Source organism: Amblyomma mixtum, chromosome 1, assembly GCF_055824585.1.
Source record: "Amblyomma mixtum isolate Tamu chromosome 1, ASM5582458v1, whole genome shotgun sequence".
NCBI classification, from domain to species: domain Eukaryota; kingdom Metazoa; phylum Arthropoda; class Arachnida; order Ixodida; family Ixodidae; genus Amblyomma; species Amblyomma mixtum.
This window is the reverse complement of record NC_143012.1, coordinates 93,035,536-93,107,624: the sequence shown is the minus strand read 5'-3', so window position 1 is coordinate 93,107,624 and position 72,089 is coordinate 93,035,536. Positions and strand designations below refer to the sequence as shown.

General features: G+C 46.9%; 1 protein-coding gene across 1 annotated transcript; it reads left to right on the top strand.

The window, feature by feature from the left end:
- The first annotated feature begins 23,064 nt into the window (after positions 1-23,064).
- GlcT (ceramide glucosyltransferase) lies at positions 23,065-68,862 on the top strand. Its single transcript, XM_089554619.1, has 9 exons — positions 23,065-23,570; positions 37,389-37,530; positions 48,275-48,377; positions 50,774-50,875; positions 53,660-53,772; positions 58,979-59,157; positions 61,418-61,504; positions 66,101-66,290; positions 68,065-68,862. Exons 1-9 carry the CDS (start codon positions 23,182-23,184, stop codon positions 68,236-68,238), a joined length of 1,479 nt encoding a protein of 492 aa, XP_089410745.1. The 5' UTR covers positions 23,065-23,181; the 3' UTR covers positions 68,239-68,862.
- Positions 68,863-72,089: the final 3,227 nt, after the last annotated feature.

Below are 72,089 nucleotides of genomic sequence, written 5' to 3'. Positions count from 1 at the left end.
ATTTGATTCATTTTTTTTTCCTTTCTGATACAGAAAGAAGGAGCAACAGCAAAAGGCGAAACGCCTGACGATGGCTCTTGCCCCGCATGCAGTTTGGCGCAAACAGTCATTTAACATAGATTTATGCGAAAAGTTTCACACCAAAATCTTTGGAGTGAAATAAGAAAATGTCACAGCACCGAGGAAAAAAAAGGTAAATAAATTATGTAATTGAAAAAAACGCGTATGTAGCAAACAATACACCGTACATGACAACACAGAATACTTAGTACAAAGAAGCAAATGTACACAATTCTGAACATGGTTGTTGCAAGTTTAGCAACATAATAGCAACAAACAACAGCAAGATTCAAAACAATAAGGCACCGCCAGGAAATACAAACTATGAACAAAAACATGGCAGATTAATTGAATTCCGAGTTATTTTCCAGCAGCGGAGCTCTAAGCGTGTTCTTAGTGACATTAGCACTCACATGTGTTAATTCTTGTATTTTGTTCAGAAGGTTAGCTGTTTGATATTCAATTAATTGTCGTCCATAATTCGTACTTGTTTTGGGTGGCCGTAAAGTTTCCCTACGGAGTATATATGCAGGAGCAGCATTAGAGTTTTGTACACTGTGGAGCTTCGCTTTCTTTGTGTACTGAAGTAATTTCAAATAATAAACTTGATTCGCCTTTAACATTTTATATTTCAGGAAAAGCGGTCTTGTACGCAGTAATTCCGGTGGACCGTGATATTGCTCAAATATTCTTAACACTTTTTTTTTGCGGGGTAATTAATATTGTGTAGTTGTGACTTGTAGTGGTTCCCCAGACTAAAGCACAGTAGGAAAGCTTGGAATAAAAGAGTGAGTAACAAAGAACAGTCCGTAACCATTGAGGGATGAGTGGACAAATCTTAAAGAGGCAACCAGCTGTTTTACTAAGGTCAGCTATGAGGCTGTTGACATGAGAATTCCATGATAAGCTTTCCTCAAGCCACACACCTAAAAATTTTTGGGATTTGACTTGAGCTAATCCTTTGCCTGGATCTGGAGTTGTTCAAATTCACTAAACATAAATATAAAAAGCTAAAGCTGTTTACTTCACATCAAAAAACCGTATATTGGGCAAGTTACCTGCTTTAAACCTGAATGATTCAGTGAATGACATCGTGCCTGCAGTCAAGTGTCTCGGAGTATTATTCGATGAACACATGTCATGGAACTTGCAAGTGGAATCAGTTGCTACAAAGGTCTCTCGCGTGTCTGATATTCTTTCCAAATTACGATCATATTTACCAAAATGCATTAAACTTCTAATATATCATTCATTATTTCTATCAGGTCTAAACTACTCTAACATGGTATGGGGCACTACTACTGTTTCAAATAAAAATAAACCCTACATTCCTCAAAAGAAAGCAATTCGCGCCATCATGAACACTCCATTTGACAGTCACACACATCCACTTTTTGCTGAATTAAACTTACTTCCTATCGCGGACATACGATGCTAACTTGTTCAGGCGCTATGAAGCTGGCATAAAAAAGAATAATACCGCATTAGTTAAGATTGCAAACAATGCTAAAAACTAGTATTCGTACTACACGACAAGCTGAAACCTGGGAAATTCCACACTCACGAACAAATTATGGACTTCAAATGTTGCGTCATCTCCTTCCCTCATACTTAAACAAATGTAGGTAGAAGTTTCTTTTTTTTTTAGTTTTCTTTTTGTTACGAATTTTCTATTTCTTTAGTCATTGTTTAGTTTTTATTGTAGTCATTCTCTTGTTGACATTTCATGCAATATTCTATGCTATTCAGAACTGCCTTCATAGTAGATTTGTTTCATACATGCCTGTATTTATATTCCTAAGAACTGTACCAAGTCGCTTACATTCTGTGAACTTTCATTTGTCTTCCTTTTTCTTTTTTTTCTAAGAGCTGTGTACAATTAACTTGGAACAATTTTCTCTTGCTGTATGCCATGCTGCCATGTAGAAAAGGGCCGTGGGCCTAGTCAAGCCCATAACGAGGCTTTTTGGCCGCGACCGTCAGCATTTTTGCGATGCTGAATTAAAGATTTGATTTGATTTGATAATCCTTTGCCATCAAACAAAATTTCTATGGCACAATTCCTAGGCTTGTTTAGTGGTGCAAACAATATGCATTTGGTTTTCTCAATGTTCAAGCATAATTTATTTGTGTTAACCAAGTAGACAGGTGGAACAAATAGTTATTGCCAGTATGTTCCATTTCCGGGAGTGAATGGCTAGAGAAAAAGACGTTGGTGTCATGTGCATACAAGATTAGTTTCCGGGTGTTAGGAATAGAGTGTAAATCATTTATGTATGTTATGAACAGCAAGGGCTCGAGAATAGAGCCCTGTGGAACGCTTCTTTTAACTGGCAGAACTGGAGATGTATATGTAGCAAAACTAACATATTGATAACGGTTTGACAAATAGCTTTTTATTAATTCTAGTGGAATTGTAGGGGATAGATGATGAACCTGAATAGTAATAAGAGCAACTATGTCAACCACTTAGCGAAGTGCTCTGCCTCTCGAGAAACACAATATGCTTCAAAGAAGGAAATGGCGTGAAAGGCATGGCGGTGTCATACATGCGTGTTGCTGTTCACATTCGAATCCCTGTTAGTGTTACCTTCCGGGTTTTGTGCTTTTGTATTTGCAATCAAGTTGCAAGGAGCGCGGCTAGCATGCAGTTCCGCATAGTAGGAGCAATTTCCGATGGTTTTGCTCGACGGCTCTTCATTGGTGAAATCTTGTCACTGGTGGCCAGTATAGCTTTCACATGATCGCTCTTTGAGAGCGCCGAGATACACTTTCCACGATCACACACTGCTTGTATACGTAATTGGATTCCGCTGTACTGACCCTTGAGCTTGAACATTTCAGTTTTGTTGCGAAAGCAACACTACGCGATTCGCCGAGCCATTTCGCGGAGCTGACGAAAGGTCATTACGCGCATGCGCGAGGAGCAGTGACGTCACACGGCGCACAGCTGGCGCGCCGCCGCCGTCGCTGCGCGGGTGTGTGCCGCTGCCGCGCTCGGCAGTTGCGCATGCGCAGTAGCGGCGCATAGCTAGCGTGCCGGGGCCGCCGCCGCTGCCCCGCGCTCTCCGTCGCCTCTCTCTCTCTCTCCTCGTTGCATTCGCAATCCTCCAGGTTTAACCAGAGCTAAACCACAGCCAATTTGTATTTCTAGCTTGTGGTAACGAAGCGTCGTTTGCGAAACCAAACAAGGCTGACCGGATTCCAAATAGCGCTTACGTTTTTTTTTTTTTTTGCAAGGGGATTCCTCAACGCTTCGTCAAGCTTCATCATCCGTCGTGGTAGAACTTTCCATCGCTAGGAAACATTCATTTTCCTCAGCACTACACGAGGCAGTGTGATGTTGTCACGTAGTGGTGACTGCAGTCCGGAGAGCAGGAAGGCAGCGATGATCGCCATTAAATAAAACTCTTTATTTGAGCTGACTTCAGCCCACAATGGACTGAATCACTCGGCGGCGGAGTAGCAACAAGCGTGCTCGACGGTCGTTGAACAGGCTGCGCTCGATTTAAAGCTGATAACGAACTTTCGAGATACGGCGCGCAAGGTTACTGGAACAGTCCGGAACCGCTTAGAATCGGCTCCGCCTGTATGCAACCAATGGAGATAAGTTTGATCGCGTGTTGCATCGCAAACAAAGCGATAAAGCCGCGTGCCGGCATGTTTGACGAATGAACAAAGAAACAGTGACAAAGATTCCCAGCAATATTGCTAACACGCGTTTACAACATGGACGACAATACCAACTACGCCACGACGACAAATCGCGATCACTATGAATCCGGGATAGCCGAGGCGCCGAGGCGCCGAAGGCCCTAAGCTGGATTAGCAGCACGGCTTGTGGTTCTCCAAAGGAGCGTTGTGGGCGGGACTATAATTAGTTGTATAATCCCGAAAGCCTTTAATGACTCATCGATGTCGACAGAAAGTTGTCAGCAGAGGTGTCGCGCTTTTTCTAGTCAGAGCAGATAAAAAATGTTTGTGCACGTTGGGTTTCGGACCACCATCCTTCATTTCCGCAGCCGAGCGTGCTAATGGCTACGCCACTTCCTGCCAACGTATATACAGTTCTCCTTGTCTAGGACGCTGGAGAGTGTTTGCAGAAAGGCGTCGAATCAGACCTCCCAAACGCCCTCCAGTGTCCCCAGCATTTAAGATTCACAAATGCACTTAATTATCATCTCAACCACACATCAGTGACACAGGCAGCGACGCCGCGCTAGAGGCTTTCGCCTCACCGCACTTTAGGTCAAAAGAGTGCCCCCCCCCCCCCCCTGAATTTTTTAGCCTGTCTTATAATTAATACCAATTTAGCTGGAGTTTCCTATAATTAATGTACTTTGATTTATTAATACCAATTGCTTAAGAATGCAATTGTTTTCATTAATGCCATCCAGCTGCCCAAGGCCTCACAAGCCAAAGCTAGCAGCTCCGGCGGAATCGTTCGCCATCGCATTGTATTGCTGTAAAGGAATGTATTGTTGGGGACATATAGAGAAGTAATAACCCTGTCACAGGCAGCCCTGAAGGGCCTTAACAGCGAAGGAGAGTCGTTTTACCTGTAAAAAGCAGCGACGCTGCTACGCGGGGCCGCTCGAGAAATTTATTGCATTATACTGAAAAAAAGAACAGATTGCTTCTCTCGTCAGCAGTAGTAAGTTTTTTTTTCACCGTCGCGGCCACATCACGGGGACTCGTGGTCGCTGCTACATTTTCACTGTCTTGAGATCGTAATACAACATAAAGACATCTCCTAAAACTGGACTGAGACAGTTTTATTTTTTATGCGCAAGATTTTTAGAAATATTTAACTGCTTGGATTTTGTACGCTGAATGGCGCTGCTATCGAAGCTTCTCGAAGGCCGCCCTTTTAGGGCTTCAAAGGTTTCGGACGGCCGCCTTCGCCTCCAAGGCCTTTGCAGCAAAGGCACTTGCGCTGCGCAGATGCGCACCGCGCTCCTTTGAACAGAAGGACTTGATTCTCGAAGGCGTTTGCGGGGCATTGAACCGGGGCATTGTGACCGAGGCATTGAACATTTTTCGAAATATACCTCTTTGGAGAAGTTAATGGCGCCCTAAAGAGGATTCCGAGTTCGTCTTCTTATCGCCGGAACTCGGTCTACACGCTGCAAGCATTCTTAGGAACTTCAAATTATTTTATTGCGTGGCCGATTTCCCTTTTTAAATCGAATTAAGTGTTCCGGCTCTCGTTTTTTTTTTTAACTCATCGTGGTGAGTAGGAGTCAACAAATATGGTTGCCATGGCGAAAACCACGCGCGGAGTGCTTTCCAGCGAATCGCGTGGCGGCTTTCCGCTCTGCAGTTGGCGGAGTGATACACGAAGTGATCTGCCAAAACGTGCGGATGCTTGTCGGTCTATGTGAAGCTGGAGCAGACGGTCGGGCGCATCACCCCTGCGGCAGCAGAAGAAGAGAAAACATAGTCCACTTATTCAGGAAAACTTTGAGTAGATTAACATAGGACGGGAAGGAGAAATACGCAGCACACACACACACGAGCGAGCGCAAACTTGCAACTGCATTCCCAGAAACGATACACCGCCTCAAGGAGCAGAATGGGCGCAAGCGTACAATATCCAGAGCAACACGTGTGGGAAAAAAACACTGAGCACATGGGTACAGCAAATATTGCATCAGTGATAGGCACAAGCAAAGTGATACCGGAACTCAGCGGAAATTCACAGAAACCAAAAACAACAAAAGTGGGTTATCTATCGCGAAGAAAGTCAAGTTCTTTTTTGAGAAGGACTACCGATGCCTTACTCACGCAGCCTCCCGTTGTAGATATCTCGAGGGCCGCCACAATTTCCCGGACCACACTATCGGAAGCTCTCCCGATAACAACCGTAGAACGGAGTGGAGGACGGCACTGCTGTTTCTTCTTATTATTCCTATCAATGTTGTGTTTGCATTTAAGGCAATGCAATTATAGGTTCGAGCAGCCATTTGAGCCCGGGGAATTGGCATGCTCTCTGAGCCTATCTTATCTCAGAATACAGTTGCAAGTTTGCGTTCGTGTGTGTGCGCGCGTGTTTCTCCCTCCGTCTTGTGTTAATCTGCGCAAAGTTTTCCTGAATATGTTGCTACACCAACTGGCCCAACGTTCTGCACTACTAAAAGTCCACTTGTTTCAAGCTTGTTATTTGGGTTATATATATAGCCTGAACCACAAATTTGTAGCGGTTTTATGAAACTATTACTGGGGTCATGCTGAAAAAGAGCAATAAAAATTACTTTGGGTGTCTTCAAGAAGTATAGTACCTTCATTGGCAAGCGTAGAGTGACGAGGCTCAATTTCCCGAAAGCAAATAGTCATCTCGTACTTTTATATCTGTGAAATTAACTTGCGGCTTTGCTGTCCGCAACTGAAACTATTTACTCGCGGAAACCCAAGAAAAAAAAAATGAAAGCAGGACGAAGTTCTCCGTAACGCTCTTTAGAGCACCTTGAAAGGGTCCGTGAAAAGTGTGCTTGAGGTTAGCTACAAAATGCTTGCATTACATAGAGTACAGCACACCGAGCGTTTAAGCCGTGTACAAAGCCTCAAAAAGACAATCAATAATTTACAACCCATTTTTTTTTTAATTTCAGCGAGCACTTGGCAACTTTGGCTGCACGGCCGTTGGCACACACGAGGCGGCTATGGGGCGACTTGGATTGACTAGCCATGACTAATTAGTCATGACCACGACTAACTAGTCATGACTGGTTAATGACTAACTTGTCATGACTAATTCGTTGATGACTGCTTAATGAATAGGTAGTCATGACTTGTGACCTGAAATGACTAGATGTGACTTTCACTTCAGATGTGACGGACGTACGGACGGAGTCATGGCCGCGAGTATGAGCCATTAAAGGCTTTCGCCTTAAAATTCCTCGTTTTGTGCCTCGCGGCATCCAGTGGTGCCGGGCTTTCGCCTGAATCCAAGTAGCGCTGGTTATGTCAGCACCGCGCCAACTCTTTCAGACGTCGCGCAGCTACCATGGTCACTGCTATCATCATGATCGCGGGACCGCGGCCAGTCAGCTGCGTCGGTCAGGAAGCTTCGCTCCCCGGGGAATTCCCGCAGCCGGCGGTGGTTTCGACTGGATGCAAAAAGTGACACGAGGATAGAGAAAGGTGCGAAGGCGCGGAAATTCATATTTTAACTATAGATAACTCAACTTTTACAAAATGCATTTTAAAAATCCTTGCTGGAGGATATTTTATCATCCCAGGCTTGCCGCAACTTTATTGAGAGCCCCTTTTCAGAGCCCCTTAAATAGAATAAAAATAAATGATAGGAGGTAATGGAGAACGTACAAGCACATTAAACCAAATTGTGGCCACAAAGGAGGTTTACTAAGACACTGCGTCACAATCACACTGCTCGGAAAACAAACGCTTTGATTTTTATTTCTACCATGGTACACAAAAAACAAAACGCGGCAAACGCAGGGCTTTGCTGTTATGTTTTAACACGAATGATTTAGAATGCAAGTTTCGGGGCTGCCTTTAAAAGATTCTTATAGCGAAAGCTCGCACTGCTTGGTTTGTAGAGATTTCTCATCAGAGATTTTTCACTTTATTCTGCTTCATCCCAGAACCACATTTCATTGTCAGCAATGTCCTTAGACTTAGTATGTCCACAGCAGGACAAAGTCCTCTCCCTTATCTCTCCTATCATCCCGGTCCGGCTTCATCTACGGCCACCTTATCAGCGCAAACTTTCTAATCTCATCCGCCCACCAAATTTTCTGCTGCCCACTACTAGGCTTGCCTTCCCTTGAAACTCAGTCCGTTACCGTGAGTTACGAGTTAGCTTTACTTCGCATTACATGTCCTGCTTATTCCACAAAATCACATTTACTTGATTGCAAAATCACACATCCTTACAGACATTTTCAGAACGCATAATAGGTACAAATGCGACAAGCATCGGAAAATGGTTCAGTTTATCTGGGTAAGTTAAAGTATCCAAAGAGTTCTACACAAATCTCTACAGTGGCAAAGGAAATCAGTACGTTAATGAATGAGGCACTAGCGCACAGCACTGGGAGATCCCGCCAGTAACGAATGAGGAAGTAAAGAAAGCTTTAGGAGCAATGCAAAGGCGGGAAGCAGCTGGTGAGGACCAGATGACAGCAGATCTCTTGAAGGACGGAGGGGAGATTGTGCTAGAAAAGCCAGCCACCCTGTATGCGCAGTGCCTTATGACCTCGAGCATACCAGAAACTCGAAAAAACGCTAACATTATCTCAATTCATAAGAAAGCAGACGTCAAGGACTTGAAGAATTACAGACCGATCAGCTCACTAACCGCTGCCTACAAGGTATTTACTGAGGTAATCGCTAATAAGATCAGGACAACTTTGGACTTCAATCAGCCAAATAATCAGGCAGGCTTTCGTAAAGGATACCTGATAATGGACCATATTCACACTGTCAATCAGTTGATGGAGAAATGCGCAGAATATAACCAACCCCCTATACATAGCCGCCATTTATCGCGAGAAAGGTTTTGACTCAGTCGAAACGTCAGCAGTCATGCAAACACTGTGTAACCAGAGAGTAGAAGAGTCTTATCTGAAAATCTTGGAAGATGTCTATGCCGGCTGCACCACCACTGTTGTCCTCCGTTAAGACAGCAATAAAATTCCGATAACGAAGGGTCTCAGGCAGTAAGGCACGATATCACAAATGCTATTCGCCGCCTGTTTAGGGAGGCATTCAGAGACCTAGATCAGGAGCAGCTGGGGATAACAGTTAATGAAGAATACCTTAGTAATCTGCAATTCGCTGAATATGTTTTCTTGCTTAGTCACTCAGTAGATGGATTCCAAAACATGATCAATCACTTTGGAAAAGCGGAACTGTGGGTCTAAAAGTTAATAGGCAGAAAGGGAACTTAACTTTACGATTGGTAGCGAGGCGCTGGAAGCTGTAAGGGATTGCATCTACTTAAGGCAGGTAGTGACCGCAGATCCGGACCATGAGAGTGAAATGACTAGCAGAGTAATAATGGAGCGGAGCGCATTTGGTGTGTGCTCTCGGGTCATGAGTTTACCAATATCTCTCGCGAGAAAAGTAAATAACAGCTGATATCTTACCAGTGTAAAGCTGCGTTGAACCGGCAAGACTACAATACGACAGCATCACAGATCCCTCCCGCGCCAGTACTCCTTCTCCGTCGCCTAGGTTACTGCCTTTGTGCCTACATATGCGAATTGGTCATTCTTTACACTTATTAATCGCGCGGAGTCCTCGTACCACTCCTGGCTCAGTGGTGCCGCGGTTAAGCGATGCGTCACTTCCTCGGCCAGTACTCCTTCTCCGTCGCCTAGGTTACTGCCTTCGTGCCTACATATGCGAATTGGTCATTCTTTACACTTATTAATCGCGCGGAGTCCTCGTACCACTCCTGGCTCAGTGGTGCCGCGGTTAAGCGATGCGTCACTTCCTCGGCAGGTGGCCTTTTCCAACACAGCCATCTGGTGTAGCTTGTGAGACCCATTTTGCCCTTCCCGACGCGGCCAGTCATTAATTTAAGTAGAAACTTGCACGGTGAGTAGTTTGCGCAAAATCCGGTGGGCAAGTTTGGACTACTTCACGAGGTCACGTGACCGAATTGGTCCCACCTGCCGCTTAGTTTACATCTCTGTGGATATCTCGCTCACGCCGTCCCCGATGACGACGACGCCGTTTTCCGCTGAACAGGAACGCTTAGCGCTATCGCATCAGAACTAGTGGACAACCTAAAACAAAAATCAAAGTAGGCATAGCCAATCAGAGACGCCATAGCCACGGGTTCGGTTTCGTCCCCCCCCCCCCCCCCCCGAAATTTGCAATTATTTAACTCCCGGAAACTTTCGAACATACAAAATGACAGTGAAGGCGGTGGACTGCGGTGGGCCGCCGCCCGAACCGTTGAACGGCAGACTTGCCCGAATCGAGGCGCTCGTGACGCACGTGGCGTTGCGAGCGCCAAATTCGCACGACGGCGACAGGCTGTCGCAGCCACCAGCCAGCCAGTCCGTCGCCGATATCACTGGCGGCATGGATGACTCACACGTCTGAGACATCAAGCGCACCCTTGCCGCCATTTCTCAACACTCCTGCCGTCCTGTTAAACATCACTGCCCACTGTGGTGCAACCAGCTAGCAGACAGGGCCACCTTTCTGGCGTCGACGGGTGGCCTCCTGCGGCCGTCGTGGCTGTCGCCCTTGTTTGTGCGCACCCGAAGGCACGCTACTGTCCTCAGGCTATGATCGTCCACCTGGACCACGGCACATTCTGGCACCCTCTTGGCTGTTTCGTCCCCTCCATTCTCCGTCTCCCTCTCTGTTTCCTTCCACCCCGATTTTTTGACCTAACTGGCCACGGGCCGCTTTCCCTCGTACTTCCATCGCTTTCCACTCATTCCTTCGCCTTCCTGTCCATGCGGTGCAGCTGTGGGAGACGTTACCTTTAGCTAGGCGCCCGTCCTCTCAACGCGGACATAGCAGCGCGGCTCCCCGGCGACCCGCACTTTCCCCTCACGACTTCCCGTCTTTGTTATCCTCGCCTGGATCTCGTGCATTGCTTTGCTGGCCCTGTGTGCACTCGCATTTTTTTGTTCCGTTTTTCTTGCCTCATTTTTGTTTGTTTGTTTTCATGTGTATTGTTTTTGTTTTTAACTGTTTTATTTGCTATTTTCTTCTATTTCTTTTTTTTGTTCGTGTCATGGTTTCTTTCCGCTCGTTGCCTTATTTAGTTTCTTTCAATTTCACTCGTTCTTTATCTTTTCTTCTGTCCCTATTTTTCTCTCATTCATCTAGGCTCACTTTCCTCTTTCCCTATTTTTGTTATATACCACCTATGCTTTCTGATGCCCATTCATCTCCTGTTTTTTCCTATCTCGTTTTCTTCTCTCGTCTTTTCTTCCTTCCTGTAGATCCCCGCACCTTCCCTCCTCCTGGCCCCCTGCAAGCATGTCTGGAGCTCTTGGGCACGCTGGACCCAACCATGTTTCTTTTCCTCCTTAATCCTTAATCCTTTTGGGGCCGCTCTGCCCTGAGAAGCAGCTTTGCCCGGCCATGATTTGTCCTTTTTTTTCTAATTGGTTTTTCTTAAACTTTCCCTTCGGCGTTGACCCCTTTTATTTTCAATTGGTTTTGCCTGCGATAACCTCTCGTTCCGTGCGGCCTTCCTCGCTTTTTTTTGTTGCTTTTTTATGCATTTCTCGATGCGTTTACAATACAGGGGAACGCATAGACAGACAACAGCGACGAAGGTTGTTGTTGTTGCTGCCTCAAAAAAAATGGCACATATCCACGGTGGGGGATCGGCACTGTCGACAGAGCTGGAGGCTTGCCTTCATGCTGCAGAAGTCGAGCGCATTTAGACGCGCGACCGAAGAATGAAAATGACTGACGACGAATGCGCGCTTGGGAGAGAACAATATGTCTACGAACGGCATAAACTCAGTACACTGCACAAGATTAAAGTGCGTGTTTTGAAGGATAAGGGGAGCTATGTTTTTCGGCTTATGTTCTCAAACTACATCCGCTTTGCTGTAATCGCATGCAACTCAAGAAAAAACAACATATGATGACGATATAGCGCCGCGATGAGCAGCGCTAACTTTGGGTTCGCCCTTTGAAGCTGCGCCATATCGCTTGCATTAGCAGCACCAAGGAAAGGGAAGTCTTAATGATTTCCGGAGAAGCCAGGTTCACTGACGCGCGTGATAAACAATCCGCAGCTTGGTACTTACGCCCCAATTTGTACGTGACCGTTACGTCGTACTCCTGTAAACGGAGGCTCCAGCTCGCCAACCGCCCAGATGGGTCTTTTAGGCGGCCAGCCAGCATAACCAGTGGTGATCACTGACAACGCGAAAGGGACTTCCGTAGAGGTATGGGCGGAACTTAGTGATGGCCCAGAGTACCGCAAGACATTCTTTCTTAGTCGTTTAATACTTGCATACCGAGCGCGAAAGTGTACGGCTTGCGTAAGCGATGACTCGTTCAGCGCTATCTTGTCACTGTACCAGGACCGTCCCAAGGCCTACGTTGCTGGCATCGCTGTGTGTGTCGGTTGCTGCGGCGTCATCGAAATGGGCGAGTATCGGGGGACGCTGCAAGAGGCGGCGGAGCTCAACGAAAGCATCCTCTTGGTCGCTTCCCCACAAGTAGGATGTGTCGTCTCTGGTTATTTCTGCTAAGGGTTCAGTTATTCTCGAGAAATCTTGCACAAATCGTTGATAGTAAGAGCACAGCACTAAAAGCGGTCGAAGAGTATTTTTGTCAGTGGGGCGTGGGAAACTCAAGACAGCAGCGATCTTGTCGGGATATGGGAGAATATCGTGCGCGCTGACAACTTACACACTTTCTTTCAGTCCTTATGTCAGCGTTCCCCGATGTGATCATCCTATCAAAGTTAAACGCGTAAGCTGCCATTGATCTGTTTACGCCAACTCATATATTCCCCGCAATATTATTTATTGGAACAGTTCGCGGCCAGGCATTCCCACCGAAATGGGAACCCAAAAATTTCTAAAGCTGGTTTGCTGCGACAGGAAACTCTAATAACGTCGTTTCGAGCTCTTGCTCATTTTTTGTGCGTCTAGTCTTGCTTGTTTTGTTGGCATTTAAGTGCTTTTCTTTTATTTTCTGGATTGAAAGGAATGGTGTCTAGAATCGGCTGGATTTCACTCTTTTTCAGTAAGTGGCGCTTAGGCCCGGAGAAAAAAAAACACAATAATGAGTAAAGTGGCAGCACAGGCCAGCATTTTATGTCTAAAGGTTTTAAAAAGACCAATAATATGCTTACTCAAGAGATGATCGTACTGCACAGCTGTTGCGTTAACCGTAAGCAAGTGAGTGGGAGGCACACATGGAAACGCCAGTTTCCGTTCGTTTTTGGGCGGCGAAGAGAAAATTACACGAACTGCATTCCACCTCAGCTTATTTTCCTGCCAGCGCGAACTTTTACGGATTGGTCGCGAGCAAAGTGATCCTGCCAGTAAGGAAGACGGCCAGCGACCGGAGCACGTGCACCAGCCCCAAAATATGCAAATGTGCAGTTCGCTTGCATATCTCGAAAAAAGAAAAAATTCAGGGTGCACTTGGACCATCTAAAGTGCTCGAGGCGAAAGCCTTGCCTCCAACGAGACGACGGCCGTAGGGCCCACACGAGGCGGCTATGGGGCGACTTGGATTGGTTAGTCATGGCTAATTAGTCATGACCCATGACTAACTTGTCATACCTAATTAGTTAATGACTAATTAGTTAGTGACTAACTAGTCATGCTTGGTTAATGACTAACTATTCATGACTTGTTAATGAGTAATTTGTCATAGATAATGAGTTCATGACTAGTTAATGACTAACTGGTCATGCCTAATTAGTTCATGACTAAATGACTAGTTAGTAATGACTAATTAGTTGATGACTGACTAGTCATGATTGGTTAATGACTAACTAGTCATGACTGGTTAATGAATAGTTAGTCCTGACTAATTAGTTGATGACTGACTAGTCATGATTGGTTAATGACTACCTATAGGCATGACTGGTTAATGACTAACTAGTTATGACGGGTTAATGACTAGTTAGTCATGACTTGTGACTAGTAATACGACTTTCACTACCGATGTAACAGACGGACGGACAGTCATAGCCGCGAGTATGAGCGCTTAAAGGCTTCCGCCTTAATAGCTTGGCGTATAGACCAACACCGATATGTGACGTAAGCCAGCTGGCGGGGCACAACTGTCGCCGACTGAGACGGCTGGAGTAAAACTTTGGGATGAAAAGTAGGCTTAACGCCCATAGTAATACATGTAGGCAAAAGTTTTCAAATCAGTTTTTTTTTTATTTAACAGCGCAAGTACGATCTCACCTTTCGTGTAGAACAACCAAGTTCATCCTTGAACGGATACTGAAGACTGGTGGCTCGAAAGCAGCAATTTGACATAAATGGTAGAAGTGTAGGATTAAAAATTTATTCAAAGAAAATGGCGAATATACAGGGTGTTTTTTTAACCAATTTACAGATTTTTAAAAAGAAGGCGCTCATAGTATCGTGAATGCCGCCTTCATGGGATGTATATTCGGCTCGGCGGACTCACGATAAGGAAATAGCGGTCAAAGTTAATTAATGAATCAGTCAAATTTATTTACTTATTTTTTAACTCTTCACTTTAAGCAGCATATTGCAATCGAAGTTTTGGAGACTGTAATGATTCAAAGCAAATACAGTTTGCAGCATGTCCCTAACTGCAACAGGTATCGAGATATTCGCGATTGAATTTTCAGCCTTTTCGGATCCGATTCGGGAAGTGAACGCTCAGAGTGCGCCGGAAATCCCGCCCACGATACTGCGTAAGAGATAGACGAAATGATGATGACAACCGACGGCACCAAGGCTAAAGCTGCGACTGCGGCAGGCAGGCGCTCGAGAAGAGCGCATATAGTCACTGCTTCCGTGAGCAGCGCGCCCTCTTTTTGCGTTATTGGCATTGAACTTGGAGGCACGTTTCCTGCCGTTTCCTGAGGAGGGGCTGCCCTGCCCTTGCTGCTCCCCCGGGATCCCTGGATAACGGCTTGCGCCCACGTCCGCGAAGAACCATTCTATATTTCTTCTACATTCTGCATTCTATATTTTCAGACTACTCACCCTTCGCAAGCATTTCAGCATTAAAAAAACGTGCCCAACTGGAAGATTCGTCATATAGCCGTAAACTTGCTCGCTTAACCCTTTTACATAAGCTTTATCACCACCCATCCCTTCGCAGTGATTTGTTTCGGCCCCCTGATGCCATCTTTCCACGCCGTGATCATTCTTTCAAAGTTAAACGCGTAAACTGTCATTCATCGTCTTAATGCCAATTCATTCATTCCCCATACTATTACTGAATGGAATAGTTTGCCATCAGTCATCGCCGCAGAAACTGACAATAAAAAATTCCAAGAGCTTCTTCGCTGTGTCGGAAATGTGTAAAAGTTTGGTGTTTTTGTAAATGTTCATTTTTCCTTTGTGTTATGCCTTATGTTTTAATTAACGCTTTTTGCTACACTTTATTGTTTAAATGTATCGCGATTACTAATATGATTGTACCCCCCTTATGTAACACCCTCTTCTGGAGGGCCTTTAGGGTTAACATGAATAAATAAAATAAATAAAAGTGGGGGAGCACCCGTTCGTTTCTCCACGTCGGCTTGGGGTGGCGGTGGTAATAGACACCTTTAGCATACCGTGTACCGTGTTACCGTTACCGGAGTACCGGGAGCCTGCGCGCAGCCAATGCGCATGCGCAGATCGCCTTGACGGCGCCAGATGGCGCCACATACCCGGCCGCTGTGCTCGCGCCCGCAGCGTCGGAACCAATCAGCGCGTGCTCAGCGGCGGTGGGCGGGCTCCCGGTACACCGGTAACGGTAGCGGTAACACGGTACACGGTATGCTAAAGATGTCTAATCTGAGGCAACTCCGGCCTGCCGGTAGATGGACCGCCTAGCTTGCTCGGGGGCTGTTTGGCTCCCTTGTCCTTGGCTTGGCGGGGCCGCCGTTTCCGACGTGTACGGCGGCCCTTCTTGGGCGTGTTGTGGATCACGTAGAATGGTCGGCCCGGAGAGCGGATGAGGGAGGTTGGAGACGAGGTTACGGGAAAGACAGGAAGAAGAACTTTATACAGGTAAATTACATTATACACGAACAGCAACTGAGACTGTGGCTCAGTAAAAAGAGTCTCGATAACAAGGTGCTTGATGACGAGGAGCTACTCCGCCGTACTCGCTGCCGAGTTTTATAGCGTTTCCTTTCCCTGGGCTCCCTAGATGGGGGCCGGGCTTGTCGGGGAAGGAGTGTCCTGAAAAGTCCACTGTGGCACCCATCACACACCCTCTCATTAGGGAACACGCCCCCGTCACGTGTGGGGAGAGAGAGAACGATGCCATCTGCGTCGCGCAGACGCTGGAATGTCCACGAGCAGCGTTCCCGCGCTTTTCATGTGGTCACACGTGCAGGGGTCCTGGCTATGTGCAAGTCCGCGCGGTGTAGGGGAAACGCTCGCAGTTAACTTCTTCCTGGAAGACGGATGCTGCTGTCAAACTTGAGAACTGGACTCAGCTGACCCCCGGGCCCCTCGGAATGTCAAATACTGCCGGTCTTGGCTGCTAACTTCTTTCTGTAGAAGAGGGTGCACTGCAGAGCTGCGCTGGCTAGTTGCGGGATGGACGCCGCTTCCGTGGCTAATCCAGGCGATGACCCCGCGTGCCTTTCGTGACTCGTCGGCATCCCGCTGCAACCGCGCCGATTTTTCCTCATGACGAAGGCGAAACGTAACGCTATGTTCACGATGAAGTTGCTTTGGTACTGTTGTTTTGTACTGGAGAACTGTCATCGACTCTGTTTGCTCACCTATGTTGCAATGTATTTTTTTCCTTACTCATGTAATCTCTGTATCCCCCCCCCCTTGCATAAGCCTGTAATACAGGTCGGCAGTGCTTGCTTAACAAATAACTAATTAAACCTTTTGGCCCTAGTATCCTCATATGAGGACAAGCAAGCAATACTTTTGGCGCCTTATATTCATGAAAGTAAGGTTGACGAAAAGCAAAGTTGGTACAGTGAGACCTGGCTAATGTTATGGGCCCGACTTTTCACACTTTCGTGCTTCTCATTGCGATTGGAAACGACGTGTAAGGCGCACGACAGAAGTCAAGGACGCCATGTAATGTGCATGCCCCGATGCTTTTATTCTTTTACTTGCTTCGTCTTGTGGGTAATTATTTTGTGCATTTTTCCAACATTACTGGAGACAATTACCAAGCTATTTATTTAACCTATGAACAATAATAAATGCACAGCACCATTGCTTTCATGACCTCACATCAGTGCGACAGACAGGGCTTAGTGGTTAGCGTATCGCGCAAATGAAACTATAGGAAAGGCTCGTTAATAAAATAACTTTAGCTCGTAGTTTAAAACAGCGAAATTGCACCTCAGATCTTTTGCTCCGTGTGAAAACGTCCTGGTGTGGGTTCTCAGAAATACAAGCTACAGAGCGTGCAGAGTTCGAATAACATGTAGAAATATAAAAATCAGCAGGCGTAACGGAAGACGAATATTCAGCGGTAGTAGTAAAAGAAGGAAAAGACGAAAACAGGGCTTGCTCTCATTCATCACAAGGGCAGTGGACGCTGTGGCAACAGCTGCATCCGCCAAGAAGTAGCGCAAAGGGACAATGTTTTCCGCTGCACCTGCAGAGAAGATCAGGCTTTCCTGAGCGTCCAACGGTCATTGATCTTTCGTATACCACCAAACGGGCGGTAGCTAGGCTATTAGCAGCCGACAACCCGGAACTGTGCAAGCTAGAACATTTTTCGGGCCTATTTAGGATCAACTTTGTGGGGACGCCTTCGTCCCCTGCGTTCGCTTTCCCACAACGCACTCCTCTCGATTCGGTTACTGTACTTTTAACTAACAGGGGAGGGCGCTCGCGTCGCAGCGACACCAGCGCCACGGATGGCGTTTTGCTGCGCGCGCGCGGGGGATAGCCGGGTCTCTTCTGCTCGGCACCGAGATAGCTCGCGGACGTTTCGCGAGCCGCTCCGCTCTTCGCCGGCGGCGACCTCGTGTGGAAACATGTTCCCCTCAGCTCGTCCCGTCCGGCCTCGGAGATATTCCCTCGGCCCTACCGTGGGCGAACTTTCGCTCGTAACCGTGCTGGTGAGTCGGACATCCTCGATTCCTCAGTGTCTTTTGTTGCTAGCTGGCGTTATTGTTGTTATAGCAATAAATGTCTTGTTTGTGTCAGCCAGTGTGTCGTTCCTTTGTTCCCGTAGAGCACGGCCCGCCGTGGTCGGCGTGCGCTCGGTAGCGTACGCGACCACGGGGTGGGGTCCGGGCGGTTTTGAACTATAGCAGCCGCGGTTAAGCGGGGAGAACGTATTCATCCCCCCTTTTAAACCCCACAACTTCAAGATAAAATATACAGATCCGTGCTCGAGGAACTAATAAAGAACTGCTTGAAGGCTTTTTAGGTCGCTAATCACTGTCGTAAGCTTCAGTTCGTTCAGGTTACTCAAGACGTCTTTTCTGTCGCATAAAAATATACTTGAGCCGAGGGGTGTTGGTAAAAAAACCTTGTGCCGGGTCCACATATGAGGACATGGTGATACTATTCAGCACCGGCGCATGCGCACTTTATGTCTTATGCGATAGCATAGAAGCCTAGTTGGAGCGAAAACCCGGCGACCGGCGTCGTCACACTGACGAGCAGCCGAATTGGAAGGGGTGGTGACGTCATCAGTGATGTCAACAGAGAAGATAAATTCTATTGAGTGATTTGACATGACGTCACTAAACCGGAAGTGACGTCGCTGGGTAAGGTCCGTCTGTGTGTGAAGTCTCCACCTGCCACCATGCCAGGTGGCGCGCGGGGACAGCATTGTGCGGGAAGAGCAACCTGGGTCTACCAAGCGCCACCAGACCGGTAGTGACGTCACCAGACCAGATGCGTCTGTGTGAAACCTCCTGCTAACATTGCAAGGGCAGGTGCATGGTGTTCGCAAAGCACTACACAGGAAGAGCATTGGTTGGCTCAGGCGTGACGTCACGCCCTAAGTGACGTGCCGAGGAAGTTGCAACTAGCGGTGAGGAACTTCTGCGACGGCGCGGCGTCAGTCGAGACTCGAGTGCTGCCTTCACGTGCGCCCAGAGGTGGCTGAATATGTCTCTGCATGTCTGAGCAGTTCGCCGCAAGCATGATTTCACGCATTTGAAGAAAACAAAGAACACTGCTTGTGGAATGTGCGGGGAAGAGATTGTCGCATGGTACATGCGTCACAGAATGGTCCAAATTAATTAAGCCACAACGGCGTGGGTAATCGCATTTTCGAAATTCTAAAAACTGATATGTCTATTACTAATCGCCGGCTACAAATCTCTGATTGCAAGCGGGCCCCTATCGGTAGTAGTTGAAAAGGTAGCTATTCGAATTTAGTTAATCACTTCACTAACATTATTCGCCTGCTTTTTGACGTCCAAAACACTAGTATTTCTATGCCGCAAAAAGCTTTTCTTTACTCAAAAACCCAACTTTTAAACATTAGTGGCGGGCTCCCCAGAAACATCTCCCAGACAACGCAAAGACGTCCCAGGTATGACCTCAGTATGTCCGCATCAGGAAGTTTAGACGTCCTCAGGTTGTGACCAACTGGTGCTCAAGCAGTCCGACTGGGATCCATTTGTCCGTCCGTTACGCATGCTCAAGATGTCTTGAGGATCATGTTTGGGGACGTTTTAAGTACTGCTTCAGGATTTGTATCAAGAGCTTTTTTTTTTTCATAGGAGTGCCGTATACAAAGCTAATGTAAGAGAAGCTAACCATAGTAAGATAAAAGAAGATGTTTACCATTCCCAGGGCTTCAGAGATCTATAAGCTCGCTCTGGCGTTAATACTGCTCCCTGGTTTGAAAAGATGAGTGGCCCAAAAATCTAAACAGTCCAACCTCATAACAAGCATGAAGTACATAAGGTCAGGCGTAACAACAAAAATATCTTAACGTATCTCCTCAAAGAACATGACCCTGACCCGGGGTCACATTGGTTTCCTTCATTAAAACATAACAGTACACACGTCTTTTAATCAGTCTGCTGTTTTAATTAATAAGGGCCGAGTTCGAGAAATAAAACCGGTTCGATCTCAGTTCAATCACACAGTATTGTCCTGCGATAGAACGATTGTAGGATATTTGAGGAATTTTCATCCTCAAGTCGTCCAGCTAAGTACAAACTAAGGATACCCTCACGAATACTAGCCATCGATACACTCAGAAGGTGTTCAGAATGTCCTGTTCGCAATAAAAACGTTCTGACTATTTTAGGACGTCCTCAGGATGTCTGATGTTCTCTGGGCTGGTATATAGTGCAAAACGAAGTCCATCAAATCGCGACACTCTGTGACGCACATATACTGGGTGACTTTCTCAAGCCCGCACATCCTGCGGTGCTCCTCGCCACTTCGCCTCTCCAGCAGTGTTTGCAGGTTGCAGGTATATACTCAGCGCGAGGCCCAAAAAGCAAGCTGCAAATAGCATCTCCCGTAAATACATGAACAAAACAAGCGCATCGACAACAACCTCAGAGCAAAGAAAAATGAAAAGGAAAATAAAACAAGCAACAAAAGACAACTGTACAGTAGCAGGTTGTAAATGGCTAATGGCAGAACTATATTGTCGCGAATCTTCGTAGTGTTTGTTCGTTCTGCAAAGCTACCGGCACGCCGCTTTATCGCTTTGTACGTTAGGCAAGACGCGACCAGGTCTATCTCGATCGATCGCATCTAGGCGGAGCCGATTCTACGTTGTTCTAGAATGCTCTAGTAACTTTGCATGTTTTATCTCGGAAGTTCACTATCAGCTTTAAATTGAGCACGGCCTAGAGCGGCGGGAATTCTGCTCGAGGACCACCGAGCACGCCTGTTGCTACGCCGCCGCCGAGTGATTCAGTTCTTTGTGGGCGCAAGTCAGCCCAAATAAAGAGTTCCGTTTGGGATTGTATTGGTTTGGTTTGGTTTAGTTTATGGGGTTTAACGTCCCAAAGCGACTGAGGCTATGAGAGACGCCGTAGTGAAGGGCTCCGGAAATTTCGACCACCTGGGGTTCTTTAACGTGCACTGACATCGCACAGTACACGGGCCTCTAGAATTTCTCCTCCAAAGAAATTCCAGCCGCCGCGGCCGGGATCGAACCCGCGTCTTTCGGGTCAGCAGCCGAGCACCATAGCCACTGAGCCACCGCGGCGGCGATTGTATTGGAAAACATTTATTCCGTCAAAAATGCAGATGCAGACGGTCCGCGCTAGATGGCCACCAAACCATGGCTGGCGGCGACCTGAGCGGCCCACTCGGTGGCCAAGGCTTGAATGCCCGGGTCCGAGCTGACCAGCACGGCCTCCCATCGCTCAACAGAAGGAATTCGTACTAGATCCTCCGGTGGAGGTTCTTCTTTACATTGCCATAGTAGGTGGTCATACGTGGCTCGCCAGACTGCAGTCACCACTACGTGAAAATATTGTCACGTAGTGGTGACTGCAGTCCGGAGAGTAGGAATACAGCGAAAACGGCTTCTAAATAAAACTTGCAAACTAGCGACGTAGCAACAAGCGCGCTCGGCGGTTCTCGGCCGTGCTCATTTTAAACCTGATAGTGAACTTTCGAGATAAAGCACGAAAAGTTACTAGAACGTTCTGGAACAACGTAGAACCGGCTCCGCCTGGATGAGATCAATCGAGATAAATCGGGGCGCGTCTTACATCGCAAACAAAGCGATAAAGCGACGTGCCGCAGCCTTGAAAAATGAACAAACAAGCACTACAAAGATTCCCGGCACTATGACATATTGGAGGATTCAAATATGCGCTGTTTTTAACACTTTTTTGAACTTATACTATGGTATTGGTGATTTCAATGAGGCATGCAACTTATTCGAAGTGCAGGTTGGAAAGAAGGAAGTCGTTTGCTTGCCGTAATTAAGTAGTACGTGCGTTTGGCAATAAGAAATTGGATGACAAAGTAAAGGTTGTCATGTTATTATGAGTGATTATAATTCCAGGGAAGCAGTTTACGAATATATTTATTGATGGATTTAATAAGGAAAAATAGAACCTGAAGTTCGAAGTCTTTAAACGGGCAGGATATGAAGTGACTGGAACAAAGGCGCAGATGGGCGGTTAAAAACAGAGGAAGTGATGATTTTGAGCGCTTGCATCTGCATAGAAATTAGTCTAGAAAGGTGAGTTCTTTACGTGCTACCCCATGAACTGATACACTAATTATTATGGGAGTGTATGAAAGCGTAATAGATGGAGAGCGATATGTTTAAACTGAAAAATGATCTGCTGTTCTCCCCTCTGTGTCTTCGTCTTTTGGCGCTGTTTGTTCCTCTTCAGTTTATCTTTTGCGTTGTGTTGGATTTTATCGCACATAGGCAACTAAGGCCATCATGCGCTAAGCTTAAGGTATAGAGGAATTGATTTTTTTGCTGAATGTGATATATTAAATTCATGGTGGTGTAGAGGGACTAAAAGATTGGTTTGTAATTACCTAGCGATGACAGAGGGAAGAAATTTTATAACTGGCTAAGCTTTAAAGAAGGTCAGGTAACCTCAGCAGCCATGCTTGACTGAGCAAGGATGTTGAGCCTCCCAATCAACCTTAACTGATTTTTATCGCGCAGAGTCAGTTTAGGCAAAGTCCATGGCTAACGTGCATTTGGACCGTTCGAGGTTCGGTCAAAGACCCATTTTTCTTTAGCTTTTATCCCCAGAGAAGCCGACATCAGGCCAAGAGAAAGCTTGTGCACCCTACGCATCGGAGCTGGTGATTGTTAGTGCCGACTTGCCCAACTATCCGCTCTACACTTTGAAAGACATGGAGTTCACGTAAATTCCCAGCTGATTAACTGGTCAAACTGGTTTCCATCTGAAACCATTCATTACCTGTTGAAATAATCTCTAACATGTGACCCGCGGTGGTTGAATTTCGATGGAGGCGAAATTCTAGAGGCTCGTGTACTGTGCGATGTCAGTGCACGTTAAAGAACCCCAGGAGGTCGAAATTTCCGGAGCCCTCCACTATGGCGTCTCTCATAGCCTGAGTCGCTTTGGGACGTTAAACCCCATTAGCCAAACCAAACATGTGAAGTCATGAAGTATGACGTCATGCTTACGCATTTCTCCAATGCGGCTGCCGCAGTGATCTCTAACGTTTTTAAACCACGAGGCGGGTGTTTCACATTCATTTCAGTGCTTCCTTGCGCGCCGCTCATCAAGCCCGAGGCACCTAGACAGAACAGTCGTCGTCTTTGTTGGCATAGATATCCAGCCCAAAGGGGGCGTTCGACCATCATCAGGCGTTCTCCGACATGCCAGTGACGCTTTTGTCGCAGACACTACCTCACGAAGCATGAGAAGTTGGCGGCGCGGTTCCCTACACCCCGCCTCAGTACCTCAGGTCCGGAACCGAAGCGACGCTCTAGGCTCGGCCAGCAATCGACAAACGACCGGTCCGCGGGCTCCAAGGAAAACGCCTCCATGGGCGATGCACCCCGGTGAGGCCAGCAGCGACGATGCGCCACAACGCAGCTAGGCCGCTGCACCGCACGCACCGCCCATTGGACGCCGGCCTTATCTCGGCGCTCCCGCCGTCCATAAAACGGAGGCCACGCCGCGACGCGCGTCGGCGCTATGCCGGTGTCTGCTCCGAGCCGAGCATCGGCACACACTCTCTCCCGACGACGCGCGACGGAAGTGACGTGAGGAGACTTGTAGCGAAACACCCCTCGCCGACGACGACGTCACGGAACGGCGGCGCTGACGCCACCCGCCGCCGAGCTGCTGCCCGCGGCGGCGTCTCAAAGATGGCTCTCCTGTTTTACACGCTCTACGGGTTTGCCATCATCTTCTTCGCCGGCTGGTGGTTCGTCTGGCTGCTTCATTTATTGGCCATCTTCAACGGGTGAGTCCCTGCGCGGTCCGCCGAGCGCGCGAGCCGTCATTCTGCCCCAACAGCCGCCCTTGGCTTTCCGCCGCCGCCGGACAAACTGCTGCCGGAGCTGCCTGCGACGTGCGGTACCCTCTGGGACGGAGGATTCCTCGAGCGAAGTTTGTGGGCCAGCCGCGCACGCGAGGGTGAAAGTGGGCATTTCGGCGCCGGGCTGAGCCGGCCAGGCCGCCGGAGATACGTCCCGACGCTCCCAGTCGCACCACCGACAAACAACCGCAGATTGTCGCCGTGATCTGGCAGGCGCAGCTTGCCCGCCGCGCTCACCGGCGCGTTGGATGGGCGTGGTTTTTGTTCTTTCTCGACGCCTTGCAACGGGCGTCGGCAGAAAGGGCGTCGTGCTCGGCGTTTTTTTTTTTCCTTGGACGAGGTCCCGGCTTGTTTTCCTCGGCACGCGCCCTTCATCGGCTATTACCGCACCGAGTGGCGATCGTCGTCTCCCTGCCCCACGTGAAGTGCGGTGTGTGACCAGTGCTCTGTGGTGTGTCGCAGGGATCCCGTCACTGCACGCTGGGGGCAGCGCTCGCCGTGAGTCATCGGTCCGGAACGACACCGTCGCGTCCTATCAGTCAGTCGGTGTTTACTCGCTTGCTTGCGAGAGTAAAAGGCATGAGTCAAAATCTTGTTCTTCCGCCGACGAGCCGCACGAATCGTCACTCCGGCGATACGTTTCGCGTGTCGCCTAATTCCGCCTTTTTTGCCTCGTTTTTCTCACTTGTCTTCAGCCTTGTAGGTTTGCCCAATTAGACTCCATGTATGCTTTCTCCAGCAGCGGTCGTTTTGTGCCACGAAACCCCGTGCGCAGGTAACGGGATTACTAGCGCAGCAGTCCGGATCATTGCGCGTCTTTCTGGTGGCGGTTTCTCCCAGGTTGCGCGCTTGCTTTTTTTCCTGCCCGCGATTCGAGGTCGTAGGCCGGCGGCCTGCGAGGGCGCGAGTTCGCCTTGATTTCGCCGCCGCGACACGTACGGCCGTCGAGGGCAATCTCGGAAGATTTTCCGCTCTGCACAGCGCCGTGAAATGGCATGTTGCGTGCGTATTCTCAAGTTCTGCACCGTAAAGCTTTACCGCACCTGTGGTCCGTATCGCAACGTGGCGAAATTCCGCGAATGCAGTTGTGACGTACGGGAATGTTTTCCGTACGCTGTCCTCCGCATGCGTGCATACCACGCGCCGTCCGTACGGCACGGTCACGCTGCCGACGAAACCTGCTTAGAACAGCCGCCGTTCGTGTTCGGAACTCTTTTGTAATTGGAGCATGGCGCTATCGTTGTTTTCATCGGAGTAACTTGGTGAAGACCCGCGTCTTAATAATCCAGTTGTTCAGGGATTCGATCCGCATGCCTGGTGGCCATAGTTTCCGAATGCTTCTTGACTGTTTGGAGCTTCAATGTCACGTGAAGGCGGCCTGAGCGAGAGATTTTAAGGGAGTGTGTATTCTGGCGGCAGCCGGTAGAGTCGCCCGGCTGAAATTCTGCTGGCACTCGCCTCTCATTGGCTGCTGTGGGCGAAGTGAAGATCATTTTTTTTTTTGTTCCCGTGGCCTGAGCTTCTTCAGGCAGTGTTTAATAGCAGTAATAAACTTTATTTGAAAAAGTGGCTTGCCCTCCTCCCAGTTATAGGCCCTAGTCCAGCACGCGGCCTTCTGGCAGCTTCAGAACAATGTTCGAACATGTGAAAGTGATGAGTTGTAGGCTTCCCGGTTATTCCCCTGCGCAGGCTATGGACAAAGAATCATTCTCACATCATGCTATGCAACTGATCTTTGGCAAGTGCTGTAGGAAAAACTAATGACTCGTTCCGGAGAGCTTATGCTGATTACTTTTCTGCAACAATATTTGTTTTACTTCTGAACAGTGTTGAGGGATTTGGGTACTATGTAAAGAAGCATAGGTTCCGCTCAACTATGAAGCCAGTCTAGCTGAGTGCCGGGGGATTTAAGCCCGGCGAACCTAGTTGCTTGCTGCAGAACAGACACTCCCTCTTCATAGACGTGACACCTGTCATGTCATGACGCACTTGTTGCCCTGTGTAGGTTACTGGCTTTACACATCCTTACCATATGTGTTGCCTGTGTGCAACAGCATATTTGTGATCTCACTAAGCATGCACTCTTTAGCTGTTTAAGTTAGAAATGGTTTGACTTTGGTTGAAAAATTGCACGTTTCATTCCTTTCCTCCTTGTTGGTGGCGTGTGTCTGAGAAAGCTTTGCACCATGTATGAGATTCTGAAAATAGACGGTATAAATTACCCGCCTTTATCATTTGTGCTAGCTTGCTTTGTACTGAGCATTCCATACTTAGCGCCCACTGTTCATGAAGCCACTTCGTGAATATGTAATGACTGCAGTTTTACAATTATAAGTGCACAAAGGAGTAAAATTCACATCTATTGCATATTCGCAACACTTGGTAACAAAGGCTCCGCGGCACAGTGGCAAACCATTTCAACGGGCATAGCCATCGACATCATCACCACAACTACAACATGGCAGCTGTGGGAAGAGATCTTGGCTTTCATTGTAGTGATCGAGAAGCTCGATAAATGCACGGTGGTGTCTATGAGTACTTAATAGCCTGCCTGGAAAATGACTAAGCGTGCCTATTAACATTGTTAATGGGAGCCATATCAGCATTCCTTCAGTTCTTCCGACAAGGAAACCGCATACCTGTTGCCCTGTCGTGACTGTGTGTGTTCTGTTAGTGCCTTGATCAGTTAATTCTCAATTCCTCGCAGATATTCATGTTAGGTCATTGCCGCATATATAAGGGACTAGCCTCATCCCAGATATACGAGAGGCCGGTTATCAGTCTAGGGCATTGTGTTGAACTCTGGTTTATCACATTTTGCAATCCTGTCGGCATGCATTGCCTTCCTATTGAGAGCAGGCGTCATTTATTTGCAAAGCTCACCACAGAGTGCATTTGGCAATCTTGATTTTCCAAAACTTGGAGGCTTGCTCATTTTTGAATTACTTGGGGCATTCAAACTTCATGTCTGTGGCCACTGGAAGTGCAGTAAAGTTTCAGGCTGCTGCTGGTAGCTAGCAGTGCATCTTATGAACGGCTATGCAAGAAATGCCACAATTTTTATTCATAGTTTCTTGACTGGAGAGGGTAATGAGCCGTGGTTGGAGCCATTAGCAGAACAGAGCCGTTAGTATTTGCTCCTTGTGAGAGCAAAGTTGACTTGAGGTGATGCTTTTATGCGCTTTCAATTGTTGGTTAAACCTACTGCCTCAGCTGGCTATAATAGGCTGTACTAGCAGTCCTTGATAAATACTTTCTTACACCATTGAAGCAAGTCAGTTGGTTTGTTTGGCTGCTGTGTAAATGCCACACTCTTTTATGCTGGAAGGTTCCTTAAGAAGAACGTCAACTTCTGCACCTACCTGCTTTGGTTTGTGTGAGCTTTGAGCACCATACTGAAGCACAACGCACGTGGTAGTCTCAAATGTGGCACCGTTTGGAAGAACATTGAAAACAGCAGCATCACTGTAAACTCTGTAGCAAGTGTTGCCCGACTACTACTCCTCTGCAACTGGTGGATGAGATTATCGACCACACCCTGAATGAAAATTGTGCTAGGGAGTAGGCATAGAGTTTCCTACTATTACCAAGAGGGAAAGCTGGCGGCGCTGCACTTCAGCCACCATGGACGCCCAAAGCATCATGAGGCGGTGAGCTACTTGTTGCGGCACAGTCATATTTTTTCGGAAACATGGAGTGGCACTACTAAGATGTTTCATTCCAAAAGCTCTGTTCGTGTGTGCACAGACGACTTTCGTGCGAACGCAGTGTGCAAAACCCATAGTAGTGAAAACGCGACGACACACGACGCCAATAAAAGGTTTCACGTTTCCGAAATGCCATTAAAAAACCTCTTATAGTATTTAAGCAACAACATCTTTTTTGAAAACAGATTTACTTTTAAAAGTGCACCTGTTAATTACGAAATATGAGCCCTCCACTACGACGTCTCTCATAGCCAACGTCCCAAAGCGACTAAGGCTATGAGAGACGCCGTAGTGGAGGGCTCCGGAAATTTCAACCCCAGGTGGTCGAAATTTCCGGAGCCCTCCACTACAGCGTCTCTCATAGCCTTAGTCGCCTTGGGACGTTAAACCCCATAAACCAACCATTAGTTTTTATAGTGTTCATTACTAGGCCAATAGGAGAGCGAGTCGTCTCTAATTTTGGGCAAACTTTGCACTTAAATGCTTTTCTGCTCGTTTGTTGCAATCATTAGTCAAGATTTTCAATGTTAGGACGTTTGTAGTTATCAAACAGCTTTATTTTTGTATTATTTTTTGGCCAAAAGTTGCAGTTCCGCAACAAGTAGCTCACCGCCCCATGATGCTTTGAGCGCCCATGGTGGCTGAAGTGGTCTTGAGGGGCCTCCATGCAAACTCCCATAGACGGGCTGCCAGCTTTCCCTCTAGGTAATAGTAAGAAACTCTATGGGAGTAGGTCAGCACCTAGCACATTTCAAAACGCGCTCCTTCCTTTCCAAACCAGGGCCAAGAGTGCAAGTTAAGCTGCCATGCTCTCAACAAATTTTGCGGGGACACCCAAAAAGGACTTTGAAATATGTCCTCTGTCTGTCACAACATTTGTTAGGACATTTGTTAGGCTGGAAATGGAAAAGGAATGAAAGAAAAAATTGAGGACATTTAATCACTGATGTGTGACAGTAGACCCATAGGCACCCCCATACCGCTACCCACCGCTCCCACAGACACCCCTGCGCTTGTAGGTTGACTGACTCCTGTTTGACGGCTGACCTGCGTTACCACTAGCTATTCTATGCCACATCTCGCACCGACTTGAATGCAATCAGCCTAGTACTTGTGCAACAATTTAGGGAGCCGTAGTCTCTGACCTGAAACCACGTCACTGGGCAAGCTGGTGCATCATTCTAGGGGTATATACAGGCAGCAATGCTGTGTAATGTTGAGCAGCCAGGACCCCTGTCATGGTTGTTGTCTCATGACATTCAAATGCACTTTATTCTAGTTCTGTTTTATTCCTTTGTAGTTAATACAGTTGTAAGTATTAGTACCGACTATTACCCATTAACATTTTTGTATTTTCCCGCCTTTGATGTCGTCCCATAGTTTTGACCAATCGCAAGTTTGTAATGCCACTTTTTGGGCGACTCTGGCTTTTCATGGTATGAGCTGTCTAGTGCCTTTGTATTTATAACACCCTACCTGAACTGCCTTGGCATATAAGCAGCTTGTCCTGTTGTACTTCGCACTGGCGGCAGCTGAACAGTCATGGGTAGATAGAGGGACCATGGAAGCAAACCACATGTCTTCTGAGCCTGGAGTTGTGCTCTGATGTCGTGTTGACATCTGTCGTGAGTGCGCAGTGCAAGAGACATTTCACAGAGGAGATGTCGTGTGGACATTCGTGCTGCCTGCGAGATCTGGTGTAAGGGGTGCAGCGCAGAGAGGTGGGGGATGACACAGATTACGAGACTGCGCATGCCGTTCGACCCTTCATATTTAAAATGTCGCAGGTGGTGATGAAACCACACTTTCCCTTCACGCTTATGCAATTTGCAGCTGGAGGATTCGTGCGTTATAATGTTACGCGCATTTTTATGTGCTGAGTCAGTTTGCGTTGCTGTGCCGGTTTATTTGACCCGTTAGTTTTCAATGTTGGTCCACATATTCATCTTGTAATGCTTTCGCTGTGTGCATTTAGTTGTCCGTTATGCTCCTTTTCTGTATTTTTTCTTTCTTCAAAAGTTGGCAGTTTTCTGTTCTTTCTTAAAGAGGTCAAAAAAGTTACCCATTTTCACTAATTTCACTAGGTGCCGGTCTACTTTTACTAAACCCCTTTTCCTTCGTTTTTTACTTAGTTGTGTGCAATATGGAATGGAACGAGCTCCACATTAAAGTAGGCCATGAGTATATGATGCAAGGGGGTTGAATTGAGGGTATGCTGCAAGGGGATGGTGACATGGTGGGTAGTCATGCTGGGTACCATCCACCCTAGTGTCGCCTCTGTGCTGTGGACTTACAGGCCTGTGCACTACATTTGCCATCTGTGTAAGGCATGCGGAGTGCTTTTGGAACTACAAGGAGATTGCATAATAGTCACAGCTGCACGTTCAGCCTCCCTTCATCTTTATACACGTATTACAGCGTTCACATAGCTTGGACAACTACGGTTAGCTTCTGCCATGAATACAAAGGCATCACTTTAAGCATGCAACGAACCCTCCCAGCTAATTAGGTCAGCATACACGAGCCTAAAGTGGCATTTTCTATCTAGAAGAGCTGGCTGGATCTGAGCTGGCTGTGCTGGAGTGAACATATATGATTCACTGACTAGTGGGCAAGAGCAGTGGGGCCTCGGGTTTAAGTGCTTCCTGTGTCATGTTTGTGTTGTGCTGTCGCGCTACCCCCATGTGAGCTCAGTGCTTCCGTTGCTCTGCTGCATGCCGGCAGCTATAGTTTATAGTATCTTGCATTCAGAGCAACCGTTCCTGTGCAACACAACTGCATGCGTTCGTGAGTCACCATGTAGCGGTACATCAGTGTTTCGTGTGTAGCGGGTTTATTTACTTGGTCTACCGTAGCTCTAGCCAAGTGCAGGCAGGATATTGCACAATAGGTGCAGGAACACAGTCTGTCAGCAGCCTGTGTGTACTACGCTAAGCAGAATGTCAGCGTCAAAATGTTTGGATATTGACTTGCAACTTTTTTCGCCATTTTCATGCTGCCAGCGTACGTGTGGTGCCTTTCACAACCTTTAGTCTCCCTGTAGCACAGGCTTCCTCTTCATGCACCACGTGTAAACTGTGAGGTGACGTCAGGAATGCCAGAGAGCTGTATATATAAAGGGCTATATATATATATAAAAGCATGCTTTCATTAACTGAAACACCAACTTCATGCATGCATAACAGTCTAAAGATGTGTTACGCTATAGATGTGGAGATGGTGAATTTAACAATGTTTATTAGTTTGCCTGTAGCATTGCAGCTGTTACTTGGTCCGTTTTTTAATCTTGCTTTCTTTGCATTTTACTATGCCACAATGGCAAGACGAGGGGTGATTTATAATTAAATGGATCAAACCAGCCATAAGCTACGGTTCTCCGCATGTTGAATGCATGGGTGCCTGCGCTTAATTGCTGTGCTCATCGAGAGTTTCGCATAGCATTTGCAGCACTCTGTGTTGGGGGGATACCAGAGAGTGGTGTCCCCCTTTGGAAGCGGTCTAGGTTAACCCTTTCAGGCGCTTTGTACACAATTGTGTTAGCGGCCAACGTGCAGCCTTTTCTGAGAGACTGGAGCACTTAACACTGATTTCATTATTTCAGTCAAATTGAGCGCATTTCTTGTTGCAAATAAGTTGCTTCTTTGTACTATGTAGTGAATCCAGTAAATTTATTTCAGATAAGAGTGAGCTAGGTAGCACTTTGTCCGCCGTTTTCGTGCAGACAGATTTTGCCGCGAGTGAAAACATCGATTGTTTTTGCTCAATTTCGAGCGTAATGTGATTCTTAGAAACACAAAGTGATTCCACGAACCGTTGGGAGTTTATCTGACACGCCAGAACATTTCGATGTTATTATTTCTAACAAATCTGACACTTTGTACGGAATTCTCCGCGTCATTGTAAAAGCTTACCTGCTGGTCTTTCACGTTCGAAAACTAACAAACTCCCTTTCTTGAGGCCTGAATATACTACTTAGATGAAAAAACAATTCATTTCAGTCAAAACAAAAAATGGCGCCTGAAAGGGTTAAAAGTCTTCTCTGCATGGCTGAACCATAGTCGTGAAGGCCGCCCGTTGTTTCCATACTCCAAGCAGCTTGAGTCCACTTACTGTCTTGCATTCTTTTCCTTGCATGTGTCCCATCACACGCAGTTTTAGTACGCTAACACTTCCGCTTAGCCGTTGTCTGTACGGTCCCTCTGTGTGGGCAGGTTGTGATGATGTCGTGAGGTCACGTGACTTAGCTGACCCACCTGCCACCTAGATTGCTTCTCTGGAGATATTAGTTTGTTAGCTCTAGAGCCCCCACTCGCCGATTTTGCCAATACCCATCGTGGCAGGTGGCAGTTCGATTAACGATTGGTCGCCAAAGGTTGCTCGGGAAGAACAACTTATGTCTCTCAAACCCCACAGGTGGTAGCACCTGCCATTGCAGGGCAGTGGTGTATTGCTTAACCGCTGCACCACTGCGCCAGGAATGAAATGAAATGAAATGAAATGAAATCTTTTTATTTGCCATCAAATACAGATGGGGGGGATTGTAGAAAAAGAAGCTGTCCTTGGACAGCTTGGCGGGTCCACAGTCCCTTATTTCGGCAGTGGCAGCATCACGTAAGCAAACATATTCTTGATACCCAAGTATATACATACATATTTAATATGATGCAGATATAGTACTCATAGTAAACAAAAACAACAGCGTAACTCACTGCTACAAATGCAAAAGAAAACAACAGCAAGGCTAGAAACCAGATACATCTGCCGGAGGACCTTGTAGGTTGCATTGAAGTGATCAAAACGGACCGAATTGTAATAATTCAAAAGCATTAGTATAGTGTACTTAAAGCAGCCACTGTTTCCCGTAATTTGAACGTGACATCGGTACTGACCAATCCTCGACGTGTCTTGTAATGTAATTCTGTCCTGTAATAGGGATAGGTTACATATATTGTTCATATTCTGGTGGATTTCCTGTTTATATGCATGACTTAAGCGATATCTATAGAGGTAAGGTGGAATTACACCAGATTTGTTAAAGAAAGTTGATGTGGAAGCAGTATAAGAATCATTATATACGTGTCTCGGGGATACTTTTTCTGTAACAGGTGGACGTGTTCTATATTAGCGGATGTATGAGGACTCCCACAAATCTGTGAATGTAAAGTAGAGAATGGCCAATGAAAGAATGAAAACCAAAATGCTAGCACACCTAATTGGCATTTGGCCTAAGCGCCCTGAACTGTTGGTCATTTTGTTTTTAATTTTGCTAGGCTGCGTTTGTGAACCTCTCCTTGAATTCAGTGTTGTTTGCGTTCTCTGAAAGGCTGCCCTTGCATAGAAATTAGGAGCGCCCGCCGCAGTGGCTCAGTGGTTGTGGCACTCAGCTGTGGAGCCCAGGGACACGAGATCAGAAATCAGAATCCCAGCTTTGACTTCTGCATTTTAATGGAGGCACAATGCAAAGGGTGCCTGTGTGCTGTGCAATATCAATGCAAGTAAAAGAGTCCTGAGGGGGTCAGAACTAATCCAGAGCCCTCCACTATGGTGTCTCTCATAGCCCGCATGCAGCATTTGGAGCAAAAGTAGCGGTCCCATGCAGCGTGCACAACCATTCTGCGGCCCTCCTCGATCGGTGTCAGTTAGTGGCTGTATGAAGGCTTGTTGCTGCCACCTTTTTTTGTGTGTGGTTGCAGCTGTGTTCCGGCCGCACCTACTGACCCTCTATCCAGACCTCTGCACAGCTGTGTCTATGGCAATATGGACATAGTGTGTCATGAGGGCAGTTCTGTATGAGCCATCTCTCTGTGGCTGTTTGTAGTTGTACTAGGCTACATGGCAGAGTGATTTTTTCCATCAACGGCACATAATAGTTAGGGCCCTCCGTTTTCAGGATTTATTTTTTCCAGTGTGCGGGTGGTGAAAGTCATATATTTCCAGCCAAAATTCGGGTACAAATCGGGTTATTCAGCAAAAAAGCCTTTACTGGTTGGTTTGGTTTATGGGGTTTAACGTCCCAAAGCGACTCAGGCTATGAGAGACGCCGTAGTGAAGGGCTCCGGAAATTTCGACCACCTGGGGTTCTTTAACGTGCACTGACATCCACAGAAATTCAGCCGCCGCGGCCGGGATCGAACCCGCGTCTTTCGGGCCAGCAGCCGAGCACCATAGCCACTGAGCCACCGCGGCCTTTACTATTTGGATTTTATCGTATAGTGCTTTTCACGTGAGGGCAATTTAATGTAGCGGTCATTTTGTGTGGGACATAAAATTATCTACTTCTTGCATGTTATTTCTCTAACAATATATCGAACTGACAGGGTGCTGTGCAGAAGTTTTACCAAAAGAGATTTTTCTTTTTCTTTTCTTCTTGTTTATTACAATTACTTCTGCATATACGTTATCATCTGCAGCACAGTGCTTATGCGTGTGTGCGTGCACAACCTGGCTACCTTGTTCACTGCAAAAACATTAATTCAACATCACCGTGATCTTTTTTAATGTAGAAGAGCCTTGTAGCGGGACGTCGTTAGTGTGGACAGTACTTGATAGCGACGCCAGTAACAACCCTAGTCAGCACCCATGATTTGGAGTCAGAGTCAGCGCATTCTTATTTTAAATGTACAACGCATTACATAAAACAGTATTTGAACAGATAGCTGCTTTGGTAGTAAAACGGTCCGGTGCAAAATAAAATGCACCATGTAGCCCTAATGAGCAAAACAATAAAAAGAAACAAAGTGGAATGAGAAACGCTTAGAACAAAATATGCGCTTAGGAAACAATCCATAGCAGAGTTATTAAAGAAAGAGACGAAATGGTAAGGAACAGCAAAGAAAAGTACACATAGGTCTGCAAACTGTAAAAACAAGACAAAAAGACAGAAACTGTGGGTGTCGGTACGCTTTCTTGTTTCTAATAAAGAAAAAACTTGCAGGAGAGCTTAGTTATTTGCAAGTTTCACATTAATAGGTGTAAAATAAAGCGAAATATTTCATCTTGGCTTCAAATTGAGCGCCATGACAAATAAAAAGTGCTAAAAGAAGTTTAAAATGATCAGCTGAATAAAATCTCGTCTCTGGATTGAGCATAAGATGGCTGCTAGATTTTGTGCTCTGTATTCAACTTTGTCCACAGCAAAAGAGAGTTAGCTAGGAAGCTTATTTTGGGTAGAAATTGGGTTTAACCCAATTTTTAAGAAATCTGTTCAGAGTGCAAGAATCAGGCTTTACCCGAAAACAAAGGGCCGTACTAATCGTACAGCGAGGATACTTGTGTTGTTCGATGGCTAGTCAGGTTTTTCTGATGTTGCCTGTGTGGAATTTGTGATAAGATTGCGCACTTTCAAGTGCCGCTCTGCCCTGGTGGTTATCACATATGTGCACACAGAGGCATGACAATAGACATGGTTCGGATGACTTATCTTCGGGTGTGGTGTGCTGACTGTTTGTCACATTGTCCCCACATTCTTTTGGACCTTTGAAAGGAGACTGTCTGCGTGGCAAAATGCCTGGTGTTGTGGTCACTTTGGTTGCGAGATACCCTTGACATTGTGAGACACCCGTGATCCTGAAGCGCTGCTGTTCTAATTGATGTGGCCTCAGTCACGCATGCTCGCTCGCTTCATTCATTCATTCATTCATTTATTGTACCCTTAAAGGCCCTTTTCGGGCATTACATAAGGGGGGGGAACAGTTGAAATACAAAGTAAAGAGAATAACAATGTTAATACAGTAAAATACAACACAATACAATGCAAAAAGAAAAAAAATAAAAACAAAAAAGAACTGGAATACACTGTGAAATGTTAACATGTAGTTCTAATCAATACATGGTGGCGGATAGGCTAAATAGGGAGTAGTAACAAGAAAAATAAATGCTAAAAATCAAAGCATGAGGTTGTTTTCTTCATTTGCTGTAATGTTCGATTAGTGCGTCTCTAAATTTACTAGCGTCACGCTTGTTTACAATGTGATCTGGTAACTGGTTCCAGTTTTCTATTGCTGTAGGTAGAAATGATTTATTGAAGGCTATTTGTTGTTTTTAAAATTCGTAAACACTCATTTTGTCAACTTCGTTCTTCCGCATTGCTCATTAAAGTGCTTAGGCATAACGAGGTAGATGAGAGAAAAATGTACTGTGCCTTCTTCTTGGGAATAGTACAGTTTTTATACACTTTTTCAACTTTGGTATGTCAGTGTGTATATTGCTGATGAATACAGTGGCGAAGGCTTCAAACTTTCTCTCTTTGTAAGGTGGCTGCATTCATTTTTCACATGCATACAAATAGTAAGAGCTCAGAATGACTCTAGAAATTAAATGGCATCAGCTTCAAGCTATTTCGACTACTAAATTTGTAGGGAAAAAGCATACACATTTGTACCAATGTCTTTGTAAAAGAAACCTCGAATGTGGTACGTATCCATACCTCAGTCTTATTGACGTGTAAGAAAACTTGCAGTAGGGTTGAAAATTTCTTCAAGAAGTATTGTGAGGTAGCTAACTGATGGAAAACACTGGAAAACGCAACGGTTTCTTTTATTTCATTTTTCCTGTCAATATGGGCCGCATCAATCTCTTCACATAGCTATGAGTGAAAGAGGAAAACAGGCTGAATGGTTTGCTTGATTGTTAGGCAATTCTGAGCATGGTAAAATGTGGCGTTTAGGTGCACCATTGCTCGTTTGCCGGCAATTGAAAGTGTGAAAGTTTGAGTCCCGTTGTCCTACAAAGGGTTAAAAAAAAAACATGCTTGTGACGCAACGTCCTATCAGTATGCAGTGCTAGCGTGCGCAGGCCATTACAGCCAAGAAGTTGAGCTATTTACAGAGCAGACTGGCACTCCCTCTTTTGTTCCAACTTCAACAGCGTCTGTTCTAAGAGCTGTGATGTCTAGATGCATGACCTTATCAACAGCAGCATTGTGCGTCATGCCACTGATTTGGTCTTGGCAGTGACAGTGATCTGCCTGTATGTGCCAGTCGTAAAGCAGAGCTCTTCGATCATGTCAGTTGCGACGCTCAGCTTCGAAATCTGGCTGGTATTTCTTGTGGCCACTTCAGGGTGGTCACCAGATGTAGCTATTAGCAGTTAGCAGCGGCAAACAAAAGCTGTCGCTGTTCTTTATCAGAAGTGTTGAAGTGTGTGGCTTGCTTTATTTTTTAAATTTATATCTCTGACTGTTACTGCTTTTTGTTTTTGTTCCTGCATTGGTTTCTTAGACTTCATTTCTAGATACTGTTGCTAATAACAACTGCCCCAGAGTTTGTAACTTGTGAATAGTCTCAGAGTTTGTGACTTGTACATAGTGCGAGAGTTTGTGACTAGTACGTAGTCATGAGAGTTTGTGACTAGTACGTAGTCTTGAGAGTTTGTGACTTGTACATAGTCTGGGAGTTTGTGACTTGTACATAGTCTGGGAGTTTGTGACTTGTACATAGTCTGGGAGTTTGTGACTTGTACTATCGCGCTCAATATGAGTTGCAACGCGCGGTCATCGACCGGGGCTCGTTCCGTGGTGTGCCTCCTCCAAACAGTCGCTCGGAATTCTGGGAGAAACTGCTGTTGCAGGAAACAACAGCACCCCCGCTCAGGAAAAAATTTCTCCCAGAATTCCGAGCGACTGTTTGGAGGAGGCACACCACGGAACGAGCCCCAGTCGATGACCGCGCGTTGCAACTCATATTGAGCGCGATAGTACATAGTCTGGGAGTTTGTGACTTGTACATAGTCTGGGAGTTTGTGACTTGTACATAGTCTGAGAGTTTGTGACTTGTGCATAGTTTCAGGTTGTAATTTTTAACATTCTCAGAGTTTGTAAATTGTACATAGTGTATTTAATGCCCAGATGCATTGCGGCAATTGGCTGACCTCTGATTTTTGTCTTGGGCAAACCTCTGAATTTCAGTACGTGGCCTGTAAGGAGGTTTTCCTACTGGTATACTCAAAGAGCTCCGTTATAAAGGAGGAACGAGCCCGTAACATGTAAGATGGCTGTGAGTTGCTCTCTGACGACTCTGTCTACTTGGCCCGCATGCAGGAAAATGAAGCTGCACAAAAAGAAGACCCTGCCACCCCTTGAGGTACCGCTACCTGGCGTGTCCATCATCAAGCCACTCACAGGGGTGGACCCAAATTTGTTCAGCAACCTCGAGTCATTTTTCACCATGAACTATCCACAGGTAAGACTCATTCTTCACAGTGCCTTAGAAGCAGTGTTGTCGGTAACGCGTGACAAGTAACGGCGTTACCGGTAACGCGTTACTTTTTCCGGTAACTTAGTAACGTACTCGTTACCATTTCGGAACTGTAACGGGTAACATACTTACGTTAACTTTTTTCGGTAACTGAGGTGTCACGTTACTAGTTACTTTTCATTTCAATTGTCCCCCTCCACCTCTTTTCCAAAAAAAAAAAACGCCGAAAATGATGTTGCAAATAAACAAAATCGGCCAATGTTCTCGATGACCCTTGTTGCGGCTCGCATGCATGCCAAAAAACACCTGCCCTTGACGATGCACTCAACTAAAAAAAAAAAGCGCAAACACGCAGTCACACACTTGTCTTCACCCCCAAACCACTCACACACACACAACACTCTAAAGAGTGGATGCATGCCGAGCCACCAATGGACCATTTGCAGAAATCTAAAGTCAGTTTCTGCGTAAGCCTTTTTTCCAACCAAAAGGTCTGGTTCCCAAGTGACACTCTCGTATTCTTGGTGGAAGCAGTTCCCTCTTCTGAGCGAACTTAGGAATGTCGCCAGTTTATTTCAAGATGGCCCCAAGAGGGCCGTCGAAAGAGTACAATGGTACAGCACAGAAAAGGGGATTGCAGTCAACCGGCTGTTTCTATTTGCAACTGCGGCTACGTTTCTGGTTATTGAGTTCCTAAGCGAGCGAAGCTGACATTGAACACCTTGACGTAAAACTTGCATTTTTGCGATAATTATGCAGGTTCAAGTAAAAAAAAATTGTTTATGTGCGCAAATATATTTTTTCCGGAACTATGACATTTAAGCATTTCTTTATTGCTACACTATTTCCGTGTGATTTCGTAAGCAGAAGCACACCAGAATTACTGTAAATTTGTTGAGTACAGCTATGTTTTCTTTGTGAAGTTGGAATTATATGAATTATGAGCTTTATAAAATTGATATCTTGAGTTCTTACAGCGAAGACGCACTGATTAAAATTTATGGCCATGGAGTAATGGCAAAGTAACGTGCGATACTTTTTTTCGGTAATGGTAATGATAACGCGTTACCTTTTTTTGTAGGTAACATAGGGCGGTAACGCGTTCCTTTTTTTTTAGTGTAACGAGTAATGTATTTAGTTACTTTTTTCCGGTAACGCCTACAACACTGCTTAGAAGTTACCAGTATCTGCTGTTGCCATAAGAATCTAGACTAAGTAGAATGTGTTGTCGGGCTAGCTGGTTCAATACTTCAGACATGGTAGTTGCACGAAACACACACACACACACACACGACAGGGCACGGGATTGCGCACACACACGAGACAGGGTACGGGACGATCGCAATCCCATACCCTGTCTCGTGTGTGTGTGTTTCGCACAACTACCATGTCTGAACCATAAGAATCTCTTGGGGCATACGCTCAGTGTAGGTGCTTGGCATGTGTGTTGCGGCAGAGATTCGCCGAGCACCGTGCGTTTTGGGAGCACCTTTCTTGATCTTCTAGTGGCCCTGGTGTTTTAGTCAGCTGGGCGGGCTCCTCAAGGAGAAGTTATGCCTCAGCAGGGAAGTGATAGCGGGCAGCAAGTGATAGCGGGCGGCATGCCGCCTTGGCACTCCGTCAAGAGGCCGGTGCTGAGCCCAAGTGTTTTGATGCCAGCCCAGCCGGGCAAAGTGCTGCGAGGGCGGAGCCACTTGACTGTGTGCTGCTTCATGCTGTCTCTGCTCTTCAGTCCTCCTCATCTGCGTCTCTCCTGTGTGCTCCGCTCTCGCGATGAGCGTTAATTACCCCCATATCAATCGGTAAAGGAAATCGTAGTGGCAGATGAGGCAAGGGCAGTCCTGTTCCTGGCCAAGTTCAGGCACTTTCTGAGTTGATCTGTTGTGAGACATTCCAGCGGCTAAAAAGACACGGACGAAGGTAGACGAGACAGGACGAACGCCGGATTTCAGCTGAGGTTTATTCCAGAAATAGGAATCATATACAAAGGGGGGCGCAAAGCGAAGTGATCCGTGACAAGATAACACACCCATTATCGAACAAATGTAGAAGGCACCAGTGCCATGCCACTCTTGTTTGCCACATCGGCGCACCTTCTATTTATCGCCTACCTGGCTGAATTAACATGCTTGCCTTAAGGTAATCTCTTTTTTTGCGTAGCGCCACAGAAGGGCTGCTGACGCAGTTTTCTTTGTCATTGATTATGCTGAACGCCCTTCTGTGGTGCTACGCAAAAAAGAAATAGATTACCTGAAGGCAAACGTCTTGATTCAGCCAGGTAGGCGATAAATAGTAGGTGTGTTGACGTGGCAAACATGAGTGGCATGACACTGGTGCCTTCTACGTTTGTTTGATAATGGGTGTGTTATCTTGTCACGGATTACTTCTCTTTGTTCGTCCTGTCTCGTCTACCTTTGTCCGTGTCTTTTTAGCCGATGAAATGTCTTGCAGTAGTACCAGCAACCAACTAGCCCAGCTTTCTACGCTTCTGAGTTGAACCCCAGTCATGAACGACACACTGTGAGGCATGTTCTTTGGCACTGAGAATATCTTAAAGGGGCAATGAAGGGAATTACTAAGTTAAGATGGACTGATATGTTAGTGTCACATCAAAGTCAATATGTCAATTTTACTGAAAACGCTTTGATTAGTCGCAAAATTGCTTAAAGGGACACTGAGGAGAAATTGAAGTTGGCTTGTATCGACAGAATACCAGCTCCTGATTACAAAAACGCCACTCATACTGACAACAAAGCTCTTGTAACGTAGAAAAGAGCAAGAACCAAAATACAGGTATCGCCGCCACAGGCCAAACTCGCAAGTACAAGCATGATGACGTCATAGGACAAAACAGTGTTGCTAGAACAAATGGTTCTGTACGCCCAGCCTGCGTGTTGCCGGATGTTCAGAGCCGCAAGCTTTCTGCAGCATCCACGCTCACAAGTGCCATTCATGATTGGCTAGAGAGCTCTGGCAAACAAAAGTCATTTAAATGACTTAGCCTTTTCTAGGTTCAGGGGCCTGTCATTGTGGGAGCAGGTTCGGCAGCTTGACTACAATTCTGTGGGGGCCCTCCTTGAGGCTTTGTCTGTGCTGCCGTTGCACAGGCGTGTTTTGCAGCCGATGAGTGGGCCTGTCGTCGTGCTTCTCTTGATGAGGGGCATTCTTTGTACTGTGAGGCGCAGATATCAAACAGCACTCTGTGACGAGCTGTCAGGGTGGCAGACAAAGGAGTGGCCAGAGCCAGGCAGCTGCTCCGCACGAGCTTGTTGATGTTGAGATGTTGTTGTGTGAAAAATCGAGGGGCACCAGTTGTGGAGGTATGTGTTGCAAAGCTCATGCCACCCAGCCATTGCGATAACCGTACCAGCTGTCTAATAGGGACTGCCTGTTGGGCATTGTTTACTATATATTGCCATGAATCTTTGTAGCGTTTGTTTGTTCATTCTTCAAAGCTGCTGGCACGCCGCTTTATCTCTTTCTTTGTGATGCAAGAAGCGACCAGATATATCTTGATTGATCTCATCTAGGCGGAGCCGATTCTACGTTGTTCCAGAATGCCCTAGTAACTTTGCACGCTTTATCTCGAAAGTTTGCTTATCAGCTTTAAATTGAGCATGGCCGAGAGCAGCGGGCATTCTGTTCGACGACCGCTGAGTACGCCTGTTGCTACGCCGCCGCAGAGTCATTCAGTTCTTTGCGGCGTAAGTCAGCTCAAGTAAACAGTTTCGTTTAGAAGCCATTCTCGATGTTTTCCTGCTCCCCGGATTGCGGTCACCACTACGTGACAATATGAAGGCGACAGCATTTCGGTTGTCGTCTCGGAGAAAAGTTCTGTCTTTTGTCCTGGAATTTCCTGGTTGTTGAGAGGGTTGTGACTTCATCAACACCACGTGACTGCCAGTTGACCAGTCATAGGGCACTGCCAAATTTGAAAAATCTGAGAACTCCCAAAGTTCGGAAGTTGGCCTACCCCCAAAAATTTCAAAGGACCCCCCCCCCCCCCCAAAAAAAAAAAAAAAAAAAATTGGAAGTATGCCCAGTAGCTGAGCTGGAGTTCCTGGCCCGTCCTTGTGCTGTGCAGTGTCAGTGTTAAAAAGGTTCTCACGTGGTTGAAAGTAATGGGGGGAACAGCGCACCTCTTTCTCTCTCTCTTCTTTCACTTCCTTCCTTCCTTCCCTTAAAGCGTGGTTCGGGTGTCCACGGAGATATGTAAGACAGATACTGCGCCATTTGCTTTCCTCAAAAGCCACTTTTCCAATTTTCCAGCCCAGAAGATGAATTAAGTTGGATTAGTGGGGATTAATGGGTGCATTAGTATAATCCCATGTGATAATCGAATGGAAGGTGCATGAACATTCTAGAAGCTGACGGCTTGTGCAGCATGCCATATAAGGGTAATGGAACCGGTTCCAATCGGAGTTTTGGCAGGGAAATCGCTAGAACAACTTTAGACACTCATTGTAGACATCATAGCAGGCAACCTAAATTCTATTACATGTTCTTAACAACGTGCTTAAAAAGCCCCCAAGTCTTTATGCATTCCCTATTGTGGAGGGCAGCTGAGTGTACCTATGTTGCTGCGTCTTTGGGAGTCTGGGTCCCCCAACAAGTGATCGCACCTGTTCACTTTGCGGCCGATTTTCTGCTTCTGATCAGGCAAGGAACGTGTTCGCCTTGAGAGTTTGAGACACTAGGTTCGTTGTGGAGACGGCGTTCGCACCGGCCACAGAGTGTGTGCGAGATAAATATAGCGACTGGGACGCAGCACCTCCATTGTGTTTGGAGGGGAAGAGATGTGCAGCGGGTGACACTGACCCATCAGATAAGGGCATGGGCAGGCAACATGCCCACGAGCTTATCACGTGGGAGGACCCGGTGATTGCATCAGTGCCGTGGTGGGGGCACCTCAAGTGTTGTGCGTGCGCAGCACGGGGGCCTACGCCCCCGTGCCTACGCCCCAGTCGGCTGTTGCACTCTTCTCTGTCGCTGACAGTGTGCTCGGGGGGAAGCTTTTGTGGGAACAAAGCTGCACCACGGAATCGAGTGGGTCACAAGGGAGGTTCAAGAAAGGGTTGACCTCGGTAAAGGCTTGTTTACTCAAAACAACCAGCCCATTCTTGGCTTGTTTGTTTGTTATCATCATCATCATTTATTGTACCCTTAAAGATCCCGTCTGGGACATTACATAAGGGGGGGAAAAGACAGTGGTGTGAAGCGGTCGTACAAAGGCATGTGAACATAAAAAAGCATAATAAAATTAACAAGAATAACAAGTTTAATGTGAAATTAATCTAGGGTAATCCAAATAATGCAGAAATATGACAAAGCAGTGGTATATAAAATTAAACATTAAAATGTGCGGAAATTAAATAAGCGGGAAAACACTTGTAGGGGATGACGCAATGACACAAGCAGTTCAAATTGCAGGCAGTGCAGCGGGAGGGAAGTAGCTATTAGTTGGTTCAAGTGGTCTGCTAGTAGCTGCCTAAATCTGGTGGGATTAGATTCGATGACAACGGTTTCAGGAAGATTGTTCCATTCTTCTATGGCAATGGGAAGGAAAGATTTCTTAAAAGCGTTGGATGAACCATGCAACTGCTGAATGCTTGTTTATTTATTTACTTATATATAGATACTGCGATCCAGAACAAGATCATAGCAGGGTGGTTATACATCAAATGTGCAAGCATACGAACGCTCAAATTCATAAAATTTGCAGGCAGTCTTTAAACATCAAGCTACTGTGGTCGCTCAGGGGTTATGGTGTTTGGCTGCTGACCCGAAAGATGCGGGTTCGATCCCGGCCGCGGCGGTCGCGTTTCGATCGCGGCGAAATTACTGTGTGATGACAGTGCACGTTAAAGAACCCCAGGTGGTCGAAGTTTCCGGAGCCCTTCACTACGGCGTCCCTCATAGCCTGAGTTGCTTTGGGACGTTAAACCCCAATAAACCAAACCATTTTTCAAATATCATTAAAGAGTTCTGCATAACGATCTCGTTATGTTAATGATTCCAGTCTGTAATTGTCCTCGGAGGGAAGGATATTTAAAATAATTATTGCGCATGTTCAAAGAGTTGTTAGAGTAAAAAGACAGGCTAGCATATCTTGGTAATTCGAATGCATTTTTTCATCTCAGAATTGAGCAGGGCCTAGGAAAATCTGACAGGGCATTGCCCTGAGCATGTCTATAAAAAATGCCTTGAAACCATCCTTGACGTCGACGCTGTTTGCAGCCCGATCTCTGTCTTAGGATTTGTTCATTTGTGCTGGCAAAAATAGCAAACGCTTCCGCTGCATTTGGTTTCAACAGCTGCAGCTCTTAGAAGGAGGAAATTAAAGTGCTGTTTTCAACAGCTGCCGCTTTCAACAGCCACAGCTGTAGAAGGCAGCGGAATCAAAACATTGTACCCATAAACCCCGTCCCATTTTGCGGAATAAAGTTTTATACTACTACTACTGCTACTCTGCCATTTTTTTTACGGCTGGAGCAGCTAGCCATAGAGCTTGGCCTCGTAGGCAGTGTCTGCAGCTTTTCCAAGCTCTCTTCATGCTCAGTGCAGATGTGACTACTTTTGTCGCACAACTCATTCCTGATGGGGGAGGGAGCGGTCGCCAACCTTGGCATTTTCATATTACTATGTTTTTCAAGAACTGCGGCGTCTCATATCCTCTGTTTACAGACTATAATACTGTCGTTGATTATTTTTTCAGACAACTGGTAGGTATAAATGCTTGGTTGTGGTTTATTGGTTTGGTTTATTGGGGTTTAACGTCCCAAAGCAACTCAGGCTTGAATAAATAAATAGCAGCGCAAGGAGACAAGGACGGCGCTGAGTACTAGAAATGAACTTGATTAACGCGGAAAATTGGGCGTGTTGGTACATGACTTGAATAAATAAATAGCAGCGCAAGGAGGCAAGGACAAGGGACGCCGTAGTGGAGGGCTCCGGGAATTTCGACCACCTGGGGTTGTTTAACGTGCACTGACATCGCACAGCACACGGGCCTCTAGAATTTCGCCTTCATCGAAATTTGGCGGCCGTGGTCGGGATCGAACCTGCGTCTTTCGGGTCAGCAGCCGAGCGTCGTAACCACTGAGCCACTGCGGCGGCACAGTGATAGGCAAACATCCTGAATGAAGACTGTATACCAGTTGAACCAGTTATACCAATTGAATGCTTGGTATAGTGCCACATGTTTTTGGGATGATTTGGGTTCCAGAAACATGATTTCAACATTTTTTGCTGCATTCTCTAAAACTTCTGATTATATGTTGGGGAATGACCAATGCGGAGAAAATTATGAATATTCCAAAGCGCAAAAATTCAACCTCCCCCCCCCCCATTTGCTCAGATGTGCTAAGTGCTTTGCTACGTGTGCTTTGCTACGTGTGCTTTGCTACGTGTGCTTTGCTACGTGTGCTTTGCTACGTGTGCTTTGTCACGTGTGCGCGTTGTCACGTGTGCGCGTTGTCACGTGTGCGCGTTGTCACACGTGCTTTGTCACACGTGCTTTGTCACATGTCGAAACCGGTGCGAGTAACTTGCTTTTCTCAAACTGCCACCATAAAATGTGCTTGCTGGGACCCCCAACTTTTTGAGAGCTCCTGAAGAAGAGGGGAAGATATATGACTGACCGTGCTCGCCAAATAATTTGGATTAAACAGGTGCATGCTAAAACTAGCCAAGAAAAAGCTTTTTACGGCACCTAGCCTGCCGCACCTATGATTGTGTTGTTCAATATATTGGACAAGTTTTCCTTTGCTGGGTATCCAAAGGATACAGCCCAGCTGCTCCATTGAGATCAAAAATAAACAAAAATGCCCGGTACCTGTTCAGACGAGAGTATTGGAACCAGACGACAGCTGGAGACAAAACAACAAGCACTTGTGGCGCCGTGTATCCGTGCAGTGTTTTTTTCTGATATAACCCAGTGCACCAACTGGCTGAAGTCAGTTCTGTGTTACATGAAATATCCCGGCACGTCTGCGTCATTGGCAACCTGTAGAATGAATGCTGTAAACAAGCTTGAGAGTGACCCAAAATACATCTTGCCATGACAGATTCACTTCGATAATTTTTTTTTTTGTAATACTGCTGGTCTTTGCGAACCGATTTAATTTTCAACCCAGAGCACAAGTACTCGCGGAATGCTTCTTTCAGTCTAAAAATGGGGTGTACGAAAAACAAGTGCAGTCTGATGAAAGATGTTTATTTCCACTCTGAAAGCAACGTCTGCAAATTTTATGGATGTTTTATTGTTGTAACGGACGGTGTGCATCTTGGGGGTTGTTTTTTGGTGGCTCTGCGTCACTGCTATCATCCTTTTTGTAGCTATTGCTTTTGTCATCGTAAGATAGCACTGAAAAGTTGCTTTCGTTGCTGCTCTGGTTATAATTATCTCTGTCAAATAGAATATCTATGACTTCTATATTCCAAGGACCGCGTTTTCTCCCTGCCATGGCTATAAGCGTGTACGCCAGGGAACAGCAAACTGAAATATCGACAAATGCAAACAAAAGTGCTACCTCGAAAAAGTGGAACCACTTCTCCCATCTATTGATATGTTGTCTAACATGCTTGCAGCATTCCGTCATGGCGCATCATCCCAGAACAGAACTTCTCCAAAAACTGAGCCGCCGCGATGGCTCAGTGGTTATGGCACTCGGCTGCTGACACGAAAGACGCGAGTTCGATCCCGGCTGCGATGGCTGAATTTCGATGGAGGCGAAATTCCAGAGGCCCGTGTACTGTGCGATGTCAGTGCACGTTAAACAACCTCAGGTGGTCGAAATTTCTGGAGCCCTCCACTACGGCGTCTCTGTTAACCTGAGTCGCTTTGGGACGTTAAACCCCATAAAACCAAAACCTTGCTCCATGAACTGCTGAAAGTCGGGGGAGGGGGGTAGTAGAGGTAGGAATACATTTTCCCCGCTTATGTATGGCTGGCAGTCCAAAGTGCCAACCGTTTCCTGTGATCATGCTTCACAAGCGCTATGGAGCGCTATCCAACCACGGTGCAAGCTGTACTCTTGGAACAGATGGGAACACATGCTGACAGAAAGGGCATTTATTGCTGCTGCAGCAGTAATGTTGGCTAGCAACAAAATGCTCTAAAGAATCGACGTTGTCCGACTCTCCAGCAGGGTTACGGCTATGGCCGGGGGAACATACCAAGGTCGGACGGGGCTTCACCCTGCTGGAAGAGAGTGGAGCCATGCCGAAACATCAGTGTGCAACGAGTTCCCAGTGCCAGAGAGAGAAACCTTTTCTCCTAGTGCCCACTACAGTCCAATCCATGGTGCTAGCGCTGGTGTGATGTTGGTGCCCTTGCTTGATAGTTAAAGTAGCCAGGGAGGGCCTGACATCACGAGGAAACGGACCCAGGGGGACCGGATCTAAGGAGAGTCCTCACTAGTTACAGGACATTGATTTGACGGCTTTGGTAATTGTAGTTCTGGTTCCCTGTGGACATCAGTTCACTTTCTTAGGAAGCCAGCCAGTTAAATTTGCATTCAATAATGGACGCACCTGCGGCCTGTGCCTAGCCCTTTTGGTTCCGGTCCTGTTTGTGACAATTTATTATTAAGGGGCCACACAGGGGAATATCAGCAGGTGACTTGTATATACTAATCCCTGACGCATGATTTGAAAGCAGAAAACACACAGCTAAAATTGCGAGAAATTGATGAGTTAGTGGGCTTGTGCCACACAGGTGGCAAAGGGTCCTGTTTTACTGCTGGCACTCACGCGCACTCCGAGCCAGAACAAGCGCTCTGTGGACATGCGATGGGAGGCCTGCCGTGGCACTGTTTGCAGTTGCTCAGTGAATATCAGTCACCTGAAAGGCTGTGGAGGTTGAAGTTTTCCTGTCAGTAAAGTGAGGGAGGTGTTGTTGTTCCTACCTCGCGTTTCACGGTAATTAGTGCAAAGGCATCATCGCCACACTTCTCTAGGCTTATGAAATTTTCTCTGAGTCATCGGTATTGCACCCTTATCCAAGGAATGGAGTTGCTAGAGACCCACTGTCTGAAGCTGTCGTTTTTTTTTAAAGCGTGCGTCCAATTGCAGAGGATGTGTTTTCACTTAATGAGGATGCAATGCTGGCCTCCATAGATGTGCAGGCAGCATGAGTATGGCATGAATTTGGGCTAGTTGGTTCTTGGAATCGGTCATAATAAAACTGCGCGAAGAAGACTGGACAAGAGGAAGCATGAACAGGAACATACAAAGTGTAGGAGCACACCACAGGAACACACTCAGTGCAGGAACACCCACAGTGCAGGAACACCCACAGTGCAGGAACACCCACAGTGCAGGAACACGCAAAGTGCAGGAACACGCAAAGTGCAGGAACACGCAAAGTGCAGGAACACGCAAAGTGTAGGAACACACCACAGGAACACGATAAGTGCGCTTTGCGTGTTCCTGTTCGCGTCTCCTCTTGTCGTCCTATTTTCGCGCAGTTTTATTGAGTACGCAAAGGTCATTGCCTGTGTTCTACACTTTTTGGGTTACGAAAGACTGGTGCTGTCACACGGCATTTCATTAAGAACCTGTTGGACCCCGTTTTCATGAGGTATGGTGTGTAATGATGGGAATGACTGAAGCGAGAGCATTTCTAAATTTGGCCCGGAGAATGCCCGGCTATATGAGGAGGATGTTCGTGTGTATTTCTTGCAAAAACAGGTGTGCAACTTTGTTCTTTCCCTCTGTGCGTGTGCAGTTTGAGCTGCTGTTCTGCATCCAAGACGAGGGAGACCCGTCCATAATGCTGGTCCGGCGGTTGATGGAGAAACACCCGCTCGTCGACGCCAGGGTCTTTGTAGGCAAGTGCCTTGTCCAGATCACTGTGGTGCTGCTCAATCAGTCAGCCGGCCCATCAGCCAAGTCACTTCATCAATCGATGCACCTATCGATTCACCCATCATTCCTTTAGTTAATAGAACTGCTGTGGTAGCTAAGTAGGTATGATCCTTAGCTGCTGACCCAAAAGATGCTGGTTCGATGCCTCTGCGGTCGCATTATGATTGAGGCAGAATACTAGGGACCCATGTACTCTGCGATTTCAGTGCGTGTTGTAGAACCTAGGTGATCGAAATTATCCATAGCCCTCTACTACGGCATCCCTCACTGCCTGAGTCGCCATTAGTGAACCAGTCAATCACTCATTGTTAATTTTCCAGATTGAGTTGAAGGGTTTACTTTGCTAAAAGCTGCTTGCGTCGCTTGACTGAGTCCTGGAAAACCCTGTCTGCAGTGGTATATGACCAGTACAGAAAATTATTTAACCATCGTCACAATAAAATGTCTCAAGCACAGTTATATTTCACAAATATGGTAGTCGCCCTTGATTTAACACTTTAAATAAATGGAACAAAATGAACAAATGAACAAAATGAAATGTAATGCAAATGCGGACGAATAAGAAATAACAGCCAAGTAGAACACGTGGCTATATATAACAGCTGAGGACTGGAAGTCTCATTTCATGAAAATATTTTGGAGCCATGTTTCGTTATAACCCGCAGTCTGTATGCCTTGTTCCTAAAGGTGGGTTCAGACGAGTGGTCCGGATCGCGGATGGTCCGCGCGCGTCAGCACAGTTATTGTGACACGTGACCAAACATCCAGGAGTCGGTCCGGACGTCGGGCATTCACACGAACGCAGCGGACAATCCACACATCCTCTCACCCATAGCGTGCTTGCGCTGTTTGTGTGGCTTTGAAAACTCAGCTGCCGAGAGTTTCAACATGAACGACGAGCGAAAACGTCGTCTCGCTGCACTGGCTGTAGCCATTGAAGCGTCTGAGGGCGAGGAGGAAGCTTTCGCGGCTAAAAACGGTTATGTTAGACAAAGTCATGGTTGGAAACAAAGTGTTTGGGCATGCAAAGCCTGCTGTACGACGACCTACTTGAATGCGACCCGGAGAGTACAAACGCTTGCTGTGGCTGAGTCCAGAGCAGTTTTACCAGATACTGGCTCACTGAGCGCCTTCTTTCCAAATTCACTCAAATTAGCAGAAACAACAAAGCAAAGCGGGCATTTACGCACACGCTCAAATACACAGTACGACGCAGTGCAGCATACGCGGAGTGAACAACGCACTGAGCGAAACACGAAAAGCAGGACACACAATGCCACACTCGAGCAGCAAATTTGGCGAAAAGCGCTCTAAAACGAAAGGCGCCAGCATGGAGCAAAGCCGACTTCATTCAGGATAGCTAGCCAGAAGAGTGTGCCTAGAAGCAAAAATAATCCCGGTCGGCCGCCAAGCCCGCGGGCTGAAAAAGGGCCTTTTTCACTCTGTCCGCGGTCCGGGGCCGGATAAGTCTGCGCCGCCCACTCAAGGTCGCTCAGAGCCGTGACGTTCCCGTCACGTGGCGCGCGGAGAGCGCTGACGCGCCCGGACCATCCGTGATCCGGTCCGCTCGTCTGAACCCACCTTTACGCGACAGGGTCAGTGCACTGACGCACCACCCCTCTCCTTTGGCAGGGTGTGTATGGGTCAGACAGCCTAATGCGTGGATGACCAGGCATGTGAACATAATTCTCTGGAAAACGTGCCAGATCCGCATAACCTTCCTAGTCACTGTAGACAGTGTAGATTGCGACAAGATTTTGATACTTGGAAAAGGAAAAAAACAGACATGAGATACTGGAAGCCTTTCACATTAGGTTGCAAGGAAGTGACACGTGCATTAGTACACCTTTTGTGTCGCTTACGAATAAATAATTTAGGCTACTGAAAAGTGTGTGTGTGTGTGTGTGTGTGCATGCGTGCGTGCACGTGTGTGTGTGTGTGTGAGAGAGAGAGAGAGCGAGAAACGATTTTTGTCTATGCATTGGTTGAAGATTGAGAGTTTTGTAGTTTATGTTCTACGTGGAGTGCCCCTGCCTCTCTGTGGCAAATTGAGTCGGGCACAACGTACAGCCGCAAGACGTTCATGATGCTTATCCCTTCTCTGCGCGTGGCCGCCGCGGTGGCCCAGTGGTTATGGTGCTCGGCTGCTGACCTGAAAGACGCGGGTTCGATCCCGGCCGCGCGGTTAAATTTCTTTGGAGGAGAAATTCTAGAGGCCCGTGTACTGTGCGATGTCAGTGCACGTTAAACAACCCCAGGTGGTCGAAATTTCCGGAGCCCTTCACTACGGCGTCTCTCATAGCCTTAGTCGCTTTGGGATGTTAAACCGCATAAACCATAACCAACCTTCTCTGCGCAGGGGGCTGCCCTGTTGGTGTGAACCCCAAGATCAACAACATGCAGCCGGGCTACGAAGCCGCCAAGTACGAGCTCATCCTCATCTCGGACAGCGGGATTCGGAGTGAGCACCGCTTGCCGTTTTTCACGACCTCTCTTTTTGCCACTCGTCATTTCAGTGACACAGAAGATGTCTAGCACTCTTCTGTGGGTGCCCCAACTGTGGGTGCCCCAACTGTGGGTGCCCCAACTGTGGGTGCCCCAATTGTGGGTGCCCCAAGTTGCTATTTCTTTTTTCTTCGCTTTATTTGTCTAGATACTGAGGCCTGTATTGGGGCTGTGGCAGGAATGAGGAGAATAAGCGAGTGAGTAATAGATAAAGCCGGGAATGAAAAGTGAAGGATTTGCAATGCATGTGTATATATAAGCAAGAATGCAAGTTGTGCAAGACCTGCAGCTCAAACTTGATGCAGAGATCCAAAATTGAGTACAGCAGAAGATTGTTAAAGGTGCACTGAAGATGAATCTGAACTCGTCTTTTTGCTGCGGGAACTCGATCTACACGTTCCTAGCATTCGTAGAAACTTCGATTTATTGCCCTGTGTGGCTGGTTTTCCTAATTAAATCGAATTAACGTCCGGCTCCCGCCTTTTTTTTTATTTAATTCTCCCTCGTACGGTGGGCGGAGTCGACCAACGCGTGGAGTGCCTTTCACCCAGTCCCGTGGCGGCTTGCCGCTCTGCCAGTGGCGGAGTAATACGTAGTAGTCCGTACAAGCAAATAGTCCGCGCATATTTTTATTTCTGCGGGCTTATTTTGCGGCTATATTATCTGCGAATGAAACTATCCATTCATGGAAACCTAAAAAACAAAATAAAGCGAAAGCAAAGCCTCCACGGAGCTGGCTGCAAGGCACTCCACGCGTTGGTTGACTCCGCCCACCGTACGAGGGAGAATTAAAAAAAAAAAGGCGGGAGCCGGACGTTAATTCAATTTAATTAGGAAAACCAGCCACACAGGGCAATAAATCGAAGTTTCTAAGAATGCTCAGAACGTGTAGATGGAGTTCCGGCGGCAAAAAGACGAGTTCAGATTCCTCTTCAGTGCACCTTTAATTTGACCCCCGTTAATTCAGAAACCAGGATAATTTGAACAGCTGGCTCAGTCCCGGGCCAGCACCCATTTAAGTCTATGACGTTGGACGCTTGCTAATTCGGATGCTACGGGTGTCGCGCAGGTTAATTTGAACGGGTTTCCAAAAGGAGGCCGTGTCCAGGTATGACCACCGTGACAAGAGATTGTCAAAATTGTCAAGAGATTGTCAATGCAGCATGGAACTCAAGCTGAGTTCCATGCTGCATTGTTGCTTGTGCGTTTCTGACATGCTCACGAAGGCAGGCGTGATGACAAAAAACTCTGCAAAATAAAAGTAAAATAAAGTAGAATCTGCAAAATAAAAGAGGCAGTTAAGTAGCACGAGTTATTGGCCAAATATTGGAAATAGGTGTTTTCACCCCAGTCCATTGTAGGACTGTATTAGCCAATATGTTTCCAATATTGGGTTGACTACCTGTGCTGTTTAGGTCCAAAGAGCACAGTAATTGGCCCAATATTGGAAACGGCTGACTTTAATCTAGTCATTTGTACGATCGTATTTGCCAGTAAATTCCCAATATTGGGCCAATTACCTCAGCTGCTTGGGGCAGTTTTGTTAATTTCAGATTTCTTGTACACACTCCATACTGAATTGGAGCAGCAGCTTAGTAGCTTGGAATATATAGCTAGTGCTACTAACATTTTTGCACTTAGCACATTGTACAGGGTCTGTTCTGAAAGTAGTAGGACTGGTTTTTTCCTGGGCGAACGGGCGGACGAGAGGTGGTCTGCGCATGCAGGATCGTTGAAGTGGGATATTGGGAATGCTGGGGAAAATCGGCAGTCGGCTCTCGGCCGTTGAAGAGAGGAGGTCGCTTGTACTGTGAACCCCTGTCGAAACGTCTCAACAACGTCTCGAAAGTAGCGACACGCAATCAAATTTTGAGTAAATCTTGGTAAAACGGGCAAAAAGACTCGCAACATGATTAAGGAGGCCTACGGTGACGCTTCCATGGGTAGATCAGGTGTTTTTTGAGTGGCACAAGCTGTTCCGAGAAGGTAAGGAAAGAGTGGAGTAAGACGACCACTACTGACGCCCTTCGACCAGCAAGACCAACGAAAATGTGTAACGAGTGAAACATTTACTTCACAATGATCGTAGAATAAGTATCCGAATGATTGCTGATGACTTGAGCATTCCTCAAACCCAAGTTTTTGAGATCGTGACAGAAAACTTATCCATGAGGAAAGCGTGCGCGAAGTTGGTGCCGGGAGTGTTGTCAGAGGAGGAAAAGGCCAACCGGTAGGATCTTCTTCATCGTGTGAATGAGGACCCCAATTTTTTGCCCAGCACAAGGCGGCAACGCTGCCTCAGCCCCCCTACAGCCTCGACTTGGCCCCGCCAGACTTTTTTCTATTCCCGAGAATAAAATCGACGCTCGAGGGGAAACATCACGGATCGGTAGAGGTAGTTCAACACGCCGTGACGAGGGAGCTAAACCGCCTTCCGGTCCAGGTGTTCCTGGAGGCGTACGAAAACTGTAAAACTCATTGGCAGCAGCGTGTAGGTACGGAAGGGTGCTACCTTGAAAAATTGTAATCGTTTGTACTATTCTCTTGAATAAGTTTTGTTTAAAAAATGAGTCCTGCTACTTTCAGAACAGACCATGTATTACGCGTACAATGGCTGAAAGTGGGGGGTGGTTTGACGGAAAGGTTCTTGCCCAGTGCCATGAATGCAAGCAGTGCAGTGCTTGATTCGCTTGCTTTCTTTTTGCCTGCTCCCGGCTGATGATGATGATGGTGGTTGCAGTGAAGGAGGACACGCTGCTGGATATGGTACTGACCATGGCCGACGATGTGGCCCTGGTGCACCAGATGCCTTTTGCCTGTGATAGGAAGGGGTTCCCGGCCATCTTGGAGAAGGTGAGAGCCGGCTGCACACTGATAAGTTCACGGTGTTAATCGTATTTAGACAGAAGGACGGAGCTAAACCTTGATGTAACAGACTTCAGTGTAACTGTGTAGTCTGTCAAAAGTAACCAGGTTGCATGGTTTGCTTCTAGCTCGTACAGTGGAGCCCTTACAGCTTCCCTAAAGCTGAAATGGTCGTTAAAGGTAGGGACTGGGGCTCTTCCTACCTTCCAACACCTTTTGATCTTTCGGAAAGCCACAAGGGCTCCACTGTTCAAGGTAGAAGCAAACCATGCAGCCTGGTTACTTTTGACAAAGGCTGTACTTCAGTTGTTACCTTGCATTCACGGAGCGCCGTGCATTTCCAGCTCCGATATAGCGGAGTAAATTTTGCCACGCTTTCGACGTCACGAAATTTCGTTGCTGGCTTCCGCTCGCTCCTAGATTCGTCCCTATGTCAGTCTTGGTGCTGTAAGGAAGACGTCACTGCCAAGGCCAAGCCACAGCACAGTCATTTCTGTTGCATGCAGCTTTTTTAAGCTAGAATGCGAGATTAGGGTGCTGGAACCAGCATGCCTTGATCGCCCTGATGCCCTACCCCCTTCTCCTTGGCAACACACCAACCAACATGGCAACACCAAGTGGAAAGGAATCGGCACAAGTAGCTAACGGCGATATAATGGCAAGAAATAATGGCAACAACGGCCACAGCACGTCCTTCCCTTAGATATTCAGTCTATTATGCGCAGTATACTGTCATTCCCGCATATAAGACGACATTTACCGTATTTACTCACATAATAGGTGCACTTTTTTTCCAGAAAATCTGGCTCAAAGTTCGGGGTGCGCCTATTACGGAGGGTAAAATTTCCGGAAATTTTTCGACTCGCAAAATTGAACACACCGCATAAACGCACTCGTGTACGGGCCGCACCCAGTTTTCCCGAAGAAAATATTAAAAAAAAAAGATCCGTGTAAGGGCCGCAGACCCACGCGGGAATAGCCTAGCCTTCTGAATGCACGCACCGAGGCCTCTGCGATCAGCTCCGGCTGCGCGCAACGGGCGCTTGATCGTGGAGGCCACACACACGCACAGGAGCTTCCAGACGCCACCCACGGAGGGCGCCCGAGGTAGAGCTTATCATCATCGTTTTCCTCCGCCGCAAGCTTTCGCTATCCATATCGCCATCAGCATCTCCAGCTCGTTTTTTTTTTGTTGTTGCTGTCAAGTGCCGGGATCTGTCGTAGCGCGATAGTTCATCGTGGTCTATGGCTTTGCCGCGGAGCGCTGCTGTTTTAGCTCGACGGCCAAGCACCTTAACAGCTACACGGCTGGGAGTTTGCTCTTGAACACGGCTAGCGTGCGGCAGGTCGGAAAATACGACGTGGCCGAGAAGTGTGGCAGTTGCGACTGCGGCGTCCCTAAATTTTCGTACGCGACTCCAAGCGCTGAGGATTTCGCGGGCCTAAGTCGGGAACGTTTCCGGCTGGAGATGAAGCTTTCCAAACAGACGTTTAAAGTGAGCATCCCTGAAAACTGTGTGCGGCTGTTCTACGCGATGTCGTTGTACGTGCTGTGGGTCCGCAGCAGGACTAGTAGTCAGTTCAGCAAAAACTTTGTTAAAATAAAGATTGGGGAGCGGGGGGTGGCGAGGTGTCGGCTTGCAATCGTGTAAATACAGTATTGATCACAGTGCCAAGTTCGGGGTGCGCCTTTTATGCGCGGAAATAAATAAAAATCTGATTTTTTCGCGCCCAAACTAGGGGTGCGCCTATTATGCGAGTGCGCCTATTATGCGAGTAAATACGGTATTATTTTTTTTAACCCCGTTTGAAATTGGGTCATTGCGGCGGTAGATGTATATGCAGGCAACACTGCCAAAGCTAGCACGCCTGTTTGTGCAAGTTAAGGCCGCACCCAAAAAGTAGTTTGCCGTGCGACTAAAGTGAACGCCATCATTTTTCGTTACGACAAATCTTAAGTGACGTGACTGGTGCCTCCTGGACTTCGTTTTAACTCTTGCCACATTTTCGTCCTGCGACTCGTTGAGGTTTCGAGAAGTGAAAAGTACACGTGGCAGTATGATGTGCGGTTGGTACGGCGAATCGCTTCTACGAAATCCGCGCCCAAAAAGTAGTTCGCTCTCCGTGAAAATTATGGCTAGAGAGCCCGAACACTGAGCGCCTCACAGCTTCGACCGTGATTTTCAATGCTACCAAATTGTTTTATACCGCTCTTCGTATTTGTGCAAACAATGACCGGAGTTTTGATAAGAACAAATGATACGTGGTGGAGTAATATGATTTCGCGGACGCACTACTTCAGCAACCTCCACACCGTTGCCTGCTATGTATGAAACGGAGTATAGTTTCGCCCGAGTCCTAGGTAGTACTCACCCCGTGCTGATGCTCATTCCCTGCAGGATACATCGAGCTCCGTATGTAAAAAAAAGAATTGTTGATTCTTTTATAAATTTGTTCTAGTAAACAAAAGATTCGAATTGCACGCAGTTTTCTGGGCTCGCTTGTGCTGGCAGTCGCTTTCCTGGAGGAACAGTTCCGAAAGCAAACTTCCGGGAACCTCTGGCATGCACCGGATTTCGAAACTACTTAGACGTTGGTTGTTTGCCACCAGTCGGTCTTTTCCAGTTGTAGTCCCTTCGCTGACTAAATTTCAGTTCTGCATTCAGCAGACGAGGTAATAGACACTTTTAGTTGCTGTGTACGTAGCGACATTGCGTACGCAACACTCACTACGTTCCATACGCTGTAAAGGACACCCCCGTCACACTTATAGTTGGCCGTACCGCCGCAGAGCAGTCGCGTAGCGCGTTGTGTTGTGTCGCCATCTAGTGACAAACACTGAAAGCGCTGTAGCGCTCGGCTGAACATTTTTCAGTTTCTGACTATATGAATAGTACATTACTGTTTTTAATGGAGGAAAAAACGTATAATGTTTAATGAAGTGCAAAAGTAGGCACATGACTAAAAAAATAATTCGACAGGTGCGGTTGCTATGACGATAAACGTACACAACGTTAGTTAGGCTTAAAAGGTCAAAAATCGCCTCATTATCTAAAAAACAAGGGGCATTTGTCCCTAATATTTTGGCGTGTGGGTGAGAGTAGACAAAATAAAATCTAACAGCACAGTTTAGAGCGAGCCATCGCATTGAAGAAAGCAGCGGCGAAGTGAAATCGGTCCGAAGCGGGCGAGATGGTCGCCGCCATGTTCTCTACGCAGCACGTAGCGTCCCGCGTTGTGTACGCTACGTTATGTTTTACAGCGGGCGGGCGTCCGCAACGCGCAGCTAGATACGTTGCGTTCTGCGCATGCGCATTCGTTACCCGCGGTGTCGTTGCGTACGCAAGCTCACTGCGTACGTCCAACTAAAAGTGTGTAATAAGACGTGCTCATTGTGACTTCACCAAGGGAAGCCAGCAGTCACCGAAACCAAAGAGCATAAAGGATGTCCTTTTTTTTGAAACTTCGTAGTTTTTTTATTAATGGGAGATTAATAAAAGTACACGAAAAAACAACCACATGCCGCCGGTGAGATCCGAACCCGCCACCTCCGAATTTTGCGTCCGGTGCTCTACCAGCTGAGCTGCGGCGACTGCTGTCCAGTCAGGGAATTTAAGTACAGTCAAGCCCACTTATAACAATATCGAAGTGCCATCGAAATACCATTGTTATAACCAATAATTGTTATAACAGGGTTGTGCCGAAAAAAAATAAAAGATGACAAACTTTAGAGAATTTATTGACAGGAAGGACCTGGAGGGATTTGATTGTTCTAATGCCTGTAAAAGCTTGTTAATTCGAACTTCAAGGGACTGGAAAAATGTTCACCGTTCACCGATGACCAAAGCACCGCCATCACTGCGCCAGCGGGAGCTTCGCACACCTCCATGTCACAGGAATCAAGACGGCTTTCCGGAAGTGATTCTTACGGGAAATTCAAGAAGCATGCAGAACCAAGGGTGTGGTGACAGCTGACAAGAGAAAAACAGCACTGGCTGCACGCACGCGCACTACACCGACTGATTAGGGGTACGCATGGCGCGCGTAGCCAATGCAGCAATGCAGCAGCTTGCCTGATGCAATGACCTGCCCCTGGGACACGAGAAATTTGTGAAGCGGGGACTGTGGAAAAGTTCGCGAAGAACAGGGGAAAATGGGACAATGTACGTGCTGCCAGTGCCAGCCGTACCTCAGTGTGTAAAAACAAAGAAAAACGCATCTGCGCATTTTTTCTGCGAGCGGCGCACCCCTCAGAAACGTTAATAATTAATAGACTGCTCCACCTAGGCTCCCTACCATGCTTCCTACTTTCTTTTCTTCATGGGCCTTTTGCTCAGGGGAACGCATTCACGGGCTCTTTTGCTTTCGTGGCGTTGCTGCGCCAGCTTAGTCCATTGGTTGGCCCCACATGCGCGCACTTTTGTGTTGTAAGCATGGTTTTGCTGGTGAGGTTGTAGCGTTTCCTTGTTTTTTTTCGCCTATAATGGTTGACACTGAATTACCAGATTTAATTGTTATAACCAATAATGTGCCTTGACAGCATTGCTATAAGCAGTTTATTTTACCATAGAACACGTGGTAAAGCTGATGGTGCTGCGACTGCCCATTGTTATATCCAATATATTGTTATAACCAGTATTGTTATAAGTGGGCCCGACTGTATAGTGTAATCGAGCCTTGATAGTGTTCACCAGCGCCACTTTCTTCTATAGCGGCGGACGTAGTACACACTGTATTAGCGCGAGTGCCTCGTAGGAACGCGGTCGAACACTGATGGCGGAAGCTGTGCGAGAACCCTCTTATGCCACCTGTGACATCAACGCTGCCAGATTAAAGGCCTTTGTTAAACTATTCAGTATACAAGGGAAGGGGAAAGAGGTGCTCGTTATGGCATACATGACGGAAGCCAAAGGTCACCGAAACGAAGGAGGATAGATGCCTTCTTTTTAATTTTGTAGTTCTTTATTAATGGGAGATTAATGAAAGCACAAGAAAAAACAACTACGTGCCGCCAGTGGGATCCGAACCAACAGCTTACTGCATGTGTGTTTGAGGAAATTTAAACTATTTTATGTTTTAACTGCCCGCTGTAACGAGGTTTGGCTGTTTAGTTTACTGTGTAGCCTTTCTTGGCGCACATCGTGACTGCTGCAGTTAGCCATTGGGCGTGACTGTTGAGTTGTGTCTTGCGCAGGTCTACTTTGGGACGGCGCACGCGCGCATCTACCTGGCCGCTGACTTCCTGCGCATCAACTGTGCGACGGGGATGTCAGCGCTGATGCGGAAGAAGCTGCTCGACGAGGTTGGCGGCATCAGAGCCTTTGGCCACTATTTGGCGGAGGACTTCTTTTTTGCCAAGTCATTCGAGGACAGGTAAGTTTGCACCACACATTGGCAGCCACTTTTGTTGGTAGCCCTTTCTTTCTCTCGTCTCTTTTTTTATTTTGATGTTCAGGTCATGATCAGTGCTGTGGCTGGGCTGGATGGAAAATATTAAGTGAGTGTGTAAGTAAATTTCAGCAGCTGTGTGCTTGGGTCTGTGAGGTATAGAAATCTTGAGGTAGCCAGTCTAAATTGTTTTGAAACAAAGTCCTTTTGCTTTCGTAGTAACACTTGTGGGTAGTATGTGCCTACGAAAACAGTTTTCTGTGGACAGTTTCGGTGTGATTAGGCCCAAAATTAAATGGGCAAAGACAGGGCTGGCCTTACCTCATTCAGTACCCTGCGCAAAGGCTTGTGGAGGTGCCCTCGCCCTCCGTCCCGTTCTCACAAAGAAGCTTTCTTCTTCGTTTTTTTTTTACGTTTTCGTCACTGAGTTTGGAGCGTTAGCTGTTATTAGCTCGTTCCTCAATTTTAAGGCAAAAGTCTTTAATGGCTCACTCGCGGCCAGACTCTGTTCGCCCATGTGTTCCATCTCAAGTGCAAGTCAGAACTCGTCATGACTAACTAGTCATAAACTAATTAGTCATGGCTAACTAGTCATAACTAGTTAGTCATTTTCCAGTCATGACTAGTTAGTCGTTGACCAGTCGTTACTAGTCAGTCATTGACCAGTCGTGACTAGTCAGTCATTGACCAGTCGTGACTAGTCAGTCATTGACCAGTTGTGACTAGTTAGTCATTGACCAGTCATGACTAGTTAGTCATTAACCAATCATGACTATTTAGTTGTGTGGCAAGGCTTTCTCCTTGCGCATGTTAGATTGTCAAAGTTCCCCCTGAATTTTCGCGCTCATGTCCTCAGCGCCACCTTCCTTTAGTTGGCAGGTGGTGAAGTGGAAAGGGGGAAATTCCTCGCTCCACTCCGCGAGTTCCATATCTTTCAACAAAGATCCGCTCTCATGCCTCTGACTATGCTTGCTAGTGTTTCGGGACTTGAATCATATCATGAAAGTCGGACTTGCATTCTGGGTCTTCGGAAGACATGCTGTCGTATTTCAACAGAGCTGGTTGGATGGTCTCAGCCTTTTTATTGTTTTTTTTTATTATTATTACCGCAGCATCAACAGCTCTAGACTTCTCTGAGTCCTCATCTTTTGCAGCTCGTTATAATTAAGCACCTTCGTGCTGCTCTCATTGGCCCACAACAGTGGCAGTCATATGTCTCGCTGTTCAGAGCTCGCTGTCCCAACAGCATGGGACAGGTTTCGTTGGAGGAATGTCCAGGAAATTTTGTTGGCCGCAACTGGCAAACTTCTTAATCTCATCCGCCCACCTAACTTTCTGCCGCCCCCTGCTATGCTTGCCTTCTCTTGGAATCCACTCCGTTACCCGTAAGGACCAGCACTTATCCTGCCTTCGCATAATTTGTCTCAATAATTAACCAATTATTGAAACCCAACATTCCATTTTTAAAAATTTGGAAGGTTAATCTTTTTTTTTTTTTACCATTTCAAGACCAGCGTCTCTCTTGAGCCACATACTAGCCTGTATAGAAGTGCTAAGTGCCAGAGTTGTGTTTTAGGCCTAGTACTAACTAAACAAATTATGGAAGACACAAGGTTGTTGAGGAGGTTGCACAGACCGTGGCGCTTCCTTTTGGTCAGACTGCTCTTTGCTGAGAGGATTGTACCAAAGCGAACCGAACTGACCGCGGGGCATTTTCGTCCGGAGGGTAGTTTTTGTGTGAGCTTGTGAAAATGGGTGTTTTCCCAGTGCACTATTGGTCCTGAGCTTGAACTCTACTTGTTGGCCTGTGTCAATAGATTGCCACATTCTAATGGCATAGAGACTATTTCCACTGGAAACAGGACTGTTGTTAGATTATCATCATCATCAGCCTGACTATGCCCCACTGCAGGGCAAAGGCCTCTCCCATGTCTATACAATTAACCCTGACCTTTGCCAGCTACGGCCACCGTATTCCCGCAAACTTCTTAATCTCACCATGGTGGTGGTCGCTGTCATATCAAACCCTTAAGGCGGAGCCTAAGTAATTCGCTGCACAATAAATGCATCTGACATCAGCATAGTGAGAAAGAGGCACACAGAGTCGACTTCTTTTTTACTAAGAGCGAATATTGAGTGGAGGTGTCCTCAGTTTCCCGTTAAAAGAAATGAAGCCTCCTCGAGAGTGCAGGTCTAGCCTTTTGTCAGAATGTCGCTCAGTGTAGTGTGTGCCATCTCTGTGCAGGGGCTGGAAGATCAGGATCAGCTCTCAGCCTGCCTGGCAGAACTCTGGCCTCTGTGAGGTCGGCCTCTTCCAGACAAGGGTCGCAAGGTGAGTCACATCTGTGGGACGTCTCACAGCTTCAACTGCTGCTGGCGAAAAAGTAGTTTCTCTAATACAGTAGCCGACCGATATTTCGGACTCCAATAATTCGGACTAGCGCGATATTTCGGACTTCGCTGAGGAACCGTCGCGCACCTCATAGGAACGTGTACATTTTCACGACCGATATTTCGGACTTTGCAGAGTCTAAATGTTCGAATTTTCGACTAAAATAGACTCCAACAATATTGCAGTGATCGTTTTTCAACCGAAAATTTGTTATTTCGGCCTAATGTAGACGCGAGCGGGCATTGCTGTTACTACCAAACCGTTTGCCGCCACCGCGAAAGGCGCCATCTTGGATTTAAACGGAATCGGCTCGGCGGGCGCAGTCGGACTGGCTTGGATAGGTTTGGCTATTTGTTCTCTATCGTCGAGATATGAGATGCTCTCCATTGCCATCGAGATGGCCTACAAAGGTCGCGCGATTGCATTGAAAACGGTACAGCAGGACAGCAAACGCGGTAGACGGGGCGAGGGTGGGACTGCAATCGGAGGCGCTCGCGTCTTCCCGTGGGTTGCCCATGGGTTACCTCGCGGTCTTCGCGAACGTTATTGCCCCATGCAAACCGACTGTTCTTGCTTCGCGCAGCGAGTGCATTCATTCGCGGCATGACCGCGGCCGCGTCGCACTATCTGGTATCATGATGTGATAGGATGCGGGCATGAAGAAAGCACGGCTATGACTCAGATACAGTGTAATATTATCGTTTGTAGGCGGAACATGGGAAGCGGCGATTTTCGCGATTTTGAAAGCCGGTTTTACGCAAAAAAGTTTTTTTTTTAAGTTCACGGATTTTTCGGACTGTTCGATTATTCGGACCATTTTTCGGGTCCTGCTGAGTCCGAAAAATCGGTCGGCGACTGTATAGTAAACCAGGGAACCAATCGCTTTGCCAATTCCTCGGAAAGCTGTTGGGTCGCTGCCAGACTTGAAAATACTTTTGGCTGGCTGTTCTCAACTGTTTCAAATTCAAATTCAAAACTTTATTTCCAACGACTCGTTGGGGGTCATGAGGCAAAAAAGCTGCCATTGGCAGCTTGAGGGTGCCTGATGCCCGTACAAGGCAGCAGCATATAGCCAACACAAAATTCTGAACACTTTCACATAAATTGACTCATCGAAACACATTCCAAACACATCAAAACACAGCACAAGAAAGTATACAGTACGAAAAACATAAAGGCAATGAAAATACATTGAATACGATTAGCTGCACAAAAACTGGGATGAGAAAAAAATTTCACGTGTCTGTTTTCTATTACATGCGCTTAAGTCAAAATTTGCTGACAGTAATTTGTTAAGCAAGCACGGCAAGTTGTGCGTGAGCGACTGTAGCATATAATTTGTACGTCTGCGTGGTATCAGCCATGTCTCAGATCCACGGGTGCGACAATCACTTTTCTGTTTCTGCAAATGCGAAAGGAATTTTATGAGGCTCTTAAACTTTTCATCGGAAAATAAGTGTGAGTACAGTAGACGGAACTCGTAAATTTCATTGTAATCCCAGGCCACAAACAGCACGGAAAAGGCTGGGACATCGTAATCTTCTTGTCTAGGCTCATTCCATGCACAGGAAAGTTTGTGCTCCTTCCTGCCGTTGGTTAATTACACAAGACTAGATGAAGTAGTTGATGGGCATCACAAGCCCGCTCAATGCTAACTCGTACAGCTTGGAAAAATCCCCCACTGGCTTTGCATGCATGCATGGAATTCAACAGAAGACTTCTAACATCTACGACAGAAAAATTTAAGGTGAAGAGAAGAAATCTTTTCTCTGTGCAATAAATCTGCCATCGAATAACTACACTGATCCCCCCCCCCCCCCCCCCCCCCTTTTTTTTTCTGCAAATAAGGTTCAAAAAGTGCAGTCTTTGCCAAAAGTAACCAGGCTGCATAGTTTGCTTCTCAGTCGTATATTAAAGCTGTCATGCCAGCCCTCAACCTCTGAATATCTGTATGGTAAGGAGAACCCCCTGTCCTCACCTTCAAAGACCTTTTTGATCTTTATGGAAGGCGTGAGGGCTCTAGTATACGAATGAGAAGCAAACCATGGAGCCTGGTTACTTTTGACAAAGACTATACATATGATCCTGCCACCTCCAAGAGTTCCCTGGGAACCCACATGTCATCTATAGTCATTGTTAATGCACAATGCATTTTACCCCATATATTGGTGTTTCATTTGCAAAAAATCCAACACATTCGTAAACAATTTCTGCGTCCACTATGTTATGAGAAACTTGCGTATACCGATGTATACTGCACATAATCTCATGTGCTAACACCTTCCAGTGGCACAACCTTCGCGGGAACCTCCCAAAGGATATTGGAAGTTACCGTAAAAACCGCGTATAATACGAACCCGAATATAATACGAGGTGAAGTTTTAGAGACTCGAAATGGGAAAAAAAAGTTTTACCCGCGTATAATACGAGTGACGCAAGCTCATAGAATACATTTATTCAAATCGCATTCCGCACTCCACTTCAATCACTTTCTTCTTCAGTAGCACTTTCTTCGGACATTTCTTTGTCCGACAAATCATCCCAAATGTACTCATCTTCCGTGCCATCGAGGGCGTTCGAGATGCCGCGCTTCTTAAGCCCGCTTCAGCCGCCCGGTTGGCGTCACTGCAGGCTCACCTGAGCGCATCCACTCTGCGTAGCACCGCTTGACTGCATCCTTGAACGGTTTGTTTACACAACCATCAAGCGGCCGCGAAAGCTTCTTCGCGTTCCGCTGCACGCGGAAAGGGCTTTTTTCTGTCATGGCCATCCACGAATGCTTCCTTCAACAACACCAAACTGCCTCCCGGTCGCACCGTTGCCGATGTTCTCTACAGCTAAAATCACTTTTCGCTTGAAAGCAGCCGAGTACTGTTTTCGAGACCCTGACATCATGCTTCCCAAAACAATATCCACTTCACGAAGCGTGCCTTACATGCTAGCACGTGCGTTGTCAACAGGTACACGGCACACCGCGGCCCCCCGGCGCACCCAACGGATCAGCAAAGAAACGACGCCGTGACGTCGTTTGTCGAGAGTAACGAAGCCAAGCTGTAGCCACGCGCCAATAGCAAAGCCAAGCCGTAGCCACGCCGCAGAAACGAAACCAAAACTTCGAGCAACTTCGAAAATTTTTCTTCGGATCCGCAAATAGTACGAGGCGCAAATTTAGGATGCTAATTATGGAAAAAAAACCTCGTATTATACGCGGGTTTTTACGGTACTGCCCACCACCAGTCTCGTGTTTTAATACTTGATAATATGTGGTGCCCTCCCTCTGTGTTCTGCGCCATACACTACAAGTACTAGAGGTACAGTCTTTGTCAAAAATATGCAGCCCAAGGTGTTTGCTTCCGAGCCGTGTAGCGGGGCTCTTCAGCACATCTGACAGTCCTAAGCTTGGGAGGGTTGTGGACGCAAGTTCCTTCCACCTTCGTGACATTAGGGTCCCTGAGTATGCAAGAGGAACAGCTCTGCAGGGCTTAGAAGCAGACCCGTTGGGCTGTATACTTTTGGCAAAGTCTGTACAGGGTCAATCACACTTAGCGGGAACACGGCTCTGCGTGGCTGCGCACATGCAGAGCACTATTGTGATTAAGCCGTTAGCAAACCCGTGGAAAGGGGCAGATGACACGAAGCACCACGTTGAAGTCCATCTTCTTGTGTGCCACTCTGCATTGATTCATGAATGAGTTAGATGCAATGGCACTCCGCAGGTATGTGGCCACGCGGAGCTGTGTTCCCTCTAAATGTGATTGACCCTGTACATTACAAAGTGTATGGAAGGAAGAATTACCGGCAGGATTTTGAGAGGCATTTGTATGGAAAGGGAAGAGCTTAAAGGTGCACTGAAGAGGAATCTGAACTTGTCTTTTTGCCGCGGGAACTCGATCTACACGTTTCTAGCATTCTTAGAAACTGCGACTTATTGCCCTGTATGGCCGATTTCCCAAATTAAACCGAATTAACGGCCGGCTCCCGCCCTTTTTTTTTTAATTCTGCCTCGTACGGTGGGCGGAGTCGACCAACGCGTGGAGTGCCTTTCACCCAGTCCCGTGGCGGCTTGTCGCTCTGCCATCGGCAGAGTAATACGTAGTAGTCCGTAGTGGCAAATAGTCCGCGTGTATCTTTATTTTTGTGGGCTTATTTTGCGGCTATATTATCAGCGAATGAAACTATTTATTCATGGAAACCTAAAAAACAAAATAAAGCGAAAGCAAAGCCTCCACGGAGCTGGCTGAAAGGCACTCCACGCGTTGGTCGACTCCGCCCATCGTACGAGGCAGAATTAAAAAAAAAAAAGGGCGGGAGCCGGACGTTAATTCGATTTAATTAGGGAAATCGGCCATACAGGGCAATAAGTTGCAGTTTCTAAGAATGCTAGGAACGTGTAGATCGAGTTCCCGCGGCAAAAAGACAAGTTCAGAATTCTCTTCAGTGCACCTTTAAGACAGAGGGAAGGACGCCAGCACAGATAAATATGGCAGCTTCTGAAGAAGGGGGGCCCAATTGATGGCACTTGGGGGCACACTGCAGGTGGGCCAAGCTGCGGTTTGCCATGCTGCCGCACACCATGCTGCTGGAGCCCCTGTCCGAGTGCATGCTGTTGGGCGCACTGGTGGCGTGGGCGACCAGCTTCCTCTTCCAGTGGGACGCCTTTGCCGTCTACCTGCTGCACCTGCTGCTCTGGTTCCTGCTGGACTGGATGCTGCTCAGCGTCATCCAGGTGAGTGTTGGGCGTTGTCAGCCGTCACTGAGGGACCCTGCTGTGCCAACACTGTGACCTCAGTGATGACCACAGAATTGTCGGCCGTCACTGAGGCTTAGCATTGTTATCGGTGGAGTACTGGATAGTGTTCTGCTGTGAGTGAATGTGTGCACAGATGGTGACTGCGGGAGTGGAGTATGCACTATTATAAGCGTCTGTGTGCATAGCGGGGCAGATCTAACCAGATTTAGGACATTATTAGCATATAAGTGACGCTACGGTGGAGCTATTGCCAGCAGAATAAGCAAGACTAATCCCATCTGTAGCATACAACTCAACTCTACGTCAGAACACAGCTAAGACGTGCTAACTTGCAGGCAGGTTAACTAGTACTGGATGGTTAACTTTTTAACTTACTGCTAGGCTCCTTATTTATTGAGAGGTCTGTAGCCCAGCATAAGTAATATCCATATGAGTTAATACAGTATCAAAAATGCTGTTACCATTGGCGCTGCGGTCTGGCAAATTTTGGCTACATCACGCCAAAATACTTAACTTTTGAGAAGCTTGCAGGCAAAGCAACCTCTTCAGTATGCTTAACGCATGAAAATAGCCAAAATTTGTTGGGCCACAGCGGTGATAGTGGCAGCATTTTTGAAATTGTAATACTAACTCATATGGATATTACTTACGTTGGGCTACAGGCCTCAAATAATTAAGGAGCCTAGCAGTAGTAGTTAAAGATACCAGTTCAATACTAATTAACGTGCCTGCTAGTTAGCACGTCTTAGCTGTATTCTGACTTACTCCACCGATAACAATGCAATGCCAAAAAAAAAACGCTCTTCTAACTCGAAAAGCCTATTTTTAAAAATTGTGTTAAGTCTTAGGTGAAACACCCTGTATACTCCTGTATGGGCCGCGCTTTTTTTTTTTCCACGGTTTTCACAGAGTGCAGCCTTACATGAGACAGACATCTGCAATGGAGCTCGGATTACGTGTGTCTCCGTTTTTTCCTGTGACATGCATTTTATTGATGAATTAGTGCTGGCTGGCAAACCCTTTGCATAAATGATTCATTGAATGTGTGGGTGATGGGACACGTACCTGGCGACCAGTATGAGTTAATCGCATGAAGTAAAAAAAAAAGTTGCGAAATCAGTTTACTGGTAAACATCATGCGATTTGACATTATTAAGATCTTCGAAGATCCAGCGCTCAAATGGCAGCAATGATGCCTTGGCTGACAGTTCAGAGCAATGCTCCATGTTTATGGCCTGTGGTCGTGATTGTCAGGTGGCCTTTGCCTGACCAGCTTTTCCCCGCACTTTGCTGTAAAAGGCCTTGCAGAAATAAATTATACATGTTCATTTTCTCTCAGGTTATTGTGTGATGGCAAAATGGTAACTAAGTTAAATCTTTTATGATAGACTAGATTCAAAGCGCTATCACTGCGACTTCTATGCAAAGCACACAGGCGCAGCACACATGGGAAGCACACATGGGAAGCACACAGGCGAAGCACACAGGCAAAGCACACATGCGAAGCACACAGGTGCACATCGCCCAAACCTGGCGGGAGGTATGTCGTTGCAAGGAAACGTGCTGTTAGCATGTGTGCACCCCATTCTCTCCCGTGCAGCATAACTTTTTGTCCTTTCTAGTGTGAACACCAAGCGCACTAGACAAACTATCAGCACCGAGCACTTGCACTTATTACTCTTCAGGTTCATCGTCTATCCACATTAATGATGACAATGATGGTGTGTTTGCCCCCCTCTGTCCCCTGCAGAATGGCCTTCTTCCCTTCAACAAGTGGGAGTTTGTGGTGGCGTGGACATTCCGCGAGTGCGGCGCCCTCTACCTCTTCCTGCACGCCCTTTGGAACCCGACGATTCGGTGGCGAGCGGGACTCTACAGACTACGGTGGGGCGGCGCTGTCGAAGTAGTCAAGCCCGACTCCTAGTGATGCCTGCCTCTAGGAGACGGGCCGCGGGCACGAACAAAGACCCCCTCGGAGCAACGGCGGACTTCATTCCTGCACACTTTCTCCGTTGCTGCCGTGCGTGTGACTCTGCGAGGGTGCGCCCCCCTCCAGTGGCGGCTTTTCGTGTTTTACTTCGAGTGCCGGGAGTGCGTGCTGGTTGCGCGTTTCGACGGCAAGACTCAACAAATGTGTGCGTGTGTGTGTGCGAGTTTTGTACATAGAATGTCAGGAACTTATGGCTGTTAACACTCCCTCCCTCCCCCCCCTTGTTTTTTTCTGACCCCCATTTCTGTTACCCTTTCTTTGTTTTCATAATTTCCCTCATCCTGTTTATTATTTCTTGGGCCCAAGAACGTGATGTTCTGCCGGACACAACCATCGCTGTTGGAGGATGCTACGACCACTCCAAGATTTGTCACGAGCATAATGCTTTCTGTTTCTAGCTTCTTACTTTTCTGCCATCAATTTCGCGCCTTGTTATTTCTCCACTGACCTTAACCGGATGTGAAGTGGGACTTCAACCTTTGTATTGTTCCTGTTTCCACTGTTTTTTGTTGCTGGTGGGCTGGTTGTTTCTTGTTTCGATAAAAAAAAAGAACTAGCCATGCTTTTTTTCCTTTTAGAAGAAGTGACTCATGACACATGCAGAAGCATAAAGACTACAATGGCTTTCGTTTTGTGGATAAGTCATTGAGTCATCATTTGTTGTTTTGTTTCTAAAGTTGGGAGAGAAAGGAACAAGAGTATCGACACATTTAGGCAGAAGGGCACGTCTTGGAAACCTTTGAACGGTGTTATCATGTCACGCGTTGCTGTACATACAAAGTAAACATAAAAGCGACCAATGAGCTTTTCCCGTGCACTAGAACAACACTCGGAAGCAAGCGGCAGGTGCACTGGACAGTTTTCCATTGTTTGCAGTGCAGAGCGTTTTATCTTATCGGTGTTTATTATTTATTTTAACTGGTGACTTTCCAAACATGGCGACCTGGGCAAAACGAAAGGAAAGCGGTAATGTTTTCTTACTCTTTCTGTCTCGGTAAGATGCTGAGGGTAACGGAGTGGATTCTAAGACGAGGCAAGCGTAGCAGGGGGCGGCAGAAAATTAGGTGGGCGGATGAGATTGAGAAGTTTGCGGGGATACGGTGGCCGCAACTGGCGAAGGACAGGGTTAACTGGAGAGACATGGGAGAGGCCTTTGCCCTGCAGTGGGTGTAGTCAGGCTGATGATGATGATGTGGACACAGGTTGTAGAGTTCACTTTTGGCTGGTTGCACGACCTGTATCTGCGGGGAGGGGATGAAAATGATGTCTATTGAGGCTTGCGATGTCTTCACGTACGCATCAAAGTGGCACGGCTCTAGTCACAAGTTCCGATTCTGGGTGGCCGGGTTCTTTTTGTCGAGGAGGGAACCGTAATTGAGCTTTGGCGACACAGTCCTCAGAGCTACGTTTGTGTGCATCTTCCAACATCTCTTTGGTTGGTTGATAGTTACAGCAGTGTGCACACGGTGCCTGTTCAGGAACTATCGTACTCCTCTACGTTGTTGAAAGTCGCTGCAATCTTCCCGTGGCAGGTGAACATTGATTGCGAATTCCAGCATTTAAAAAAAAAATTGTTTGCAGCTGCCGAAAGCTGGGCCAAGGTTGGGGCTCATAGTAAAGTTATGCAGCGAGTGATATAGTCTAGCTGACTGAAAGAAGTTGTGCAGTAGAGCCTCACTGATGCGTTCCCGTCATCCGCATGAAGAATTTAGCAATAAAATTTTACCATAGTGTTTTTTTCTCCGGTTAATGCATTCTCATATAACATGATTTCCTGAAGAGTGTGTTGATAATCGCCAAATTCTGATCCCTTGATGCGTTCAGCAACCAACCATAGCTGTGTTAACACTCAATTGGGCAGAGTCTAGGGGCACGCAACATTGGCAGGAAAGCAGTGGCAGACAACTGCCAGAGTGGCTTTTTCCGCAGTGCATGAATGCGGCGAGGCAAAGCATCAAAAAAAAAGGCGGGGGGGGGGGGGGGGGGGGGGGGGGGCATCGGCAACAGCGAATGGGCTCTGGCTGCTTTCGCCCTTGTTGTAGCCAGACTCGATACATTATGAAGTTTCCTCGAGAGAATAAAGGTGTAGATAGAAGTCTGCAGACTTGTTCCGAGGTATCGAGGTTCTGTGTGATTTTGGGCTTTTTTTGTTTTCTGTCCTTTGCATCATCAAAGTATCTCATCCGAAAGCTCGGCGTAAAGCCTCTTACAAAACCTGCCTCCTGAGCTCTTGTTTCACTTAGCAATTTTGTACCACTGTCCACAAAGGGCTTCTGTGGGTTGGCACTGAATGCCGTGAAGAGACCTGTATGGTGCACATTGCACAAAACAATAGCTTGGCAGGGGCTGCACGTGAGCATTCTGGGAGAAAAAAAGCAAATTCATAGAACACGCTCTGGTTTCAAGCAAGCCTTGTATCCATGGTGGCAGCCTGGTAAGCTGTCCTACTTCGTCTAAGCCTCTCGACTTGAAAATAGCCCTTCAGACAGTGGTTCCTGTGGAAATCTGTTCTTTTTATTGGTATTGAGCATTCTTATTGAAAGAAAAGTTGAATGGGGGCAGCAGTGTTGACTTTAATTCAATTCACTTGTCAGCATAGATGTGCGATGTTTCAGAGGCCTGTCTGTAAACATATTGTGAGAAATTTTTCCCTGCTCAAACCCTCTGCTGGTTGGCTGCTAAAGTCTCTGCTTTGCTTGCTTTATGGTTTATGGGGGTTTAACGTCCCAAGGAGACTCGGGCTATGAGGGATGCCGTAGTGAAGGGCTCTGGAAATTTCGACCACCTGGGGTTCTTCAATGTGCACTGACATAGCACAGTACACGAACCTCTAGAATTTCGCCTCCATCGAAGTTCGGCCGCCATGGCCAGGATCGAACTCGCGTCTTTTGGGTCAGCAGCCGAGTGCTATAACCACTGAACGACCGCAGCGGCAGAGTCTGCTGTGTAAATGGAGCACACAGGTGCAGGTAGGTTCAATATGTGAGGGCACACAGAATGAGCAATCCGAAAGCGACTGGGTTTCTCCGTAACGAAATTCCCCATTTGGTCGAGAGTGTTGCGATTATCATATGGGATTATACTAACCAGACCTGCGCTTCCACCTGAATCCACATTAATCCATTTACTGGGGTGGTTCTACTTCCAAATTTGGGAGGTCCTCTAGAATATTTAGGGACGGGCCAACTTCCAAATGTTGTCGCATTTTCTTCAAGAATGTGGTTAAGAAAGCCACCAGTTGAAGTTTTCAAGATCGTTCTCCTCTAGGTGAATAAAATCAATCTGGGCATTTTCAGTTTTGGAGCCAGAATAATGAAATCCATAATATTGTATAAACAGGTTTAATTACAGAATGTTCTGTTTACGGAACAGTCGGTAAATAGGCAAACGCTTTGACAAGCCGTAACCACTGCTCTACATCATTGCTGTGCAAAGACTACATTTGAGCCTTCCACGATGCTTTTCGCACTGAATGAAAGCTGTGCAGGAGTGTGATTGGTGTTTAGCGCATTTCTTTTTGGTGAACTTGCATTCTGGTGGAGATGTCGCTTTTCTTGCTCTTTCAAAATATTCCTATGAGCTGAGCTGCTAGCCTGCCTGTAATGTTGGCACATTGCTGTAGACATGTATGTACTACCACTGAGCTCACATGCACCAAACAGTCTGTGTCCAGCAGGCTCTAACCCAAGTTCTTTAGCCGTTAGGAGCACCAATCATCACTGCCTAGTACTTCTGTGCCCAGACACTTGTATTGTAGTCGTCACTTGTCTGACGGTTCTGACTGC

Bases quoted from the DNA above. Each gene is read 5' to 3' on its own strand.
- GlcT (XM_089554619.1), top strand. From the start codon at position 23,182: ATGCGCCACAACGCAGCTAGGCCGCTGCACCGCACGCACCGCCCATTG. The intron at 59,158-61,417 runs GTAAGTTTGCAC...ATCTCTGTGCAG, and splicing joins GCCAAGTCATTCGAGGACAG to GGGCTGGAAGATCAGGATCA. The intron at 66,291-68,064 runs GTGAGTGTTGGG...TGTCCCCTGCAG, and splicing joins TGCTGCTCAGCGTCATCCAG to AATGGCCTTCTTCCCTTCAA.